At 42.3% G+C, this 72,089-nt stretch overlaps 3 protein-coding genes across 10 annotated transcripts in view; 1 reads left to right on the top strand and 2 right to left on the bottom strand.

The window, feature by feature from the left end:
• The window catches only part of LOC116312888 (gastrula zinc finger protein XlCGF26.1-like), a 4,603-nt gene extending 3,400 nt beyond the window's left edge, over positions 1–1,203 (bottom strand). For 2 of the 4 annotated variants that reach the window (XR_005614389.1, XM_039617477.1), the window contains exons 1-2: positions 1,066–1,203; positions 593–778 (exon numbers count right to left, since the gene is read on the bottom strand). The gene's annotated coding sequence lies outside the window, so the exon portion shown is untranslated. Of the gene's footprint in view, positions 542–592; positions 779–1,065 lie in introns of those variants that run through there. The other 2 variants (XM_039617479.1, XM_039617480.1) reach the window with 1 other exon arrangement.
• An 11,486-nt stretch (positions 1,204–12,689) lies between these two features.
• LOC120441926 (gastrula zinc finger protein XlCGF26.1-like) lies at positions 12,690–53,924 on the bottom strand. 5 transcript variants are annotated; one of them, XM_039617474.1, is made up of 3 exons: positions 53,765–53,924; positions 53,271–53,456; positions 12,690–15,212 (listed from the first exon to the last, which is right to left on the bottom strand). In XM_039617474.1, exon 3 carries the CDS (start codon positions 15,175–15,177, stop codon positions 13,930–13,932), a length of 1,248 nt encoding a protein of 415 aa, XP_039473408.1. In that variant the 5' UTR covers positions 15,178–15,212; positions 53,271–53,456; positions 53,765–53,924; the 3' UTR covers positions 12,690–13,929. The 5 variants fall into 5 exon arrangements, 4 of the variants coding, with proteins under 4 accessions (XP_039473408.1, XP_039473409.1, XP_039473410.1 ...); XM_039617475.1 differs by lacking the exons at positions 53,271–53,456; positions 53,765–53,924 and adding exons at positions 31,904–31,924; positions 32,467–32,483; XM_039617473.1 differs by lacking the exon at positions 12,690–15,212 and adding an exon at positions 46,837–49,447.
• A 7,703-nt stretch (positions 53,925–61,627) lies between these two features.
• On the top strand, positions 61,628–70,293 carry LOC120441806 (zinc finger protein 271-like). Its single transcript, XM_039617229.1, has 4 exons — positions 61,628–61,701; positions 63,892–63,989; positions 67,890–68,654; positions 69,521–70,293. Exons 2-4 carry the CDS (start codon positions 63,972–63,974, stop codon positions 70,214–70,216), a joined length of 1,479 nt encoding a protein of 492 aa, XP_039473163.1. The 5' UTR covers positions 61,628–61,701; positions 63,892–63,971; the 3' UTR covers positions 70,217–70,293.
• Positions 70,294–72,089: the final 1,796 nt, after the last annotated feature.

Here is a 72,089-nt window from a genome sequence, read left to right as displayed (position 1 = left end):
GAGACGTACACGATACCACCCTCAGCGTAGTTCAGTAGATCTCAAAGAGGAAGGACGAGAACGTCTTTATTTAAAGGGTTGGACACGCCCAAGATTCATGAGCAAGTTACATATCATGCATCAGCGACAGTTAGCTGCATCTCATTTTTACAACACTTAGAATGCAGTTTTTAGACCCTTTCACCCCCAGCTGTCTCCTGTTGTTCGTTATGAGGCCCGTGATCGTGTACGCCACATCCTGAGTACATCCTGTTCTAACCGCCCCTGTGCAGACACGTATGCAGTTACAAGCAAAACACTTCTTTTAATGTGTTTTAGTTTAAATATTCTTTTGCTTATTGACTGACTGACACTTATTGAAATACTGCTACATGTATATTTCCCACAGTCTCCACATAGATCACTCCACAGACATCACCTTCATATGAAGGGAAACAGAGAGTTTAACTCAAATGATAAAACATTGACGTACTGAGGCGGACAAACAGAGAGGCTAAACAGAAGGCAGAAATCAAACCAAAATGAGCTAAGAGAGAGAGACCCTATAGAAAATGATAAAGTTAAGCAACCAATGTAGTTATAACTGACTTACTCTGGATCTCCTCTCAGACTCAGGAGGGGGCGAGCGGGCCGGCTTTGTAGTTGGAGTCGGACCAGCAGAGACAATGTGCTCACTGACCTCCACTCCCCAAGTCAGTCACCACGAGGACAAGTTCTTTGTTTAGAGATGATTTAATCCAAGCTCACCAACAACATCACTCAGCTGTCCTCGTCAGAACTAATAAAATAAAAGCAGTTACATTTAGAGACGTCAGTTTACTAAACATAAAAATATTGTTCTTTTAGCCTCGCTCACATATTCTGTAAAGATTAAATGACTTAAATCATCACGTGGTTTACACAAACAAATTGTTAATCTCACCAAATAAGTGCGCATCCAGAAATAACTGTTTTATCTCGTTTGACATGGAAACTTAAAATTACAAAGACACACTGAACGCACCTTCCTACCAGCTGTAACCTAACAGGAGAATGTACGTTCGTCTTCGCAGCTGCAATACATACCTGACAAAAAGCCGTTCATCGATTAGATTTAACACGACGCTTCTCCACAATACTTTGATACGGGTTCTTCAAAAAGTGCCCATTTTTAAAACGGCGGCAAAACACAGCAAAGAGCACAGTACGCACACCCCTTCTTCTTCGTCTCCTCCCCCTGTTTCTTCTTCTGTTTTTTAACAAACCTTTATTTAAACATCAGTACAATACAAACTAGAATTAAACAGTACTATATTAAAGGTGTTATGCTTACAAAAAATTGTATACAATAAACAAACAAATAAACATTATTCAGAACCTACAGGGGGAACCTGCTAGGGGGAAAAGTTTAACTGATTAAAGCAAAAAGTAAAGTGATTGAAGGATCTTCATTTTTTTACACACAACCATAGTTTTTATAGCTTTTGGATTAGTAGAGTTCTTAATTGAATTAAGATATTGCACAAGCTCATGGGAAAATACATAAAAAGAGGGATGTCTTCCTAAACATTTGCATTTGTGAACATGACATTTAGCCATTAAGATTAACAAGTTAATCACATATCTGTTGTAAATGTTGAAATGTGTTTGGTGTTTGTGTAGACCAAATAATAAATAGTTCCAAAACAGTACAAATCCTTTAAATACATTTTCTGAGATAAAAACACATAATCTCTGCCAAAAGTCTTGCACAAGGTTACAACACCAAAAAAAGCTGCAGAGTAGATTCCTTGCACTTTTTACAAAAGCTACAGTTTGCATCAATGTGTAATTTGAATTTGCTTTGAAGGTCATCTTTAGATAGGTAAATTCTGTGTATTAATTTATAATAAATGTCTTTAACTTTGTTGTTAATTAAAAACTGATTAGTTAGTCTCGAAACTTCATTCCACATAATATCATCAGACAACCGGTTCCAGAAAAAAATTTCATACGGTTCTGTGGTTATACTATCCTGAAATAAAGATCTGATAGATTTGTTGTTGTTTTTAGAATGCTTAGAAAAGCATATCTGCCAACGAAAGTTTGTATTAAAGATGCCAACGGCCTGTGGAATGAAGTGATACTAGGTTTATTCTTAAAAAGCATACAAACCTGTGATGGTACTGAGCCAAATACTTTTGTATAATCATCACGATTTATAGCTAAATTTAAAACCCACCAACTGAAACCAACTCCCTAATGAAGCGAGATCATTCAACTGCAGACCAGACAACAAACGACGGAGGCTCCAGAAAAGTGCAATTGAACGATGAGTTTATTAACACAGGAGAACAACCATCAGCATATGGCCTGTTTTGCTCTGATAAAAATACACTGGGTTCTGGTTTTATAGCATAGAGGATCACACCCCCACATACACGTCAAATACAAGTCAAAAATACATTGTGTACAGTCATTGTTTACAGACAAGGGTACATCTTGTACATCTTAATAACTATAAACAGACATATAACTTCTCTTTTTGATAACACCTTCCTTTTAAGGTAATAAACTTCAAGCTTCAGGGCCTCTAAGGGCTAATAATTGACCCTCGTCCTCAATCTCTAAGTAGACTGAATTGGCGCATGTCTTAAAAAGAAGCAGAAGACACTTGGGCCTTCGCTCAGGCCTGCTACTAGATTTATGTGTATTGTAAGCATGCATGCAATTAACCTGCTATGTTCTCATCTTCCCTCAACATGTATCACCTGGACACTCTCACCAGTGAAGCTTAAAACCCTCTTGGATAGAACATCAACTCTAAACAAGCACAGATATGCAATGTGTATAAAATGAACTAGACCTGTGAATAGAATGAATGTGATTCAATGCAATATGAACCTTATAAGAAATATTACTGATAAAATAATACTGCAAAACATGTTATTAATGCATTTATCATAAGGCAGGTTATGTGGTAACAATAAAAGAATCTCTAAATCCCAACATTCCCTCTTTTGACATTCCAACAAGGAATGTCACCACACTTCGTGTTGTATCACTCCCTGCCCCACTCTATGGGTTCTAAGTTCATCTGGTAGATGCCCTCAACCCAGCCAGGGTTCGCAACCCTCGCCATTACTTTTACCAACAATCCTCTGACACAAGGAATGATACAACATCCAACAATGACCAGTATTCCCAAAAGTACAGTCAAAGAAAACATCACTGACATAGCCACACCTTTCCATTGTCCAAACACAGATGTCATCCAGGACGCCAGCGGATTTTCGATACCTGAGTGTTCATGCATAGTTTTAGACAAAGTTTTCAGTCCCTCCAGAGCTCGGGTTACTGAGCCATCTGCGGCAGTATTATTGGGAATAAAAGTGCAGCACATGTCTCCGAACATGGCGCACACCTCCCTTCTCATGTTAAGGGCCATTCGATTCTGCACGCCCATCAGCGAACTCGGACCTAATTGTTCTGCGAACCCCATCATGGCGTCCCTGGTTAGGTTAGAGAGTCTCAGCAGGTTGTAATGAACATAGTTAATGCGATCAACATTCTTGTTAGGTGTTACCCAAAGAAATATGCTTTCAAATCCTGCAGCTACCAGATTTACCAGCTTGTACTCATCTGGAACTCCCCTGGGCACTCCTATGGAGTCTATCCAAGTCGGTGAGTTCAGGCGAGGATCATAAGCATGTGTACCCCGGGTCCCTCTTTTGGCCAAAATATGTCTCTTCCATCTGGCGGCTAAAGTACGTGTGCTGTGTTGTGGAATAGCCTTTACCTGGTTACCAATAAACATAAGCGGAGCTCCCAATCGCACCATCGCACATGTCCCTACGCTTCCCATAGGAACACGAACTAACAGAGTATTTTCCCCACAGTAATAATAGAGCCCACTTCTTGCCCATGTTCCAATTCCCGTGTTAGGGTCGCTTACATTGTTGGTGGTTCGTCCCGTGAGTGTGACAGCACACCTAGTTGGGTCGATCTCTCCCACCTTGTACTTTTCATTATCTGTAGAAAACTTAAAACATGTATAGTTATCTTGTTTTGGCATAAATGGTCCCACTATCGTCTGCTTTGAAACGGCAGGGAAAAGTCTGGACAACAAAGTACAGTTGCCAGCAGTCACTGCACTTCTAGTTAACTGTAACATACAATCATAGCCCCACTCATCCTCTAATGCAATGGTGCGGGCTCTGTAAACAAACGTGGCCTAGCTGAAGCACAGGCAACACAGTCAGATACATGTTGTTCTCTAGCATTTTGAGCCACCCAATCAAGCCAGAGGTTACTGTCCTTGAAACCGGTGGCACGCTCGATCAAATCCTGCGGCTTCAGTCTAGAGTAATCTGTTGTCAGAAGTACTCTCCCTTTTGGTTCCTGTTCCTTTTGAGCTACTGTTCTCGAAGTTACCATCTGATCAGTCAGAATGGTGATTAAGCTTTCTGCGAGTGGCTTAGACTATGCATCAACTAAATTTGCCCTAAGCATATCATGGGGTCATTGCAGACCCATACATCATACGCTCTCCAACTACTACTAGCTCCTGTACACTTAATGACGTCACACAAATCAAACGTGAATGAGCGGGTAGACCCTTTAACATAATTCAACTCTATGCCATTATTCATGCTGAGACACTCATCACCTTTACCTGACACCTCGCGCTTTTCTCTTTTTACCGATCCTGTTTTAGCAACTACAGTCTCAGGAAGTGCTGGGCTGGACTGGCCTCCGTGTTCAGACAAGTGGTCCAGAGTGCCCTGCAAAATATAGACAATAAACAACACAGCCATAGTTAATATCATTGCATACAATAGACATGTAGTTGTAAGGAACATTTTAATAAGTTTTACTCATTACGTGTCTCTGACTCGTGTGTTTGCATCATGTTATATAAACTTTATATCCTGGAATGAAACTCCCCTGCTTTTGTGGAGTCCTCAACTTGTCACCGCTCCTTTCTGCTGGCGTGGCGACCTTCTAAGCTGCTGCTCTTCTTTCTTCGGCCTTCCAGGTAGACTACTGGTTGGCCCGTTGCACAGGTGAGAGGATTTATTTTGCCTCTGCTCGTTACCACCTGTGTTGGGTGTAGAGGAGTTTTCCTCTACCAAACTCTCATGTGCTGGTGCACACTGCGACCAATGATACCAAGTATCGCCTTTCCCTTTCAGTTGAACTGCTGTGGTTGTTCTGGCAACGACCTCATACCGACCCGTCCAGCGTGGCTCCTTCCACTGCTGGAGTTCCTCGTGGGCTCAAATTCAGTTCCTTGTTTGCAGACTATAGCATAGCCTGCTTTCGATCCTTCTTCATGTGTAAATGTCAGATTTGGAGCATCTAAAACTTTACTCAGTCTCTGTTGTGCTAATGATGTCATAGTGAACACTTGCAAGTTCACATATGCCACCACACTGTGTGTAGTCAGAACTTTTAGTGGGTGTTCTCTCACTACATGTGCTGTTTTCTATATTATTTTGGCAACCCCTGCTGCATGCTGTATGCATGTAGGGTGCCTTGCTTCTGTTGGACTCAACCTTATGCTGACATACATAAGTACCTGTCTTTCTTTATTCAATCATCTTCCGGGGGTGAGAGACCTCTGCACAGCTCAGACGCCAGTTGCAAGAGCTCTCTAACATTAGAATCATCAGCTGTGACTTATATGGTGTTATTTCGGTACTTTACACGTCACACAGGCTTGAACATTGTTTTATATGGGGAGTTCCTCTTTTTTGTGTCTATATCTATTAATATGCCTTGTGCACTAAAACTTCCTGTTTTTCAGTCTGGCTGAGCACTTGTTTGTGAGTCAAAGGTGGCCTTGCTCTACAAGCCTTCACTATTAAAGTACATAAAACAAGATAATGAGCAGGTACACATTAAAAATATTTCTTTTATTCCTAACACCAGCCCCCCTTTTTCATTTCTCACTTGAGAAATGAACTAATTCCTAATTTATCACTTTTAAGTTTACTTCAATACAATCCAATTGAATTTTATTTATATAGCGCCAAATCACAACAAAAATTGCCTCCAGGCGCTTCATAGATACAGAGAAAACCCAACAATCTTGTGACCCCTATGAGCAAGCACTTTGGCAACAGTGGGAAGGAAAACTCCCTTTAACAGGAAGAAACCTCCGCAAATAACTTAAGCTGTGTGACAGCACCTTGCGTTTACGCCAGGCTGTGAGCTGCCCTAAATCTACTTGCTACACCCCCTTTTCACCTAGTTTAATTTTTTCAATCCTTTTTTTTTTTTTTTTTTTTTTTTAACCTGTCCCGTTTGGTTCTTTTGCCATCAGAATTATTGTCTAAAGGCGAAGAAAGATGCCCAACGGATTTACTTTACCAAATGGACCATCCCAGCCTTGCCATAATGGTCCATTTGATTTACCTTTTATTGTTTATTTTATTTTCACTTGCTGAATACGGGACAGAGTTGACTGGGGGAAAGAAAGGGGAGAAAGAAAGAGGGAAAGGAAAACAGCTGAGAAGAGGGACGGGGAAAAAGGGCAAAAAACAAAAACCAACAGAATAAGCAGACAAAAAATACATATATCGATCACCTGGATCACCTGTTGAGAAAGAAAAAAGAAAGCAAGCAGAAGAAAACGAGAGTAATAAAGAACATCACAATGATATATGGGAATATGACAGTAAATACTAAATATTAAACATTATTGTGCAGCACGTAAGATCGACAGCGCACAGTGTGCTTTGAAGTAAGAGCCAAAAAGGGTGTAGTTTGTGTGTGTGATCACCCGTGTATACACCTGTGAGCATGGACGCGCTTGTTTTTTTTTTTGTTTTTTTGTTTTTTTAAAAGGTTCCTTCATGTAATGATCTGCTAGAGGGTGTGGGGGGCCACTGCCCCGTCCACCAGGGCATGAAGCAGGTATGGAGGAGATCAAAACTCCAGACATCCAGAGGTCCCCCAGAACACAAGAGACCAAGGAAGACCAACAGAGGGGCAGCCGCGCCACTATCCCAGAAAGAGCTGCGGAGAGTCCCAGATGAGGGGTCACTCAGCAGCCGCGGAGCAGAAGCCAGGCGGGGGGTTGCAGTGACGTGCCCGTGAGCTCCGCCTCTACTGTATTTGGACTCCATTTGCCTGGATTGTGGGTTAACGTGTTCTCCGTCTCCTGTGTTCTCCAGATACATCACCTGGTGTGCTCATCAGCAGCGCTGGTTCTGTTTCTACTCCGTTCTCCCGTCTACCTAGAACCCTAGGACTACACACTCGCCATCTCCTCGGCCTGCCCTCCAGCCCGTACTTCAACAGTGGATACCTGCCCCCTGGACTGAACCTGTACCAGCTTCCCCACATTCTCAGCCATCCCTGGGACGGTCCCACGGCAACCCCTCCTCTGCCTAATAGCCGGGGTTTGAGCTACAGGGGTCTGCGCACCGGAGGGGCCTGCTCAGCCCGAGCTGGAGGTTTGTGTGCCAGGGGTCTCAGCCTGTTGCTTCATTATTAGCACAGCCTTAAGCTTCATCGTCAGTACAGCCTGCCTGAGTCATTTCTTCAGCCACCAGTTACCACCACGTTGCCATCATCAGTTTAAAAGCTTGAGGCTGCCACACCACCAACAACGCAGACGCCCACCACCATCACCTAACCTGCCTGCAGATGCGACACCACCATCTTCTCCACCCTCTGCAAGGTCAATGTCAAGGTCAAATTTATTTATATAGCACATTTCCAGACAAACAATGCTGCACAAAGTGCTTAACAATATAAAAATGCCATAAGAAACTATGTAAAACAATAATAATAATAATGTAAAACAATGAAATGACAATAAGAAAATTTAAACAATAACTGAGACTATTAAATAAGACCAGAATGCTTGGATCATAGTGTGTTAAAAGTCAGGGCATAAAACTGTTTCTTTAGTAGTGATTTAAATTCATCAAGTGTTTGTGAAGATCTAATATCTAAGAGAAGACTATTCTAAAGTCTGGGACCTGCCACAGAGAAGACAGAGATTTGAGATAAGTCTGTGGGATGTGCAGCATTAACCTTGAGTGATACCACATGGTTTTTCCTGGAGCATAAACAGAAAGGAGCTCAGACAGGTAAGAGGGGACTTGGGCGTTGAGTGACTTAAAAACACAAAGTAAAAGTTTAAATTGGATCCTGTAGGAGACAAGAAGCTAGTGTAGAGATGCAAAAAGTGGGGTTATAGGCTCTCTCTGTTTGGTACCAGTTAGCAGGTGAGTACCTGCATTTTGGACCATCTGAAGACAATGAATGGAGGCCTGGTTGAGACCAAAATACAATGAATTGCAGTAGTCCAATCTGCAAGTAAGGAAAAGGTGAATGACACGTTCGAAGACATTCGCGGGGAGGTGCGGTGTTACCTTGGCTAGCTGTCTCAACTGAAAGAAGCAGGACTGGACTACTGCACTCACCTGCTTATTCAATTTAAAAGAACCATCGAGGTAGACAAGGTAGGTTTTTTACGTGTGTTTTACAGTTGGAGGAAAGGAGGCAGAGTGCTATTGATGTGATTATTGACAATGTTGCCGAAAATGACAACATCAGTTTTGTTTTCGTTTAGCTGTAGAAAATTTGATAGATATCCACTGTTTGATGTCATCAAGGCAGCGTAATAAACGCTGACCCTGCTTTTAAAGGCAGATAAATCTAGAAATCATCAGCAAAGCAGTGGAATAAAATGTTGTAACGCGAAAAGTTGGAACCCAATGACAACAAATACAGTGCAAACAGGGCAGGACCCAAAAAAGAGCCTGGAGGTACAACATATTTAAGAGGTGCTATTTTAGAGCTATGGGCCCATATATTTAGCTTTTTTCCCCTCGCCTGTCCTGTTTGGTTCTTTTGCCATCAGAATTATTGTCTAAAGGCAAAGGAAGATGCCCAACGGATTTACTTTACCAAATCGACCAACCCAGCCTTGCCATATTGGTGTATTTGATTCACCTTTGCTTTTATTGTTTATTTTATTTTATTTTCACTTGCTACACACGGGACAGACATGACTGCGGGAAAGAAAAGGGAGAAAGAAAGAGGGAAAGAAAAACAGTGGGGAAGAGGGACAGGGATAAAGGGCAAAAAACAAAAAACAACAAGAAAACAGACAAAAAATACAAATATCAATCACCTGGACCACCTGTTGAGAAAGAAAAAAGACAAAACAAGCCAATAATAGAGCAATATAATAAACAACATCATCGCGATGATCTATGTGAATATTACAGTAAATACTAAATATTGAATATTATTGTGCAGCACGTAGGATCGACAGCGCACAGTGTGCTTTGAGGTAGGAGCCAAAAAGGGTGTAGTTCGTGTGTGTGAGCACCCGTGTGTACACCTGTGAGGATGAACGCGCTTGTATTTAAAAGGTTCCTTCATTTAATGATCTGCTAGAGGGTGTGGGGGGCCACTGCCCCGTCCACCAGGGCATGAAGCAGGTATGGAGGAGATACAGGCTCCAGACAAGTGACAAGTGACCATGGAAGACTAACGGAGGGGCAACCGTGTCACTGTCCCAGAAAGAGCTGAGGAGAGTCCCAGATGAGGGGTCACAGCAGCCAAGGAGCAAAAGCCAGGGGGGGTTATAGTAATGTGCCCGTGAGCTCAGCTGGCAGCCAGCTGTGCCAGAATGAGCGGGCCCCAGGCCGAGAGGCCGAGGGCACCCCAGCCCCGAAGTGGCCCGAGTGAGCCCCAGGCTGCAGGCCCCGACAAGCAGCCACCAGGAGTGAGCCGGTGCGTACCTGGACGCCCATACCGGACACACAGAACCACCAATGCACTGATGTCTGATGGGAATCTGCCACTGGCAGGGGGAGTGTTGGGGGGGGAGATAGGCCTCCATACCTTGGAGGGCCTGAGATGTCCCCAGAGAGGTAGCGTCTGATACCCGACCTGACACATAGACACAAATAAACAGGCACACACAGATACAAACATCCATTCCCACCCTCATGCTCTCATATGCAATTACTCAACACTCACCCAACGTGGAGACAGACATAAATAGACATTGTACACACAATCACACTCCCCAAGCGTACTCTATACCCCAGGTCTAGGTACCCTTGCCTTGGAGGTGGAAACTGCTCGCAGGCCCAGGTGGTGTTACCCTCTTCCCTGGGGTAAAGCAGAGAAGCAGACCGCCCCGACTCCGCAGCAGCAGGGAGGCCCCACATTCCAACTCATCCTCCCAGCCAGCCCGCCCTAACAGGCAACAGAGGGGGTGTGAGAAGACTCCAAATCTGTCTTTGCCCGCTCATATGTACTGTTGATGCATTCGTGTTCTAAGGTGCATTTAAACCCAGGAGGGCATGGAGCTACCTGTCAGAGAGCAGCAGGTAAGTGCATAGACCCTCCTGATAGCCCTCAATATCTACGTGTATTTAAAGTTGACAGGTGGGCAAGAGGTGAGGTTGTACACCCTGATGGTCTTCTGGATGACGTGTAGCGTGCCCACCCCCAAGGTCCTGTATGTATGTGTTATGAGAATGTGAATGTCTAAGTTGTGGGATAAAAATTGAGGCACAGGCAGCCAGAAGGGGACAGAGGAAGGGATGCCTTCCCTGCACCCTGGTGACACACCTTTACCTCATGGCCAGGCATGTGTGGGTGATTGTGGTAGAGCAAGAAGAGGGAGGCACCTGGAGATGGGGAGGGAAGGAAGGGGCAAGTGGCCCCTCCCTGGGGCCAGCACCCCCGCTGAACCTGGTAGGTACCCCCCTGGTGGGTTGCAGTGTATGGTATCCATATTCTGCAACCCACCATTGCAAGGGAGCCCAGGCCCATCTGGATCGTGGCCATGTTCAGCAGCGCCGCCTGGCCCCACAGAGCCCGGGACAGCCCACCCGACCCCACCACAGAGAAAACTGCACCCAACCTGTCATCCACTCATCTTCCAGACTACACAAGACAATAGACACCAAGGCTGAGATCTTCCTCCACCTCTCCTATATCTCCCCCACCTGCAGAGTGAGTTCCTCTGCAGGTGCAGGCCAATATTAATGTAAAAAGACCTTCCCGACAAGTAGGGCAGAAACCACTGGAGGGCAGATCCTTTTAGTCCAGGATGAAACTCTAGCTGTGATTACAGGATGTCATGGTTGACCGTGTCAAAAGCTGCTGATAGGTCCAACAATAAAAGGGCAGCAGGGCTGTATTAAATTTGGTTCCTTGCATTCTTTTGGAGGCGAAGAAAGACTGGGCTCAAAGTGGTCTAACTCAAAAAATAATCTTTATTTTGCATTCCTGGGAATGGGGAGCTGTTAGGCGCTACCATGCACCCACAGCTCTGAAAAAATCACAAGATGAATCTGTATGTGTCTAGTTCGGCTACGTCACACACCCCCTCAGTTTACTCAGTTCCTCTTTCTTTGCGTCAGATTTCCAGTGCAGCTCTGCACTAAACTTCCTCTTTTCTTTACTTCTCCTTTCTAAAGTCTGTTGCCAGGGCAACAGGGGCAATATATATATTAAATACATGACAGCTGCCGGATTCCAAAGTTAAAAGAATATAATAAAAAATCCTTAAAAGTGCAGTCTCAGTGCAATTTAGTGCCATTCCTTTGATCCTGATCACGTCTCCACCGACTCTGTGCTGGGGGAGGTTTTATTGCAGATACATTCTATCTGGAAGATCTGTTTCTTGTGATGTTGCTTCCTGCTTTTATGACCCTTTTGGTGAGCAGGAAGTCATGCATACACACACACACACACACACTCACTCAAACACACACACACATTCTTGCACATGCATACAGATGTTTACACATACAGACACATATTGTCTTGTTTTAGAACCATTTGGGGGGGGGTTACGGTGGGAGGTGCTTTTGCTGTGATGTGTATTGTGTGAACTATTTTCCCAATAAAAGGCAGCAAGCGGAGGCCGGATCTGGGGTCATTTTGTGGTAGATACCGATGAGGCCTCCCTTGCAAGAAAATCGATCAATCGCTGACTGTCTTGTTTTCTTCATGATGAATAAGTCCCTAAACTAGCGGGGCTTGTGGAAACACAGACCCAACAATCTTCTTCTTTTTTACTTCAATTGCTTCTTCTACATTGTCCAACTAGTTTCTATATACTATAATAATTTCTATCTTTTCAATTGTGCCTGCTTTTTTCCTTTAACATTACCTTGATTATACCCTATAAACCTTATCTCTACTGTGTTTTATATTCATGTCTACATGACTTCTTCTTGTTGCACCATTTGCAAACTTATCAGCCTGTTCATTTCCATCTACACTCATATGTGCAGGACTGTCACATTGGTTCTGGAAGAAGATCATAATAATAATGATAATAACGTGTTATTGTTGGTGTACAACATTTTCTGTGATGTCAGATGGCTGTTTTCATGGAGAGGTCCACTGCTATAAACTTTTATTTCCAACTGCTGACTCAGTTGGAAATAAAATTAAAAATTAAATTAAATTAAATCCTTTTAATCTCCTGTACTTCCTTCAAAGAAATTGTGTCCTCAGCAAATCCACATGTCCTGAGGATGCAGGAATCTGTGTTTGAAATCCTTGGAGATAGTGTTAAAGAGAATAGGGACCCACAAAACGACAGGACACAAGAATCAAAAGGTCAAAACGGTCCACAAACATTCTCCATGGTGTTGCCAGGAGGTGGCACCACACCTAAGTTACAGTCAGCTGGGACCGCAGTCTGCAATTTTTCAGACAATAAGAAAAATGCGTTACATCTCAATACATTTTATTATTCATAGGATAAAGTAAATGTTTTTACATATTGCCTGGTTAAATGACACACATTTATGACTTACAGTAATAATATTTTCAGTGCAACATAAAAAAAATGAGGTTTGTCTCTTCATGAAGCAAAACAGACTCACATCCTGTAAGACAACAGGGACCATTGAAAACACACTGCACAATGGTAAGCTGCAACAGAATTTGCACAGCACTGACACTGATAATTACCTCACAATGAACGGCCAAATAAACAGTAACGGGTCTGATAGTTTGACCCAGAAGGTGAACTGTTCTGACATTTTGCTTTTTCTTGTTATCAGAAGATGGGAGTAATGTTAAGTCTGTATGCTGTTTGTGGACACAGCCAGTGAAGTTTAACTTGCTAAACTTTGGCCAAAATATAAGACAACAAAGATGCACCAGTCAATTAAATGCATGAAACAAAATGGAACACAGGCTGCGATTCTGTGAAGCCTGATCTCAAGCTTTTCAAGTTTGATGCAGCATCCAGAAGAATTTTTGTTCAGATCCCCTGTTTCTCCCACTGTGTTCAAATGAACCCTGTCAGGGTAATCTCCCATTGGTCTGCCCCTTTTCTCACAGGAGGACATTTGTGGGTCTTTTGATGCCTCAGTAGACGTTTGTTATGGATGAAAGACTTTCCACACTGACCACATACAAATGATTTAACTCCATAGTGGATGAGCTGATGTGATTTTAAGCCCTTCTTTTGAGTTTAAGCCTTTCCACAGTGACCACATACAAATTGTTTAGTACCAGAGTGATGAGCTGATGTGATTTTAAGTGACACATGTCAGTGAAGAATTTTCCGCAATGGCTCACAGCTGAAAGGTTTATCTCCACTGTGGATGAGCTGATGGATTTTTAACCTATCAATTCCAGTAAAAGACTTTCCACACTGATCACAGTTGAAAGTTTTAAATTCAGTGTGGACGACCTGATGTGCTTTTAAGCTGCATCTATGAGTAAAGGTCTTTCCACACTGATCACAACTGAATGGTTTCACACCGGTGTGGATCAGCTGATGTGATTTCAAGCTACCAATCTGAGTAAAGGTCTTCCCACACTGATCACAGCTCAAGCTTCTGTCCTCCCTGTTGGCGCGCTTGCGTTTTCTGGGCTGCTTCATAGCAGGAAGTCTTTTCCACAGGGATCGCCGCTGGCTCATCTTTACTTGCTGGTGCTGGATGTTTTTGGTTGATATCATCCATGTGCTGAGGTTTCGAATGGTTTCACACCGGTGTGGATCAGCTGATGTGATTTCAAGGTACCAATCTGAGTAAAAGACTTTCCACACTGATCACAGCTGAATGGTTTCACACCGGTGTGGATCAGCTGATGTGATTTCAAGTTACCATTCTGAGTAAAAGACTTTCCACACTGATCACAGCTGAATGGTTTCACACCGCTGTGGATCAGCTGATGTGATTTCAAGCTACCAACATGAGTAAAAGACTTTCCACACTGATCACAGCTGAATGGTTTCACACCGGTGTGGATCAGCTGATGTGATTTCAAGTTACACATATGAGTAAAGGTCTTTCCACACTGATCACAGCTGAATGGTTTCACACCGGTGTGGATCAGCTGATGTGATTTTAAGCTACCTATCTGAGTAAAAGACTTTCCACACTGATCACAGTTGAAAGCTTTAAATTCAGTGTGGACGACCTGATGTTGTTTTAAGCTGGATCTATGAGTAAAGGTCTTTCCACACTGATGACAGCTGAATGGTTTAACTTCGCTGTGGACAACCTGATGTTCTTTTAAGCTGGATCTATGAGTAAAGGTCTTTCCACACTGATGACAGCTGAATGGTTTCACACCGGTGTGGATCAGCTGATGTGATTTCATGTTACAAATCTGAGTAAAGGTCTTTCCACACTGATCGCAGCTGAATGGTTTCACACCGGTGTGGATCCGCTGATGTGATTTCAAGTTACCAATCTGAGTAAAGGTCTTTCCACACTGATCGCAGCTGAATGGTTTCACACCAGTGTGGATCAGCTGATGTGATTTCAAGCTACCAATCTGAGTAAAAGACTTTCCACACTGATCACAGCTGAATGGTTTCACACCGGTGTGGATCAGCTGATGTGATTTCAAGCTACCAATCTGAGTAAAAGACTTTCCACACTGATCACAGCTGAATGGTTTCACACCGGTGTGGATCAGCTGATGTGATTTCAAGTGACCAATCTGAGTAAAGGTCTTTCCACACTGATCACAGCTGAATGGTTTCACACCGGTGTGGATCAGCTGATGTGATTGTAAGCTACCAATCTGAGTAAAGGTCTTCCCACACTGATCACAGCTCAAGCTTCTGTCCTCACTGTTGGCGCGCTTGCGTCTTCTGGGCTGCTTCATAGCAGGAAAAGTCTTTTCCACAGGGATCGCCGCTGGCTCATCTTTACTTGCTAGTGCTGGATGTTTTTGGCTGATATCATCCATGTGCTGAGGTTTCGACCTGCTTTCACTTCTTTCTCCTGTAATGACAAAGAACCCAAACAGTGACATCAGGTCTATACCTTCAGCTCATCCCCAAGTGCCCCCTCTTACCTCACAAAGATAAACAGTTTCACCATCTGCCAAACGTCTCAGGTGCCTGGGGACGCTATGCTGTGGTAAATATTTGAAGTGAGCTCATTTTGCGGATAAAAGTAGTAAAAGTTCAACTTGTGAATAAAATATTGGCTTGTGTGACTTCAAAGTTTTTTAGTTTTTACTTTGTTCAAATTTGAAGAACATCACACGTACAATGTGCAGTTCAGGTTGTATGTGTGAGAGCTGTACAACCCAATCCACACTGACTCAGATTTCCCTCTGATTAACCACGAGGGTGTCACACAGTTATCAAAGTCTGCAGACACTGTCAGCTGCAATCAACACCTTTTATTATAATTCACAGATGAGTTATGTTATGATTTAATGTTGTCAGTGTTTTGTTTTATGTCATGTTTAAGGATTTTGTTCTCGGTTGTATCTCACGTTTAGTTTAGTTCAGGTTCCATGTGTCATTCTGTCTGTCTGTCTCTCAGTGTCAGGTCTGCGTTTTGGTGTAGAGTTCTCGTTTCCTGTTTTATTGTGAAGGTCTGCGTCTCATGTGAGTGTGTTCAGTTTTACCTCTGTCTCGTCTGGTTGATTATTCCCAGCTGTGTTCCCCACCTGTGTGTAATCTCCCTGTGTTTCTCTGTGTGTATTTAAGTCGCGTCTTCTGTCGACAGGGTGCTGGTCCGTCTGTGTATCCACCATGTTCCACTCGCGTGTCTGGTGTTAGTATCTCAGTTTTGTAAATAGTTGTAAATAGTCTTGTCAAGTAGCAATTGTGTATTTTGTTCACCTTGTACATATTCTTCACTGCAGCAGCCTAGTAGGCGTGAGAAGCCATTTTTGTTGATTAAGTTTTCTCCTGTTTTTTTTGTTAGAAAGTTAGGTAAGTGGATTATCTTTTGGTTGGTGTTTATTTTGTGTAGGAAAGCACAGGGACCAGTAGGGAGTTTTGTTTGTTATTTTCGGCACTGCTCACAGCTGAAGCAAATAAATGGCTGCTTAGCATTTTAGAAGACGTTGTTTGTGTTCTTGCTTTGGTGGAGCGTGAGTGGGCCAACTTCTTGTTGCGTTCATACACGCCTAGACAAAGAACGTAACAGTTATAATGCATCTCCACTAGAAGATGGTCCCCTGTTATCTACTTTTTCACAGGCAAGCGTGGGCGAGAGTCTACAGCAGCGGTCCCCAACCCCCGGACCGGTATTGGTCCGTGAGTCGTTTGGTACCGGGTCGCGAGAGTTGAGGCTCGGGTGTGAAATGTATGGGTTTCAGGGTTTTTTATGAGTTTTCAGCATTATTTTGTTATCGTTTTTATTGTCAACTCGGTTTTCCTAGGTCTTTTCACGTGTGTTATGAATAAATCTTCTTTTTTTAGGTACCGGTAGAGTTGGATGTCTCGAGTTGACTTTTACGTGGTCTTGGTCTCGTCTTGGTCTCAACTGACATTTTTCTTGGTCTTGTCAAAAACAATACGAAGCACATAGCACATCCTCATAAATTCCCCCTAATTTTGGTACGATCCGAGCTCAGGCACTGGGCGACTGAGCACAGCAGTTACGCATGTGAGCGAGGGGGGCGAAGCTGCTGCCTGTGAGTTTGCTGCAGACAGAGGAGAGCTTAAGTTTGACCAGGTACCAAAGCAAATCATTCGTACTGTACAAATAATGTAAATATGACCGTGTATCACCTAAGATTGATATCAAACTGATCACTTGGCCCATATTACGCTACTCGCTCTTTGAGTGAATCAACAAATGGCAAAATGAAAAGCAGATCAATAATGCTGTTTTTCTTTTTAGAGAGTCTTAGCTTACATGTGTGTTTATTCTATATTTTATTTTATTTTTTTTTGCCTGTCCCATTTGGTTCTTTAGCCGTCAGAATTGTTGTCTGAAGACCAACAAGGATACCCAATGGATTTATTTTGCCAAATGGATCATCATGGCATTGGCATATTGGTCCATTTGATCGACCTTTGTTTTTATTATTTATTTTATTTTCAGTTGTTACAGACGGAACAGACATGAGTGGGGGATAGGAAAGGGAGAAAGAAAGAGAGGAAGGAAAAGAAAAATAGAAGGGAAGAGGGATAGTGAGAAAGGGAGAAAAAAATCTCCTGGATCACCTGTTGAGAGAGAAAGAATAGAAAACAAGCAAAAAAAACAAGACAAAGCAACATAATAAACACAACACCATCACATTAATCTAGCTAAGTATAAACAGCAGTAAATACTAAATATTGAATGTTGTTGTGCAGCACGCAGGACAGATAGAGCACAATGTGCTTTGAAGTAGGAGCCAAGAAAGGTGTAGTTCAAGTCTATGAACAGTAAACACCCCTGTGCACACCTGTGTGGATCAGCGCGCTTGTATTCAAAAGGTTTCCCCATGTAATGGTCTGCTAGAGGGTGTAGAGGGCCATAGCCCCGTCCCCCAGGGCATGAAGCAGGCATGGAGGAGATCCAGGCCCCAGACATCCAGAGGCCCCAGAGTGCGAGAGCCCAAGGAGGACCACCGGAGGGGCATCTGTGCCACCCTCATGGGAAGGGCTGAGGAGATCCCCAGACGAGGGGTCACCCAGTAGCCACCGAGCAGAAGCCAGAGGGCGCTGTACTGGCGTGCAGAGTGAACCGAGCTGCAGGCCCAGAGGGCCGAGGGCCCCCCGCGCCCCGGAAGAGGCCTGACCAACCAACAGGCGCCAGGCCCCGCCAAGTAGCCACCGAGAGTGAGCTGGTACATACCTGAGCGCCCAGCCCCGGACACCAAGAACCACCAATGCACCGACCCCTGAGGGCATCAGTCACCGGCAGGGAGTGTGGTGAGGAGAGATAGGCCTCTACACTATGGAGGGCCTGGGAGTTCCGAGAGAGGTGAAGTCTAAGACCCGACCTGACATATAGACACAGACAAACAGGCACACACAGACACAAACATGCATTCCCACCCTTATGCACACATACAGTGGCTTGCAAAAGTATTCGGCCCCCTTGAACTTTTCCACATTTTGTCACATTACAGCCACAAACATGAATCAATTTTATTGGAATTCCACGTGAAAGACCAATACAAAGTGGTGTACACGTGAGAAGTGGAACGAAAATCATACATGATTCCAAACATTTTTACAAATAAATAACTGAAAAGTGGGTGTGCGTAATTATTCAGCCCCTGAGTCAATACTTTGTAGAACCACCTTTTGCTGCAATTACAGCTGCCAGTCTTTTAGGGTATGTCTCTACCAGCTTTGCACATCTAGAGACTGAAATTCTTGTCCATTCTTCTTTGCAAAACAGCTCCAGCTAAGTCAGATTAGATGGACAGTCTTTGTGAACAGCAGTTTTCAGATCTTGCCACAGATTCTCGATTGGATTTAGATCTGGACTTTGACTGGGCCATTCTAACACATGGATATGTTTTGTTTTAAACCATTCCATTGTTGCCCTGGCTTTATGTTTAGGGTCGTTGTCCTGCTGGAAGGTGAACCTCCGCCCCAGTCTCAAGTCTTTGCAGACTCCAAGAGGTTTTCTTCCAAGATTGCCCTGTATTTGGCTCCATCCATCTTCCCATCAACTCTGACCAGCTTCCCTGTCCCTGCTGAAGAGAAGCACCCCAGAGCATGATGCTGCCACCACCATATTTGACAGTGGATGGTGTGTTCAGAGTGATGTGCAGTGTTAGTTTTCCACCACACATAGCGTTTTGCATTTTGGCCAAAAGTTCCATTTTGGTCTCATCTGACCAGAGCACCTTCTTCCACATGTTTGCTGTGTCCCCACATGGCTTGTGGCAAACTGCAAATGGGACTTCTTATGGTTTTCTGTTAACAATGGCTTTCTTCTTGCCACTCTTCCATAAAGGCCAACTTTGTGCAGTGCACGACTAATAGTTGTCCTATGGACAGATTCCCCCAGCTGAACTGTAGATCTCTGCAGCTCGTCCAGAGTCACCATGGGCCTCTTGGCTGCATTTCTGATCAGCGCTCTCCTTGTTCGGCCTATACAGGGAGTGCAGAATTATTAGGCAAGTTGTATATTTGAGGAATAATTTTATTATTGAACAACAACCATGTTCTCAATGAACCCAAAAAACTCATTAATATCAAAGCTGAATGTTTTTGGAAGTAGTTTTCAGTTTGTTTTTAGTTTTAGCTATTTTAGGGGGATATCTGTGTGTGCAGGTAACTATTACTGTGCATAATTATTAGGCAACTTAACAAAAAACAAATATATACCCATTTCAATTATTTATTTTACCAGTGAAACCAATATAACATCTCCACATTCACAAATATACATTTCTGACATTCAAAACAAAACAAAAACAAATCAGCGACCAATATAGCCACCTTTCTTTGCAAGGACACTCAAAAGCCTGCCATCCATGGATTCTGTCAGTGTTTTGATCTGTTCACCATCAACATTGCGTGCAGCAGCAACCACAGCCTCCCAGACACTGTTCAGAGAGGTGTACTGTTTTCCCTCCTTGTAAATCTCACATTTGATGATGGACCACAGGTTCTCAATGGGGTTCAGATCAGGTGAACAAGGAGGCCATGTCATTAGTTTTTCTTCTTTTATACCCTTTCTTGCCAGCCACGCTGTGGAGTACTTGGACGCGTGTGATGGAGCATTGTCCTGCATGAAAATCATGTTTTTCTTGAAGGATGCAGACTTCTTCCTGTACCACTGCTTGAAGAAGGTGTCTTCCAGAAACTGGCAGTAGGACTGGGAGTTGAGCTTGACTCCATCCTCAACCCGAAAAGGCCCCACAAGCTCATCTTTGATGATACCAGCCCAAACCAGTACTCCACCTCCACCTTGCTGGCGCCTGAGTCGGACTGGAGCTCTCTGCCCTTTACCAATCCAGCCACGGGCCCATCCATCTGGCCCATCAAGACTCACTCTCATTTCATCAGTCCATTAAACCTTAGAAAAATCAGTCTTGAGATATTTCTTGGCCCAGTCTTGACGTTTCAGCTTGTGTGTCTTGTTCAGTGGTGGTCGTCTTTCAGCCTTTCTTACCTTGGCCATGTCTCTGAGTATTGCACACCTTGTGCTTTTGGGCACTCCAGTGATGTTGCAGCTCTGAAATATGGCCAGACTGGTGGCAAGTGGCATCTTGGCAGCTGCACGCTTGACTTTTCTCAGTTCATGGGCAGTTATTTTGCGCCTTGGTTTTTTCCACACGCTTCTTGCGACCCTGTTGACTATTTTGAATGAAACGCTTGATTGTTCGATGATCACGCTTCAGAAGCTTTGCAATTTTAAGACTGCTGCATCCTCTGCAAGATATCTCACTATTTTTGACTTTTCTGAGCCTGTCAAGTCCTTCTTTTGACCCATTTTGCCAAAGGAAAGGAAGTTGCCTAATAATTATGCACACCTGATATAGGGTGTTGATGTCATTAGACCACACCCCTTCTCATTACAGAGATGCACATCACCTAATATGCTTAATTGGTAGTAGGCTTTCGAGCCTATACAGCTTGGAGTACGACAACATGCATGAAGAGGATGATGTGGACAAAATACTCATTTGCCTAATAATTCTGCACTCCCTGTAAGTTTAGGTGGATGGCCTTGTCTTGGTAGGTTTACAGTTGTGCCATACTCCTTCCATTTCTGAATGATCGCTTGAACAGTGCTCCGTGGGATGTTCAAGGCTTGGGAAATCTTTTTGTAGCCTAAGCCTGCTTTAAATTTCTCAATAACTTTATCCCTGACCTGTCTGGTGTGTTCTTTGGACTTCATGGTGTTGTTGCTCCCAATATTCTCTTACACAACCTCTGAGGCCGTCACAGAGCAGTTGTGGAGCTGTTTTGCAAAGAAGAATGGGCAAGAATTTCAGTCTGTAGATGTGCAAAGCTGGTAGAGACATACCCTAAAAGACTGGCAGCTGTTAATTGCAGCAAAAGGTGGTTCTACAAAGTATTGACTCAGGGGGCTGAATAATTACGCACACCCCACTTTTCAGTTATTTATTTGTAAAAAAATGTTTGGAATCATGTATGATTTTCGTTCCACTTCTCACATGTACACCACTTTGTGTTGGTCTTTCACCTGGAATTCCAATAAAATTGATTCATGTTTGTGGCTGTAATGTGACAAAATGTGGAAAAGTTCAAGGGGGCCGAATACTTTTGCAAGCCACTGTATACACACACTCAGCACTCACCCAACGTAAGGATTGACATAAATGGACATGTACACACAATCACACTCCCCAAACATACTCTATACCCCGGGTCCAGGTACCTTTGCCCCCAGAGGGGGAAATGGCACCCAGACCCAAGAGATGTTACCCTTTCCCCCGCGGTGGAGGCAAGCAGACCGCCCCAGGCTCCGCAGCAGCAGGGAGACCAATCGGAAAGCCAACACCTCCTCCCAGCCCCCCTGCCCCGATGGCTAGTAGAAAATGGGGGTGTGTGAAGACCCCATACCTCCTTCCTCCCGCTCATGTGTAGTGTTGCTGCGTGTTGCTCTAAAGTGCATTTAAAACAAGGGAGGGAATGGTGCTGCTGCCAGAGAGCAGCAGGTGTTAGCACAGCCCCTCCCGAGAACCCTCAATGTCTACATGGATTTAAAATTGAGAGGTGGGCACCGGCGCCAGAGGTAGGTTTGAATACACAGACTGTCCACTGGACGCCGTTAACGTGCCCACCCTCAAGGCCCTATATATATGTTTGTGTTATGAGAATGTATGTAATCTGGATGTCTAAGTTATGGAATAAAATTGAGGCACAGGTGGCCAGAAGGGGACGGGGGGGCGTCCCCTTCTCGCGACATGCCCCTCCCTAGGGCCAGCTCCCCCGCTGACCCCAGTAGGCACCCCCGTCCTCTGGTACCCACCAAGGTAAGGGACTCCAGGCCCATCCAGACCGGGGCCTACGGCAGCAGCACCGCCAAGCCCCACAGAAACCGGGGCAGCCCACCCTACCCCACCGCAGAGGAAACTGTACCCACCCCAACATTCAATCATCTCCCAGACTACACAAGACAACAGACCCCCAGGTTAGGTTTATTCTCCACCTCTTCTATGTCTCTCCCTCACCTGCAGAGTGGACTCCTGCAAGGATGGAACAACCTCCCTGCCAGTTGAAGAGCCCCCCAGTTAGGCCAATGCACCAGAGGCCCCCTGCGCCAGGGCTGAGCCCCCGTGCACCCACCCGCCCACAACCTTGGCAACACAACGACGAGGACCGAAGCCCCCAAGGTCCAGCCAAAGCTCCAGCACGGAGGCGAAGCACCCCCGAACCCCAAGCGCCCACGCCTGCCCCGGATCCAATCGGGGCAGCCAGGCCACCAGGCCAGTAACCTACGTCCGCTAGCACAGACCATCCTCCAGTCCAGCTGCACGCAGCCACGAGGAGAACACCCTCTAAGAGCGACCAGAGCCACTAACCAGGTTATGAACACAACCCCCGGGTTAAGCCCTCCAGAGATAACGTCTCTAGGGGTCTACCAGGCGCCCTAAGCCCGTCCCAACCTCCACATCAACCACAATAGCTAAGGCGGGACCAAACCATGACCCCCCACCCCCGCTAGGTGATGGAGCCAATCAAAGGAGCCCAGAGGGATTGATCTAATGTGATGGCAGAGGCTGTATCGAGACTAATGTGATCTATTAGATCAGTGGTTCCCAAACTTTTTTTGCTGGGCCCCCCTTGTTTTACAAGAAAAATGTTCGCGCCCCCCCACCCGCCGCGCGCGCACGCACATGCACATGCACACACACACGCACACGTCCTCCAACCACACACACCCATATTTTGCTCCATTGCAGTTTATTTCACACCTCAAACATTTAGTAAACAATTAAGCAAATACAAGTAATCTGCAATAAATTACAGGTAGTAATAAAATAAACTCCTAACTCTTTTACGCTGCGTCCGCATCTACACGGGTATTTTTGAAAACGCAGCTGTGTCGTCCACACGTAAACGGCGTTTCAAATCACCGAGAACGGAGATTTTTTAAAACTCCTTTTTTGCGTTTACGTGTGGACAAAGGTATGTGCCTTTTTTCACGTCACGCTGTGCGCCACATTATTGTTTACATGAGATGAATTGCAAAATGGAGGATCGAGACAAAATACTGTTAATCTGACTATCTTCGGTTTTTACATGCTTACATATACACACGCAGTTACTGTCCCTCTATTTAGAAAGCCAGAGGCGTCACGATGTGATTATTTTACATGTAGTTGTTTTTTTCCCTGTGTAATTATATTCAACATTGCTATCAATACATTCTTCAATCCCTCTGAAAAATGGGTTCAAAAGCATAAACAACTGTGGGATACTGTTTGTCCGTGATTTGAACCGGGGAACAAATTGTGGCAGGATGAGCCCAATGTTCCCTCTAATTTTTCATGTGTCTGAGCGAACACACAAACTCCCTGAGCGATCCCTTGGACCACTGTGAGCGACATCAGACGTGTGCACTGTGGTCACGCCAGCATCTAATCCATCCAAGTTACATGGTTTATTAAAATCAAATCCAATTACAGCATTTACATTTATGTTAGACTACCTTTAATTAACTACTTTAGCCCATTTACAATGAAAATTTAAAAAAAAAAATCTAGCCATTGGCCTGTGTAGTATGTTAACACTATTGGAAGTAAAAATATTTTGAACTCCAATTTCGAAAACACAACTTTCTTTCTTTTTTCCTTTCTTTTTAAAAAAAAAATAAAGCTCTGACTTGTATTATGAGTATGAGTCTGTGGTCTGGGAGAGAGTCCTGTAACTCTCTGTCTGCAAAATATAGTATATAATGACCAATGTTGGGCAATTAATTATATAGTAACTCCTTCAAAAAAGTAACTCAGTTTAGCAAACAACGTTTTTTGCAGCTATGTTTTTTAAATGCAGCCAATGCATTTTTAAATAAACATTTCAAACTATTTACAGAACAATCAGCTGTTCTGCATCAAATCTGATGCCACACAAATTATTTGTGCCACTCCAAAAAATAATTTCTGTCCACTATGAGATAAAGGAGAACAACAGCCTGATACCTGCAGGCCTGACAACAGGAGATGTATCACTCCTGTAACACCTGTAACATTCAGCAGTCGCCTCATTGTTCTGACACACACAACAAAACTATTGACTACTCTACACACTAACTACACAAGATTTGCGCTAAACGTCGCAAATCTCTCACATCTCAAAACCGTCACTCCTAAAACTTCACCCCGTTTCTTAACAACTAGATGCCACGTTGCCATATCATTTTTTGATTGGTCGACATGGTACTTTTTTCAACCAATAGGAAAGAGTGGGGTTTTTTTTGGTTTTGTCTTTGCTCACAGGCAGAGAGTGCTTTCGAGCGTTTTTTCTTATAAAACGTTTGGTCCCGCAGTAAATATAAATAACAATAGTATTCAGGAAGAAAACCAAACATTGCAGATATTTTTATCATAACTCTGGTTTTACGTGGCCGATCAACACAATTTAAAAACTGGTATAAAGTCCACACTTTTCCCGTCAGTTGTTCCGTCTGTCCTGCTCACATCTCCAATGGTTGTACACGTTGTCATTAACGTGGCTTCACTCCACATCAGCCACGCCGCTTTGCTAGCTAAAACACCGGTGTCGGCACATAAGGACGCTGTCATAGCCTGTCAACGACGTTGATTAGCTGCGTATATACGAATGTGAATTGCATTATTTGCTGGACTATGGGATAAGGTGGCATCGTTCTAATCCAATACAGGAGCAGCCAGTCACTTACTGACTAACACTGCAAAACAGAATTGTTAAAGTTTTAATTTTAATTTCAATTCAGGTTAGATGTGCGCAACGCAGATTTTCAGTGCGCAGAGACCGTGCCAGCAGTGCGCAATTAGCTTAGAGGGAACATTGGATGAGCCTGATGTTATTTGTATCCCACTGTAACTTTACTGTATAAAGAACATCTCAAAAATGCCAGGAGTAGTTAGTCGCTACAACAAGTGTTTGTGAACTAAAAATCATGAATGTGGGATACTATTTGTCTGTGATTTGAACAGCCCAGCGCTGCTTCTGACGAAGGGAAAACCAATTCTGCAGGGAGACCTACCTCGGCACTTGTGCAGGTGAAACCAAAGGGAAGATATGCTTCACCATATTTTCTAGTCTTTGGCTTATAATGAAGTTGGTTTGGAAACATATTTAGTGATGCTTCATCTCCTTCTTTGCGTTTGTGTGGGCGCCCCGTGCTAGCAGTGTCCAAGCTTGTTTTTTTTTTTTATTGGCAAGAATTAAGATTATTTTTATTTTTCTAGTTCATGAGGACCATTTACTTGGCGATGCATAGGGCAGTAAAAACCATGTGGACTGCATTAGTTTCTGTAGTGACATCATCCCTGAAGGGGAGGTTGGAATTTTACATTTCAGATCACTTTGATAAGTCTTCACATATCTCGCGCCAAAACTTCTGCACTGGTGGACAGAACCAAAGAGCGTGGATGTAATTTTCTGGTGTATTGTCTTGACAGTGTGAGCAGTTGATGGAAGATGTAAAGCCCATCTTGAACATCCGATGACCTGTATAGTGCACTCTATGTAGTATTTTGTATTGTATTAATTGCAGACTGGGATTTTTAATCAATTTAAAGGTTTTTAAGCATATCTGAGACCAGAAGTTTTGGTCTAAGCTGACTGATAAATCTGCTTCCCACTTTGCAATAGGAAGGGATATTGATTCATCTATTTTAGAAAGTGTTCTGTATATTTTAGATAATAATTTGGGGGATTTAAGAGTAAGAAAATGTACCGCACTTGGTGGTGTTTGTAATTCAACTTGACTGAGGTTAAATTTCTTTTTTACTATGGATTTAATTTTTGATATTCTAAAAATCTTTTCTTGTTGATCCCATATTGTGTAACTAGTCTGTCAAATGGAATAAATTCTGTTCCCTCTAATATATGTTCTAAGTATTTAATTCCTTTACAACTCCATTCTTGAAACTTAATCATATTATTGTTTTGTAATATTTCAGGGTTATTCCAGATAGGTGTACATTTGCATGGGATTAATGAAGACTCCGTTATTTTTAGAAACTCCCACCATGCTGTCAGAGAAAAGCTGATGCTGATGCTTTTAAAGCATTCATGTCGTTTGATGTTTGAGCTGATAAATGGTAGGTCTGAAATCTCTAGATCATTGCATAGTGCCTGTTTAATATCTAGCCAGGGCTCATCTAAGAAGGTATGTTTTAACCATTCTGAGATTAACTGAAGCCTGTTGGCTAAGAAGTATTGTTGAAAATAAGGCAGATCTAATCCTCCTCTATCCTTGGTTCTTTGTAGCGTTTTTAAGCTGATACGTGGGGGTTTATCTTTCCAAAGGAATTTAGAAATATATGAATCCAGAGATCTGAACCAATCTTGTGATGGTTTGTTAGGGATCATTAAAAATAAGTAATTTATTTTTGGCAAGATCATCATTTTTATAGTGGCGACCCTTCCCAGCAGTTAATGGGAAGAACTGTAGATTTTGGCCAGTTAACTGAATAATCTGAAACTCTTGAAAACCAGTTTATTAGAGTAATTACCTCAGAAAGGTTGGTTTATGAGTTTTGCAGAAAAAGCAACACATCATCCGCATAGAGACTGATTTTATGTTCTACGTTCTTACATTTTATGCCCTTAATTGTTGTAGCCTGTCTAAATGCTGCTGATAGTGGTTTGATAAACATTGCAAACAGTGAAGGGGAGAGTGGGCATCCCTGCCTGGTGCCCCTCAGGAGACAGAAGCTGGAGGATGTCTGGCCATACACTTTAGGGAGAAAACATAAAAACATTTTTTACTTTTAAAAATCAATTTAGAGTAAACTTGTTTTGTTTTAGATAAATAAATATTGAAATGTATTTTAAATTAGTTAAATGTCATAATAAAGAGAGAGAGAGAGCTGTCTGTTTATTTATCACTTTCATCAAATTTAGGAGTACATGTACTCTAAGTTTATTGTTAATTAATAAGAAAACTCCAGACAATTCCATTCTGAGCTGAAGAAGCTTCTGACAGGTTAGTAGAGTCCATGTGAGTAAATTGGTGGCACACCTGTGGATCCATATAAGGCAAAACACAGAGCCTGTTTCTTTGACATGGGGAAATCAAGAGATGTCAACCAAAACACCAGGAAAAGAATTGTGGAGCTCCATTAGTGAGGCTCAATTTTGAATACAATTTGGATGCCATTTGCAATTAAGAAATACAGACAATTTCTCTCTTTACTCTTACATTTTTTATATTTATCGATCTATAAAAATAAACATTTAGTCTGATTTGATGTTACAATTAAAAAAGCACCTTTTTTATCTGAAGGGTATGTAAATATCTGGTTTCAACTGTATATTTGATGATGTTGGTGTTTGGCTTGATTGTCAGCACAAAGAGGGAGACAGAACAGAGATGGAACAGGAGCAGGTGAAACGCACAAGTCAAATGGTTGTTTGCCAAAACTCTTCAGAACATGTATCTAGTAGCTAGCAGAGCTGGGGGATATGGCCTAAAATTCATATCGCGATATAATTTGAAGCATGTGCGGTAACGATATATATCACGATATATTCTTTTCTTCTGTATAACGTATTTTCCACACTATAAGGCACACTTAAAATGCTTCTATTTTCTCAAAAATCAAAAATGTGCCTTATGTATGAATTCTGGTTGTGCTCACTGACCTTGAACCGATTTTGGCGTGTAGAAATCTGTTAAAAAATGTTTTAGTACAACTTTGGTAAGCCTGCTGATGGACTGCTTGATGGATTGTCAGAGCATTACGTCTGCCGTAGTAAGGACTAATCTGGGTCCAAAACTCCATCCCCTTCAGGTCCAAAAGTCAAACGAACACTGAGAGTTAAAAACAGTCTAAATTCTTTCATCTTTAATTAAATCATCAGCATTGCTGCTTTATCAGGTGTAACAATTAAGTTTAACGGAGTTAGAAGTTAACAGGAAATTAGCTCGCTAGTTTATACCTAAACATTTCATACCATGTTCTGACTGAGAGATGTTTGAAACTAATTCAAACGTACAGCTCTGCTATCACTTCCAACATAAATTAAGACAGAAAACTAAACAGCAGTGGCGTTTGCAAGGTTACCGAAGTTGGACTACCTGGTATATAATGTTGTGCTACGTGATTGCTAGCGACACAGCTATGTTAGCATAAAATTAGCACAGTGAAGCTGGTGGATGAACGGCAACTTTTTTCCACTCGATAAAAGTTAACATGAGGGATTCTGGTGGTCAGGGACAAATGCAATCGCATAGCAGGATGCTATACACGGACCAAACTTCAGTCAGGAGAACATAATTTACAGATGATAATGGTTGTAGCCGCTGCGATACTTTCGACCAAAACAGGCGCAGCTTGATGACATCATCAACATGCGCTATCGCGATAGAGCGATATAGTCAAAATCTCTATCGTTGGCCAAATCTATATCGTTTCTATCGTATATCGTTTATATCGCCCACCCCTAGTAGCTAGTGTATCTTATTAGATAGCATTTGTTACTTTTCAAATTCTATATTTATTATGTTATGCAGGCTTGTTTGCGCAACAAGGATAAATAATTATATAAACTTTTCTGTATCTAAATAGTACTGTGTTGTATTTATCTGCAACACCTTAAAAGCCGGTCCATGAAAATATTGTCGGGCATAAACCGGTCCGTGGTGCAAAAAAGGTTGGGGACCGCTGGTCTACAGCTTTCTACCCCCAAGGACACGTAGTCTAATGTCTTTATTTTTCAGGGCCATGTCCACTTAATACTACACTATATGGTTATATGGCATTTAGTTAATATAAAGCATAGAATTGAGGCACTTCAAATAATTTCATCTCAACACCGCCTCCCTGGAGACAACGAGAAGGAGTCTCACTATCTGCCTAAAGTCTCATGGTGCCTGGGAGTGTCAGGCTACGTCCACACGCACCAGGGTATTTTTGAAAACGCATATTTTTCTATGCGTTTGCACCTTTCGTCCACACGTAAACGGCGTTCTCGGTCAATGAAAACGGAGATTTCTAAAAATGCCTGCCAGGGTGGATATTTTCCAAAACTCCGTTTTTGCATTTACGCGTGGATGAGAAAAACGGAGAAAACGCAGCGTCAAAGGTGTGCACCTTTTTTGACGTCACACCAGGGCTCGCAAAATCGCTAGCCCGACGTCCCGGGGCTAGCGATTTTTCCAGTCGGGCTACCAAAATCTATCTCAGCCCTGCCCGTCGGGCTATCATAGGAAGAAAAAATATGTGTCAATGCTTTTGCATTTTCTTTCGCAAATGTAGCTGAGTAATTATGTTATTGGCATCGATGAGCCACTGTCAATATGTGACATATTGAAATCGCGTTTGAATTTTCGCTTGTTTTTTGCTTTCACTTTCACTTTGCGATCGCACGAACTGTGTGTAGAGAGCGGCTGATTGGTGAGTGACGATTAATTGCGCACCAATTCCTCTGACATCGTCTTATCACTCATTAGCTTACTATTCAAACGTGACAAGTGAAATCTCCCACAGCAAGTTTAAACATGTGAGAGGTTGATTGCGCAGAGAATCGCTGACCGTTATGTAAGTACGTGTGTAAAAGCAGCAGGATTTACGCTGGAATTTTAGTTCTGCTGAGCCAAATAAGACAGGTCAGGGTGCAGAAGGCACAGCCAAATAAAAGCCTACCACAAAACGGAAAAGTTATGACAAATCAGACTATGAGGCAAAAAGAAAGCGCAGCTTTTTTGGTTTCATGGACAAAAGAATTTATGTGGCTGGAATATGACGAGCTAAATAACATGATGTTCTGCCGGGTGTGTCGTGAGTTTCATTTCATTTGAGTCGACAAGCGCCTTTGTAACTGGGACCAGTAATTTTAAGAAAGACCCCATCAGAACCCATGAGAAATGCAAGAAATGCATTATTGCCCAGTCTGCAATATCTTTCCCAGAACAAACAGCAATTGCAAAAAACATACTAAAAATAAACCAAGCACAAGCAGAAGTCCTGAAAAATCTTTCAAAAGCGTACTATGTTGCAAAGAGTGAACTACCATTGGCCAAATTTAGCAGTCTTTGCAAACTTCAAAAAGCAAATGGCCTCAATCTTGGTTCCACTTACCCCTTACCCTTGACTTCGGTGGAAATTTCAGATTCAGGATCTGACACAGACTGATTCATGTTCTACACAGTTCTTGCAAGTTCATAGAAATTTCTGTTCAATTAGAAACAAGTATTTGAGTTGATGACTGTGATTTTTATACAGTTGTTGTGATTTGTATTTTAACAATTTTCTGATAAATTTTTGTTTCCTTTACAATATTATACATTGTAAAGGAAACAAAACATAAAAAATTGCTCTCTTTTTTATTCGGGCTACTTAAATTTATTTTGGGCTACCAAAAACTGAAGAGTGCCTGCCCGAAGGGCTACCAGGGATTTTGAAATTTTGCAAGCCCTGCACACTGTGCGCCACGTTTTGTTTCGGTGAAATGAATTTCTACAATACTGTTACTGTTAATTGTTCTCTCTGCAGTGTTTAAATGCTTACATATACACACACAGTTACTGTCCCTCCACACATACGACTCGGTTCTGCTTCTACGCCCCATCTTTGTTTACTATTTCCCACCGAGGCTTCTAGACTTCTGATTGGCCAACATTTCTACACGGTTAGGAATATATCACCACCTGTTGCTTTGGCATGCTCCTAGCTGCGTTTTCCTTCATTTCTGCGTTTACATGTGGACGGGATTATTTTTTAAAACGAAAACGGAAAATCTCTGTTTTCAAAAATACTCGTGTACGTGTGGACGTAGCCTCAGTCTAACTCACTCACAATACCCATCTGTGTGTGTGGAATAACCTGTGAAATACATATTTGATGTTTTCCTATATGTAGAACAGAGTCACACAAAATGTACTATAGATATTACTAAAGTGATATTGTCAAAACATATGATCAACACATAAAATAAAGAAATGTCCATCACAAGAGTTAGCAGCTTACACAAGAAAAGACATCAGAAAGAATATGAAAGAAGAGAAGTGGAAAAGGAAAACAGAGCATTTTTAATGAGGTCATGCTGAGCCTCTTGTCCCGATTGTTTTATGTTGGGCTGAGAACAAACAACCAATACTCACATCAGGTCCAGTCAACAACAATTATGTATTAAGCACATATGTGGGAGACGTACACGATACCACCCTCAGTGTAGTCCGGTAGATCTTAAAGTTGTCAGGGGTTGTGTGTGTAGGTGTGGAAGAGATGACCCAAACGCAGGACTCGCGGTGCAGAACGAAGAGGATTTATTGGAGCGAGTGAATGGACAAAGCAGCAACGGCAACACTGACTAGCTGACTGAAAGACTGAGAGGCTGGCTGAATAACTGAACACAGACGGGAACGACAACATAACATCAACATCAGTGACACGACACTGGACTGGTGGAACTGAGGAACATAAATACACAGGCTGAATGATGAGTGATTAGAGACGTGAGAGAACAGCTGAGCATAATGAACTAATGATAAATGGGAAGGGAGCTAGAACATAATGCACAGAGTAAGGCTAACACAATAAAACAGGAAGTAGAACATGCAGAGGATAAACAATGAACACGAACTGAAAATACCGTGTCAACGGCCCAGCAACCCTGAAAAAAAGAGGAAGCACAAGAACTTCTTTATTTAAAGGGTTGTACACACCCAAGATGCATGAGCAAGTTACATATCATGCATCAGCGACAGTTAGCTGCATCTCCTTTTTACAACACTTAGAATGCAGTTTTTAGACCCTTTCACCCCCAGCTATTTCCTGTTGTTCGTTATGAGGCCTGTGATCGTGTACGCCATATCCTGAGTACATCCTGTTCTAACCGCCCCTGTGCAGGAACGTATGCAGTTACAAGAAAAACACTTCTTTTAATGTGTTTTAGTTTAAATATTCTTTTGCTCCTTGATTGACTGACACTTATTAAAATAATGCTACATGTATATTTTCCACAATATCCATAGAGATCACCTTTATATGAAGGGAAACAGAGAGTTTATCTCAAATGATAAAACATTGACGCACTGAGGCGGACAAACAGAGAGGCTAAACAGAAGGCAGAAATCAAACCAAAATGAGCTAAGAGAGAGAGACCCTGTAGAAAATGATAAAGTTAAGCAACCAATGTAGTTATAACTGACTTACTCTGGATCTCCTCTCAGACTCAGGGAGGGGCGAGCGGGCCGGCTTTGTAGTTGAGTCGGACCAGCAGAGACAATGGGCTCACTGACCTCCACTCCCCAAGTCAGTCACCACGAGGACAAGTTCTTTGTTTAGAGATGATTTAATCCAAGCTCACCAACAACATCACTCAGCTGTCCTCGTCAGAACTAATAAAATAAAAGCAGTTACATTTAGAGACGTCAGTTTACTAAACATAAAAATATTGCTCTTTTAGTCTCGCTCACATATTCTGTAAAGACTAAATGACTTAAATCATCACGTGGTTTACACAAACACATTGTTACCAAACTCAGCAAACAATTGCACATCCAGAAATAACTGTTTTATCTCGTTTGACATGGAAACTTAAAATTACAAAGACACACTGAACGCACCTTCCTACCAGCTGTAACCTAACAGGAGAACGTACGTTCGTCTTCGCAGCTGCAATACATACCTCACAACAAGCCGTTAATCGATTAGATTTAACACGACGCTTCTCCACAATACTTTGATACGGGTTCTTCAAAAAGTGCCCATTTTTTAAAACGGCGGAAAGACACAGCAAAGAGCACAGTACGCACACCCCTTCTTCTTCGTCTCCTCCCCCTGCTTCTTCTTCTTCTTCTTTTTTTAACAAACCTTTATTCAAACATCGGTACAATACAAACTAGATTTAAACAGTACTATATTAAAGGTGTTATGCTTACAAAAAATTGTATACAATAAACAAACAAATAAACATTATTCAGAACCTACAGGGGGAACCTGCTAGGGGGAAAAGTTTAACTGATTAAAGCAAAAAGTAAAGTGATTGAAGGATCTTCATTTCTTTTACACACAACCATAGTTTTTATAACTTTTGGATTAGTAGAGTTCTTAATTGAATTAAGATATTGCACAAGCTCATAGGGAAATACATAAAAAGAGGGATGTCTTCCTAAACATTTGGATTTGTGAACATGACATTTAGCCATTAAGATTAACAAGTTAATCACATATCTGTTGTAAATGTTGAAATGTGTTTGGTGTTTGTGTAGACCAAATAATAAATAGTTCCAAAACAGTACAAATCTTTTAAATAGATTTTCTGAGATAAAAACACATAATCTCTGCCAAAAGTCTTGCACAAGGTTACAACACCAAAAACGCTGAATAGTAGATTCCTTGCACTTTTGACAAAAGCTACAGTTTGCATCAATGTGTAATTTGAATTTGCTTTGAAGATAATCTTTAGATGGGTAAATTCTGTGTATTAATCTATAATAAATGTCTTTAACTTTGTTGTTAATTAAAAACTGATTAGGTAGTCTCCAAACTTCGTTCCACATAATATCATCAGACAAGCGGTTCCAGAAAAAAATTACATACGGTTCTGTGGTTATACTATCCTGAAATAAAGATCTGATAGATTTGTTGTTGTTTTTAGAATGCTTAGAAAAGCATATCTGCCAACGAAAGTTTGTATTAAAGATGCCAACGGCCTGTGGAATGAAGTGATATTAGGTTTATTCTTAAAAAGCATACAAACCTGTGATGGTACTGAGCCAAATACTTTTGTATAACCATCACGATTTATAGCTAAATTGAAAACCCACCAACTAAAACCAGAGAGAGATTTTCTTTTAATTAAGATATCCTTGTTATTTGCTGGGATTTAAATATATCTTCTTAGTGCTTATTGTCTGATTAAATTGTTTTATGTATGCCAGACTCACACGAGAACTATGTTAAGGGTGACAGGTTGCCCTGGCAACAGACTTTAGAAAGAGGAAGTGCAAAGCTGCACCGGAAATTTGATACAAAGAAAAGAGGAACTTGTACAATATAAGGAGTTGTTTGTATTGAAACTGTGTGTGACGTGCTGCAAAAATATATAGCGAGATGGGCTGCTGATGCCCCAGACTTGGGCTGGCGTGTCTGTGTGTCTGCTCAGTCTCCATATTCCAGAACATGTAAAATTAAAGATAATTTTTGAGTTAGACCACTTTGAGCCATTTCTTTCTTTGCTGTTGAAGAATACAAAGAACTGGATTTAATATATTCCAGATATAATAACTGTGTGGACTAAAGTTATGTTTGTAAATAAGAGTCCATGTTAAAAAAAGCTTGGCGATGAAAAGCAGAGATTTTTATAGGGATTTTATCAATATTAAAATTACAAGTAAGGAAAAAATCAGCGTCACATTCCTTAGAAAACATGTACATAGGTAAAGTATTCCAAATGGATGTAGGATTAGTAATTAGATTTTTTAACTAATTTATTTTGAATGTGTTATTTAGAGTGTCAGAATCTAACACATTAAGTCCTCCATTGACACAGGAGTTCATAAGAACTGTTTTTTTTTTCATTTGGTGTGTCCTATTTTTCCAAATAAAGTTGAAAAGTAACTTATCAACCTCTTTTATGAGTTTATTATCAAGGTGCAATACCAATGCAGCATAACAAGATGAGAGATGCCTTCTGCTTTAGTTATTAATACTCTGCCTTTTAATGATAAATCTCTTAAGAGCCACTGAGTAAATCTGTGTTTGAGTTTCTCTAGAATAAGATAAAACATTTGATCAATTCTTCTTTCCTGGTTTTTGGTTATTACAATACCTAAATAACAAACTTCTTGTTTTATTGAATGATGAATGAATTATTGAATGTTTTATTGATCCAGTTTCCTGTTGCCCCTGGGGTGGAGTTGGCCAGCTCATCACCTGCTTCCAATTTCCGGGGCTCCATCTGGAGGGTTTTTAAGCCAGCGCTGCCTGCCACTCCTCGCCAGTTCGTCCTGCTACCACTAGTGTTAAACTTGGCCTCCGCTGTGTTTGGACTCCGTTTGCCTGGATTGTGGGTTCAATTCAATTCAATTCAATTCAAAATTTATTTATATAGTACATATTAAAACAACAGTGTTGACCATAGTGCTTCACAGTCAGTAAAAGCATGAGACAATTAAAACAAACAATAAAAGAGGACAACAAACAATAGGTAACAACACAACAAGCTAGACCAGCCAACTAGACAGAATCAAAAGCCAAAGTAAAAAGATAAGTTTTAAGACGTGATTTAAAAGACTGGACAGACTCGGCAGTACGAATATGAACAGGGAGGTTATTCCAGAGTTTAGGTGCCACGGATGCAAAGGCCCTGTCGCCTCTCGACTTCATTCAAGACCTAGGTTGTGCTAAGAGCCTGTGATTGGATGATCTAAGTGCTCTGTTGGGATTGTATAAGTGGAGTAGTTCAGAAAGATATGTGGGTGCTACATTATTCAGAATATTAAAAGTGAACAAAAGAATTTTAAAATCTATGCGATATTTAACAGGGAGCCAATGTAATTTGGCTAAAATTGGAGTTATGTGTTCATTGATTCTCGTACCTGTTAAAAGACGCGCAGCTGCATTTTTGAATTAACTGAAACAGGCAAAGAGAAGAGTGTTGGAGGCCCGAGTAGAGGGAGTTACAGTACTCTAATCTGGATGTAATAAATGCGTGGATAAGCTTTTCAAGGTCCTTTAAAAGAAGGAATGGCTTTGCTTTGAAAATCTGACGCAACTGGTAAAAGCTGTTTTTTACCACAGTGGAGACCTGTTTCTCAAGTTTAAAAGAGCCATCCAGGAACACCCCGAGGTTTCTTACAGTGAGCGAGAGATGGCTAGCGAGAGGGCCTAGGGCACCAGCTAACTGGTCTAGTGGAGTGTGACTACCAAAGACTATGATTTCGGTCTTATTCTCGTTCAATGTAAGAAAATTATGTGATAGCCAAATTTTAACTTCATGCAAACAGTTGAACAGAGGTTGCAAAGAAGCAGTCACATCGGACATGTCCTTCAACGCACATATTAAGCAAATATGTAAGACTGCTTTCTTCCATTTGTGCAACATCTCTAAAATTAGAAATATCCTGTCTCAGAGTGATGCTGAAAAACTAGTTCATGCATTTATTACTTCCAGGCTGGACTACTGTAATTCTTTATTATCAGGATGTCCTAAAAACTCACTGAAGAGCCTTCAGTTAATCCAAAATGCTGCAGCAAAAGTACTGACAGGGACTAGAAAGAGAGAGCATATTTCTCCTGTTTTGGCTTCCCTTCATTGGCTTCCTGTTAAATCCGGAATTGAATTCAAAATCCTGCTGCTCACATACAAGGTCTTAAATAATCAGGCCCCATCTTATCTTAATGACCTTGTAGTACCATATCACCCTATTAGAGCACTTCGCTCTCGCACTGCAGGCCTACTTGTTGTCCCTAGAGTATTTAAAAGTAGAATGGGAGGGAGAGCCTTCAGTTTTCAGGCCCCTCTTCTGTGGAACCAGCTTCCAGTTTGGATTCGGGAGACAGACACTATCTCTACTTTCAAGATTAGGCTTAAAACTTTCCATTTTGCTAAAGCATATAGTTAGGGCTGGACCAGGTGACCCTGAATCCTCCCTTAGTTATGCTGCAATAGATGTAGGCTGTCGGGGATTCCCATGATGCATTGAGTTTTTCCTTTCCAGTCACCTTTCTCACTCACTATGTGTTAATAGACCTCTCTGCATCGAATCATATCTGTTATTAACCTCTTTCTCTCTTCCACAGCATGTCTTTATCCTGTTTTCCTTCTCTCACCCCAACCAATCACAGCAGATGGCCCCGCCCCTCCCTGAGCCTGGTTCTGCCAGAGGTTTCTTCCTGTTAAAAGGGAGTTTTTCCTTCCCACTGTCGCCAAAGTGCTTGCAACACTAAAGCTGTTTCTGTGCTGTGATGAGCTCTGAAACCTGACTGAAACTCTTCAAATAAGCCATTCCTCTGCAGATGATCTGTTAGCTGTTTGACAACTACTCTTTCAAGGATTTTTGATATGAAAGGAAGGTTGGAGATTTTCCTATAATTAGCTAAGACTGCTGGGTCTAGAGATGGCTTTTTAAGTAAAGGTTTAACTACAGCCAGCTTGAAGGCCTGTGGTACATAGCCGATTATTAGAGATAGGTTGATCATATTTAAGATTGAAGAATTAATTAATGGCAGGACTTCTTTGAGCAGTTTTGTAGGAATGGGGTCTAAAAGACACGTTGATGGTTTGGAGGAATTAATTATTGAAGTTAACTCAGAAAGATCAATTGGAGAAAAAGAGTCTAACTTAACATCAATGGTACTAAAAGTAGCTGTAGATAATATTACATCTGTGGGATGATTATTGGTAATTTTTTTTCTAATGATAAAAATTTTATTTGTGAAGAAGTTCATGAAGTCATTACTAGTTAACGTTAAAGGGATTGTTGGCTCAACAGTGCTCTGACTTTTTGTCAGCCTGGCTACAGTGCTGAAGAGAAACCTGGGGTTGTTCTTATTTTCTTCAATCAATGACGAATAGTAAGATGTTCTGGCTTTGCGGAGGGCTTTCTTATAAAGCAGCAAACTATTTCTCCAGGCTAAATAATGATCCTCTAAATTTGTGACACGCCATTTCCTCTCCAGCTTACAAGTTATCTGCTTTAGGCTACGTGTTTGAGAATTATACCACGGAGTCAGGGACTTCGGATTTGAGGCCTTAGTTTTCACAGGAGCTACAGTATCCAGAGTCGTACGTAGTGAGGAGGTAAAATTATTAACAAGATAATCGACCTCTGTTGGAGTAGCGTTCAGATAGCTGCTCTGCTCAATGAGCATTGAAGATGATAACAGTGGGTGGATTATATTCTTAAACTTAGTTACAGCACTTTCATAAAGGCATCTACTGTGATAAAGTCTACTCTCCACTGCTGTGTAATCAATTATTGTAAATGTAAATGTTATCAGGAAATGATCAGACAGCAGAGGGTTTTCAGGAAACACTGTTAAATGTTCAGTTTCTATGCCATATGTTAAAACAAGATCTAGAGTGTGATTAAAGTGGTGGGTGGGTTCTTTTACATTTTGAGAGAAGCCAATTGAGTCTAATAACAGATTAAATGATATGATATGACTGCTCCCAGCTATACAAAATGCAGCAGCCAGACTACTAACTCGCTCTAGCAAGCGAGCTCACATCACTCCTATTTTATGTTCTTTACATTGGCTCCCAATAGATTTTAGAATTCGTTTTAAAATTATTGTTTTAGAGTCTACAGCATTCCACCCCCCAAGGACACGTAGTCTAATGCCTTTATTTTTAGGGGCTGTGTCAACTTAATACTACACTATACGGTTATATGGCATTTTAGTTAATATAAAGCATAGAATTGAGGCACTTTTTTTTTTTTTTTTTTTTTTTTTTTTTTTATTAAACCTGTCCCGTTTGGTTCTTTTGCCATCAGAATTATTGTCTAAAAGCGAAGAAAGATGCCCAACGGATTTATTTTTACCAAATGGACCATCCCAGCCTTGCCGTAATGGTCCATTTGATTCACCTTTATTGTTTATTTTATTTTGACTTGCTGAATACGGGACAGACTTGACTGGTGGAAAGAAAGGGAGAAAGAAAGAGGGAAAGAAAACAGCTGAGAAGAGGGACGGGGAGAAGGGCAAAACCAAAACCAACAGAATAAGCAGACAAAAATACATATATCGATCACCTGGATCACCTGTTGAGAAAGAAAAAGAAAGCAAGCAGAAGAAAACGAGAGTAATAAACAACATCACAATGATATATGGGAATATGACAGTAAATACTAAATATTGATCGACAGCGCACAGTGTGCTTTGAGGTAGGAGCCAAAAGGGTGTAGTTTGTGTGTGTGATCACCCGTGTGTGCACCTGTGAGCATGAACGCTTGTTTTTAAAAGGTTCCTTCATGTAATGATCTGCTAGAGGGGTGGGGGCCACTGCCCGTCCTCCAGGGCATGAAGCAGGTATGGAGGAGATCAAACTCCAGACATCCAGAGGCCCCCAGAACACAAGAGACCAAGGAAGACCAACAGAGGGGCAGCCGCGCCACTATCCCAGAAAGAGCTGAGGAGAGTCCCAGATGAGGGGTCACTCAGCAGCCGCGGAGCAGAAGCCGGGGTTGCAGTGACGTGCCCGTGAGCTCCGCCGGAGAATTGAGGCACTTCAAATAATTTCACCTCAACACCTCCTCCCTGGAGATAAGGAGAAGGAGTCTCACTATCTGCCTAATGTCTCATGGTGCCTGGGAGTGTCAGTCTAACTCACTCACTCACTCACTCCTGATAGATATATCTATCTATCTATCTATATCTATATATATGTATATATATATATATATATATATATATATATATATATATATATATATATATATATATATATATGGATAGATGAGAGAGCTCTGCCCACCCGGGGTAAGTCTTCTGACTTATCCCACTTTATTGAACGGTAGTCGCTAAAAGAGTAGTTACTGTTGCTGCCCTTTTTTATTTGTTTTTTGTTTAGTGGGCCGGAGCGGAGAACACGGACAGGAAGGCGAGTGCGCCGCCGGGTTTTCCCCTTCTGCACCGCTTGCCTGGATTTTAAATTTTTAGAGACTTTTATACTGTGGCAGACGCCACCGGATTTTTAATGTTGTGTTTTATTGATTTCCATTGTGTTGTCCCCTGGCCAGGGTTGTTTTAATTCATTTTACATTTTTAATTGTTTAAATATAATAAAATATATTTTAGTCATACAGTTTTTAATTTGTGTGCATTCCCTTGGCTGCTCCACTGCTCTGTCTGTTTTGAGGAAGGTTTCCCTCCTTTAATAACACTGTGCAAAAATCACCTTCGCTCCGTTACAAATACATATAATATTGGCCATATTATAGTTACATTACCACAGTTAGAGGATTTTAGTCTCATGAACAACATTAGCTAATTGTTATTTACTAACTAATCTTAAATTGACTGTTCAGTACAGAAATGAAGCCCAACTATCATGTTTTACAGTCCTGTGGTCTCAGCCTCAGATACTCAACTGATCAAAGTGATGTCATGACTCATGACAAAAATGAATGACCAACAAAACATTTTTTCTCCTTCATTTCTGCTGTATGTAACATTGTAGGGCGACCATGGCTCAGGGGGTTGGGAAGGGCACCTGTAACCGGAAGGTCGCCGGTTCGATCCCCGGCCTCTCTGTCCTGGTCGTTGTGTCCTTGGGCAAGACACTTTACCCTACCGCCTACTGGTGTTGGCCAGAGGGGCCGATAGCGCGATATGGCAGCCTCGCTTCTGTCAGCCTGCCCCAGGGCAGCTGTGGCTACAACCGTAGCTTGCCTCCACCAGGGCGTGAATGAATAATGTCATAGTAAAGCGCTTTGGGTGCCTTGAAAAGCGCTATATAAATCCAATGCATTATTATTATTATTATTATTTCTCGTGGTTAGTATCATGGTTGCTAGGCAACCTGAGCAGCACGACAAAGGCTAGACCGTCCCATTTCACAAGCCTCTCACTTCCACTAGTGGTGTGCGATACTGCATATTTTGGTATCGATCCGATACCAAGTAAATACGGGCCAGTATCGCCGATACCAATACCGATACTTTTCAATAAATAAGGTGGATGCCTCATTGAATTGCTAAATCGCAATTAATTTTCATGACCTTAAGTGTTTTTTGTGATTTTTCCTTTTGTATTATTAATTACTTAAAACCCAGGACATAATTAGGAGAAATAATTTATTTATAATTAAATAAAAAAATGCTTTATTATTGTGGCGGGCCGTGGTCTGCCATGCTGCTGCAGATGAGGTGGACTCACCTTCACTGCATCTACAATCATGCCTCACCGGCTTAAAACCTGTGCGCTGCTTGTGCTGTTGTTGTTTTTGGTGTTGATGTGTACAGCTGGCAGCAGGAGGGCTGCAGCCGTTGAATGTAGGCTACTGTTACAGCAACCGGGTGATCACTGTAAGGGTGGACAGCGCGTGGCTCGGGGTGAGCCGGAGGCTGGCGCGCCAGTGGGACCTGCCAAGCTGGAGATGGAGGTCGAGGTGCGCGAGGTCTGCGGGGGTCCTGCCTGAGGGCGGCATGCTGTCCGCTTAGGCACGCAGGCTGCATGGTCCTGCGTTCTGGCCGTCTGCCCAGCTGCCTCTGAGCCCCGGCTCACTTCCACTCCTGCTCCGCTGCCTCTGCTTGCCATATGGGTGGCCATCAGGCCTCCGCTGGAGGCACAGGCGACCGCCAGAGTGGACACTTCCCCGTCGCTCGGCCGGGGCATGGGGCGCCGATGGTCTGGGCCGATTCCCTCGCCTGCTCGCGGGGTGGGGTGAAGTGGGCGATGGGGGTATGTGGCAGGGCGTGTTCTGCGATGCCGCTGCAGGTTTGGTGGTGCTGATGTGTACGTTGAATACACTGTTACAGCAACCGTGTGATTATTGTAAGAATAAATGATGCGGCGAAGCATGAAAATGCCATCGGGTCTGCCGTGGTGACGATCTTTTTTCTTCTTTTTTAATCTTAAGTGCACGCATAAACCAGTAAACAAATTAAAACAAATAGTGTTGATAAACTATAATACGAAAATTACAATTAAAATTCTCAACAACAAAAACAATTGGTAAAAATATAATTAATATGTAAACAACTTAATAACCCCCAAAGTGTCCTAGTCACGTGACGTGTCAGCGCAACACCGAAACATAAGAGAGGGGGGGGCGGGGGGAGCAAAGTGTGCCTGCTCTCTGCTGACACAGGAGCGGCGAGTCCAGCAACCTGGCTGTTTCGTTTTTGCCAAAAGCACAGCATAGCAAACAAGCAGAACTCAAAGTAAAGAATCGATCTAACCAGGCTAGTATCGATCCGATACCGATGCCGACTTGGGATCGATACTATCGATATTTGGATCGATCCGCCCACTACTAACTTCCACACTTCTCGTACTTATAGTACGCACGGTACGTAGTATGCGTAGTGCGCGTACTTCAAGCGTGCAGACCCTGAATTGGGACACAGCCATAGTGTGTGTTACCTCGTCCTCGTTTCTGGTTCGTCTGTGTTGTTTCCCCTCGGTCTCCCTGTGTCTCTCCATCCGTCTCTCTGTGTGTATTTCCCTGGACCTCCCTGCATCTTCGTTTCTGGTTTGTTTTGTTAGTTTTGCCCAGTTTAAGTTTTCCAGTTTCATGTCCACCTGCACCGTTTATTTTCTGTTGTCATTAAACTCATGTGCACCCAAGCTGCCGCTTCCTGGTCCTAAATAATTCCCACACGGCTTGCCCCGGCAGACCGTGACAGTACAAACCAGTCAACATGGACCCTGCGGCATTCAATCCGTCCGAGGAGCTCCAAGACAACATCGGTTATAATGTGGAGATCCTCCTCGGGCTGTGGCTGGAGAACCCTCCGGAGGAGCTTCGCCGCGCCGTTGAAAGCCGGTTACAACGGCTCTTTTCCGGCCTGCCATGGCTATTGAAATCGCTTCCCCCGACCATGGAGGCCTTTCTCCAGCACACACCACACCTTCTTCCAGCCACTACTGCCTCACTGCCCGACCCGCCGGAGGTGGTTTTGCCCGGCCCGTCGGAGTCGTCTGCGGGGAGGAAACGGCAGTCGCGCCGCCGGCGCGCAACCCCACAGCCGGACATTCGAACTTCTAAATCGCCGGCTGTGGTAAGTGAGGACTATTTTCCTTTTCCGGACTGTGTGACTGTTCATTCAGGGGCTGTGTTCTGTGCGGCAGATAATAATGTGAACAGCTTATCGTCTGCTCAGCAGCTCTCAGCTCAGTTAGCTGACCAGCAGCCACTCTCAGCTCAGGCTCCTGTGTCACTCTCAGCTCAGGCTCCTATGTCACTCTCAGCTCAGGCTCCTGTGTCACTCTCAGCTCAGGCTACTGTGTCACCGCTAACCGTATGTAGCCCAGATGAAAAAACCAACACATTTACACCAATGATAAAGAAAGAGAGTATTTATTCTCTTTATTTTAACTGTCCACTTCAACAAAGCGTCATATTTCCTATGACCATTGAATGCACCTCTCAGTTCACCCCACATGAGGGCACCTAGCTCAGTGACCAATCAGAGCCTACGCAGGCCGCATTGACCCTGTCAGCCAGGAAGTGAGGTGAAGGTGCATGGTGCTCCCGGGTTTTTCTCATCTCAGCAAGAGGAGTGGAGGCATCTGCTGCTCAAACTGTGAAATCCACGGACAAAAGAGAGGAAAAACCCAGAATTGAGAGTTCCCACCCTCGGCGCACACACCTGTGTCACAGAGACACACACGCAGACAGTCTCATCGCTGGATGATTGTGCGCGACACGTTAGTGAACCTCAGCTCATTGTATCTCTAGCTCTGTGAATTTGCCTTGTGATTCTCTGCGTTACCGTAACCCACCTTTTCCTGTGGACAGCTTCCCCGGACCCGTGACCGACCCGATGTGTGAACCTTTTGTGAAGAGAGGAGCGAGAGTGAATGTGATTCCCTTCCCGGACTTTCCTTTATGACCCTGTTATACCCGCACTGTATATGTCTTCACCTGTTGACTTGGTAAATAAACATTCTTCTTTGCATTGAACTGTGCCAAAGAGAGTCTGAACACAATGAACCGAAAGTAAATAAATAAGAATCAGTAGTAGAATAAAATCAAATACTCAAGGCTAGGCAGGCAGGTGTATTTGCCTCTGCCATTCCAGGAAAAAGAGCAGATAACGAGAGTCGTGAGCGGATAAGGCGACTCAAAGGGAGACAACAAGTCATAATAATGATGTGTTATTGTTGGGGTATAAAATTTCTGTGAAGTCAGATGGCTGTTTTCATAGAGGTCCACTGCTGGCAAAGGTAACTCAGGTGTGGCACCACACCTGAGTTACCTGAGAGCGACAGGTGTATTGTCTGTACTGCTCCAGTTGTGAGCACTATGTGAAACAACTTCAGAAGTACATGTGTGAAGGCGTATAAGAACTGCTGGCGCTGTGGCCATGCCTACTAGGCTGCAAAGTGTCAACTTAAGACTACTTGCAAGCAATGTATAAGGACCCACCTGGATGCCCTCCATGCTGTAAATATAAAGCATGTTCCAGACGACGGGCCTGCTCCCAGAGAAAATTATTCAATCTAGATCAATAATATTTAATCATGGAAAGTACAACTTTAATTGTAAGGTGGACCCTATAACATATCCTTGCATTCTTGCTTTTATACACAGCGACTTTACCATTTCTGCCTTCTTTTTTTTTGACACCTTTATTTATGATTTTCCAATATAACAAAAGTACAGAAAAATATAACTCGAATTGCGATTACAAACACTGCCATTGTGAAACCGGTTGCGCCACGCAGTGGCAAACCAGTTGGATGCAGGAAAAAGTATAATCTATGGGCACAAACAAAAAAATACTACCATGTGAACAAGGCAAAAAACAAACAAACAAACAAACAAACAAACCCAAAAAACAAAGCCCACCAAAAAAACCAAACGAAAATAAAATAAAATAAATACATAAATAAAAGGGGAGGCTGCGTTGTGCGCAGTTCTTTTTGGCTTGCTACAGATAGTAGGTGGCTTTAAAGAAAGGAATAGAAAAAAAAAAACCCAAACACAGATAAAAGCAGTAAAACATCATACTTCAGTAAATGACAACTTCTCCACATATTCAACAAAGGATGACCAGGTTTTGTAGTATTTACTTTGAGACCCTCTCAAGCTGTATCTCAAATGCTCTATCTGCAAGCACCTCATCACCTCTCTCACCCACTGAATAAACACTGGCGGACCTGAATCCTTCCATTTAAGAAGAATTAGCCAGCGTGCCAGTAGAGATGAGAAAGCCACTGCATTCATTTGATAAGAAGTTATACCGTGATGGTTTGGGAGTACACCAAAGACTGCTGTCATCGGATTGGGATCAATTGTTTTCCCACACACATATGAAAGAGCTTTAAAAACTAATTCCCAGAACCGGTTCAAATCAGAGCAGGTCCAGAACATATGGCTAATATCGGCGGGTGATTGCTTGCACCTCAGACATCTGTCATCAGAGGTATTGTATATTTTAGCTAGTTTAGCTTTGGTTAGGTACGCCCGGTGAAGAATTTTAAACTGTATTATACAATGCCGTATACAGATTGAGGATTCATGTATCTTGCTAACACTAAGATCCCATAGGTCGTCTGGGATCTGGAGGTTTAAGTCCAGCTCCCAGGCATTTCTGGCTTTGGACACAGAGTCTGCCTTTATATGCTGCAATGTGCTATATATTTGAGAGATGTGGCCTCTAGCAATAGATCGAAATTGCAGACAATCCTCAAGTGGACAGTCAGTAGGTAGACTTGGATAAGAAGTGAAGTGTTTGACTGACCATTTCTGCCTTCTAAAGGCTGGTAAATCTGTGTGTGAGTGTGTGTGTGTGTGGTCAAAGCGTGACCCCATAAATGACTTCCCTAAACCTGCTGGCCTGAAAGTCCAGCAGTTCATCTAAACAAAAGGCACTTAGACTAAAACAGATATAGATACGTTTATCCTACCATAAAACAATAAAAGAAGGTACGACCTCTCCCATGCTCCCAAAATGTGAGTGTGAAAGCCAGAACACTCTGGAATGCACACAACGTTCTGCAGACTACTAAAGATCACACATCCTATCACTACACAATCGATTATACACCTCTAAGCATATATGGTTAAATATTTCTTAATAAAAATGACAATAACAAAATAGAAACCCAACAGTAGATTTGTTTCTTCATGGAGCAAAACACACTCACATCCTGTAAGAAAACACAGACCACTGAAAACTTTACACATGGATAAGAAAATATTTCAATTTTCCACATACTGCCTGTTTAAAAATGACACAAATTTATCAATTTACCTTTTTTTTACTGTAACATTGAAAATTGCAGGAGGGGTTGTGTCTTTGTGGAGCAAAACAGACTCACACAATCAGAGACGGGCAGTAACGCATTACTGTAATCGGATTACTTTTTTCAAGTAACAAGTAAAGTAAGGGATTACTATTGCACTATTTTTGTGAGTGTCTCATGACAATCATGTAAGCGAGTGCGACGTTCATGGCAACAGCTGAGTGCAGATCAACAATGGATAATATATCAAGTGCGGGAGAGAGTATGACTGTGAAGCATCTAAAGCGTGGAAGTACCGACCTTACTTTGAGTTTGATTCCATAAAAAGTGACAAAACCATTAGCGTCCGCTGTTCACTGCGTGGAAAGAAAACTTATTTTTACAGCGAAAAAACCCCTTATCGTCCGAGCAAGCACCGAGTGCACTACCACGGAATGTGAAATTCACAGAGAAACTCAGGATTCCTCCACTGACATGATGGCTGCGACACACCTGCACCAGGGAAAACCTCCGCCTGCCCCACTCCTGCTATACAGGTGAAAATAGAGCAACAGGACCGCTAGTCTTTGATTTTTTATTTATTTGCTACTGTTTTACTTGCATCTATTTGAAAGACTGAGTGTAAACACAAAAAATATTTTATTTTATAAGCTAGAATGTGCAGAAAATAGGTTTAAATGTTAAACAAATTTCTTCCAGTCAGAGAATGTTGCTTTAAGTTTTAAGTAATCAGTAATTAGTTACTGATTACTTTTTTCAAGTAACTTGACCAACACTGCACACAATATTGTAAGACAATAGAGCCCATTTAAAACACATTTCATGTGAGTTACAACAGAAGTGGCACAGCACTGACACTGATAATTACCTCACGATGAACAGCCAAATAAACAGTAACAGGTCTGACAGTTTGACCCAGAAAGTGAACTCTTCTGACATTTTGCTTTTCTTGTGATCAGATGATGGAGTAATGTTTGCTCTGTATGCTGTTTGTGGACACAGCCAGTGAAGTGTAACTTGCTAAACTTGTATTGGGATAACTAACTCCATAAGCTAAGATTTTGTGATCGCGGCTCAATCGCTTCACAACATTCATGATCTTCTTTTAAACTCTTTTTCTTTCCATCCTGTCTTGCAGCTCTATTGTCATCATCCTTTCCTGAGTATTGCCCTCGCTTTGAAAAAGAAAGAAGGGGCTCAGAATTGATGTAATCCTCCCCCCACCTTCAACCCAAGTATGTGTGGTAGTCACTGCTACCACACATACATGTCCTGAACCACGCTCACATACTTCTCTGTCACTTCTGACTTCATCATGCAGTACCACAGTGCCTCTTTTTAGACCCTTTCATGTTTTCACTAGATCTACAAAGACATAGTGAAGCTCTGACTTTCTCAGGAAATTAAAGCTGAATTCTGTGAAGCCTGATCTCAAGCTTTTTAAGTTTGACGCAGCATCCAGAAGAACTTTTGTTCAGATCCCCTGTTTCTCCCACTGTGTTCAAATGAACCCTGACAGGGTAATGTCCCATTGGTCTGCGCCTTTTCTCACAGGAGGACACTTTGTGGGTCTTTTGATGCTTCAACAGATTTTTGTTATGGAAGAAAGACTTTCCACAGTCACCACATACAAATTGTTTAGTACCAGAGTGGACGACCTGATGTCGTTTTAAGCTGCATCTCCGAGTAAAGGTCTTTCCACACTGATCACAGTTGAAAGCTTTAAATTTCGTGTGGATGACCTGATGTTGTTTTAACATGCATCTCCGAGTAAAAGACTTTCCACACTGATCACAGCTGAATGGTTTCACACCGGTGTGGATCAGCTGATGTTTTTTTAAGCTGGATCTATGAGTAAAGGTCTTTCCACACTGATCACAGCTGAATGGTTTCACACCGCTGTGGATCAGCTGATGTGATTTCAAGCTACCAATCTGAGTAAAAGACATCCCACACTGATCACAGCTGAATGGTTTCACACCGGTGTGGATCAGCTGATGTTTTTTTAAGCTGCATCTCAGAGTAAAAGACTGTTCACAGTTGAAAGGTTTATCTCCACGATGGATGAGCTGATGTCTTTTTGTCCTTTTCTCACAGGAGGACACTTTGTGGGTCTTTTGATGCCTCAGTAGTTCTGTATTATGGATGAAAGACTTTCCACACTGACCACATACAAATGATTTAACTCCAGAGTGGATGAGCTGATGTGAGTTTAAGCTAGTCATGCGAGAAAAAGCCTTTCCACAGTGACCACATACAAATTGTTTAGTACCAGAGTGGATGAGCTGATGTCTTTTTAGGTGACCAATATCAATAAAAGATTTTCCACAGTCACCACATACAAATTGTTTAGTACCAGAGTGGATGAGCTGATGTCTTTTTAGGTAACCAATATCAGTAAAAGATTTTCCACACTGCTCACAGCTGAAAGACTTCTCTCCATTGTGGATGCGCTGATGTGCTTTTAAATTACACATCTGAGTAAAAGACTTTCCACACTGATCACAGCTGAAAGGTTTCTCTCCATTGTGGATGCGCTGATGTCTTTTTAACCTATCAATCCCAGTAAAAGAATTTCCACACTGATCACAGCTGAAAGGTTTAACTTCACTGTGGACGCCCTGATGTTTCTCTAAGTGATCTCTATCCTGAAAAGACTTTCCACACTGATCACAGACAAATGATTTACCTCCAACATGGATCATATAATGTCTCTTTAAGTGACCTTTCTGAGTAAAAGACTTTCCACACTGATCACAGTTGAAAGCTTTAAATTTCGTGTGGACGACCTGATGTGTTTTTAAGCTCCAGCTATGAATAAAGGTCTTCCCACACTGATCACAGCTGAATGGTTTCACACCGGTGTGGATCAGCTGATGTATTTTTAAGCTACCAATCTGAGTAAAGGTCTTCCCACACTGATCACAGCTGAATGGTTTCACACCGGTGTGGATCAGCTGATGTATTTTTAAGCTACCAATCTGAGTAAAGGTCTTCCCACACTGATCACAGCTGAATGGTTTCACACCGGTGTGGATAAGCTGATGTGATTTTAAGCTACCGAGCTGAGTAAAGGTCTTCCCACACTGATCACAGCTCAAGCTTCTGTCCTCCCTGTTGGCGCGCTTGCGTCTTCTGGGCTGCTTCATAGCGGGAAAAGTCTTTTCCACAGGGATCGCCGCTGGCTCATCTTTACTTGCTGGTGCTGGATGTTTTTGGCTGATATCATCCATGTGCTGAGTTTTCGGCCTGCTTTCACTTCTTTCTCCTGTAATGACAAAGAACCCAAACAGTGACATCAGGTCTATACCTTCAGCTCATCCCCAAGTGCCCCCTCTTACCTCACAAAGAAAAACAGTTTCACCATCTGCCAAACGTCTCAGGTGCCTGGGGACGCTATGCTGTGGTAAATATTTGAAGTGAGCTCATTTTTGGGATAAAAGCAGTAAAAGTTCAACTTGTGAATAAAATATTGGCTTGTGTGACTTCAAAGGTTTTTAGTTTTTACTTTGTTTAAATTTGAAGAACATCACACTTAGAATGTGCAGTTCAGGTTGTATGTGTGAGAGCTGCACAACCAAATCCACACTGACTCAGATTTCCCTCTGATTAACCACGAGGGTGTCACACAGTTATCAAAGTCTGCAGACACTGTCAGCTGCAATCAACACCTTTTATTATAATGCACAGGTGAGTTATAATGCATTTCCACTAGAAGATGGTCCCCTGTTATCTACTTTTTCACAGGCAAGCGTGGGTTAGAGTCTACAGCAGGGTTCTCAGACTCGCGGCCCGTGGGCCATTTGTGGTCCACATCACCTCTTCTTGCATATTGATGTGAAGAAATATTTAAAAAAATATTATTCAATAATGGGAAATGGGAGATGGAAGCATGTATAGACTCGACTGTACACTGTGTTCGTGTTTTCCTCCCAAACATTAAAGTTCTGCTGCAGCCGCCTTTCAATGCCTCTTTCTGTCTCTCGCTAGCAAAGTTGACCCAGACAGTAGTGGTGGGCGGATCGATCCAAATATCGATAGTATCAATCCCAAGTCGGGATCGGGATCGGATCAATACTAGCCTGGTTAGATCGATTCTTTACTTTGAGTTCTGCTTGTTTGCTATGCTGTGCTTTCGGCAAAAACGAAACAGCCAGGTCGCTGGACTCACAGCTCCCGTGTCAGCCGAAAGCAGGCACACTTTGCCCCCCCCCCTTATGTTTCGGTGTTGCGCTGACACGTCACGTGACTTAGACACTTTGGGGGTTATTAAGTTGTTTACATATAAGTTATTTTACATATTAATTTTACCAATTGTTTTTTTGTTGTCGAGAATTTGTAATTTGTGTATTATAGTTTATCAACAGTATTTGATTTAATTTGTTTACTGGTTTGCGTGCACTTAAGATTAAAAAAATAAATAAATAAATAAAAGATCGCCACCACGGCAGACCCGATGGCATTTTCATGCTTTGCAGCATCATTTATTCTTACAATAATCACACGGTTGCTGTAATAGTACATTCAACGTCTTCAGCTCTCCCGCTGGCAGCCGTACACATCACCACCACCAAACCTGCAGCGGCATCGCAGAACACGCCCTGCCCCATACCCCCCTCGCCCGCTTCCCCCCACCCCGCGAGCAGGCAAGGGAATCGGCCCGGACCATCGGCGCCCCATGCCCCGGCCCAGCGACGGGGAAGTGTCCACTCTGGCGGTCGCTCGCTCCTCCAGCAGAAGCCCGGGAGCTGGCCTGATGGCCACCCATATGGCAAGCAGAGGCGGCGGAGCAGGAGTGGAAGTGAGCTGGGGCTCAGAGGCAGCTGGGCAGACAGCCGAAGCGGACAGCATGCCGCCCTCAGGCAAGACCCCCGCGAACCTCGACCTCCATCTCCAGCTAGGCAGGTCCCGCTGGCGCGCCAGCCTCCGGCTCACCCCGAGCCGCCCTTACAGTGATCACCCGGTTGCTGTAACAGTAGCCTACATTCAACGGCTGCAGCCCTCCTGCTGCCAGCTGTACACATCAACACCAAAAACAACAACAGCACAAGCAGGGCACCGGTTTTAAGCCGGTGAGGGATCATTGTAGATGCAGTGAAGGTGAGTCAATCTCACCTGCAGCAGCATCGCAGACCACGGCCTGCCACAATAATAAAGCATTTTTTATTTAATTATAAATAAATTATTTCTCCTAATTATGTCCTGGGTTTTAAGTAATTAATAATACAAAAGGAAAAATCACAAAAAACACTTAAGGCCATGAAAATTAATTGCGATTTAGCAATTCAATGAGGCATCCACCTGATTTATTGAAAAGTATCGGTATCGGTATTGGTATCGACGATACTGGCCCGTATTTACTTGGTATCGGATCGATACCAAAATATGCAGTATGGCACACCACTACCAGACAGTAAAGCTAGCTCCTGGCTAGGAGCCCGACACGTAACCCGAAGTATCAGCCATAGGTCTCCTTAACACGGTTCGGAGCCGCAGACCTGGCTGAGGTAATAAGAGAGTGCAAACATGTTGAGGGATTGGCTGTGTTAGTTCGGTGAGAGATTTATTTGGAAAGAAAACAATTTTAATTTGCAGTCGATAACTAATGTGTACACTTATATCTGCCTTTTTATTTTGTTAAATACAAACAAAATTATAGCAAAAGTGCTGCAACGTGTCTGGCCAGAAAGAGCTGTTTATTTGGTAGTTCAATGAAAGGATAGTAAGAGAAAGAGAAAAAAGGAGTTCTTGTTTGCAGTTTTGTCTTGTTATACAATATTTTTAATTAAATAAAACAAACAAAATATTATATTTTTTGAAATATTAGTGAGTGTTTTGTTTCTTTCTTTTTTGTTTGTACTACTTGGACACTAAAGTGCCCCTCCAATGAGATGACGGTGCCAGAAGTGGCCCACGGCTCATTTGAGTTTGAGACCCTGGTCTACAGCATTCTACCCCCCAAGGACACGTAGTCTAATGCCTTTATTTTTCAGGGCCATGCCAACTTAATACTACACTATATGGTTATATGGAATTTTAATTAATATAACTGCAATATCTCAACTCCTCCTCCCTGGAGATAAGGAGAAGGAGTCTCACTATCTGGCTAATGTCTCATGGTGCCTGGGAGTGTCAGTCCAACTCACTCACAATACCCATCTGTGTGTGTGGAATAACCTGTGAAATACATATTTGATGTTTTCCTGTATGTAGAACAAAATCACACAAAATGTACTATAGATATTACTAAAGTGATATTGTCAAAACATATGATCAACACATAAAATAAAGAAATCTCCATCACAACAGTTAACAGCTTACACAAGAAAAGACGTCAGAAAGAATATGAAAGAAGAGAAGTGGAAAAGGAAAACAGAGCATTTTTAATGAGGTCATGCTGAGCCTCTTGTCCCGATTGTTTTATGTTGGGCTGAGAACAAACAACCAATACTCACATCAGGTCCAGTCAACAACAATTATGTATTAAGCACATATGTGGGAGACGTACACGATACCACCCTCAGTGTAGTCCAGTAGATCTCAAAGAGGAAGGACGAGAACTTCTTTATTTAAAGGGTTGTACACGCCCAAGATGCGTGAGCAAGTTACATATCATGCATCAGCGACAGTTAGCTGCATCTCCTTTTTACAACACTTAGAATGCTGTTTCGAGACCCTTTCACCCCCAGCTGTCTCCTGTTGTTTGTTATGAGGCCCGTGATCGTGTACGCCACATCCTGAGTACATCCTGTTCTAACCGCCCCTGTGCAGGCACGTATGCAGTTACAAGCAAAACACTTCTTTTAATGTGTTTTAGTTTAAATATTATTTTGCTTCTTGACTGACTGACACTTACTGAAATACTGCTACATGTATATTTCCCACAGTCTCCACATAGATCACTCCACAGACATCACCTTCATATGAAGGGAAACAGAGAGTTTATCTCAAATGATAAAACATTGACGTACTGAGGCAGACAAACAGAGAGGCTAAACAGAAGGCAGAAATCAAACCAAAATGAGCTAAGAGAGAGAGACCCTGTAGAAAATGATAAAGTTAAGCAACCAATGTAGTTATAACTGACTTACTCTGGATCTCCTCTCAGACTCAGGAGGGGGCGAGCGGGCCGGCTTTGTAGTTGGAGTCGGACCAGCAGAGACAATGGGCTCACTGACCTCCACTCCCCAAGTCAGTCACCACGAGGACAAGTTCTTTGTTTAGAGATGATTTAATCCAAGCTCACCAACAACATCACTCAGCTGTCCTCGTCAGAACTAATAAAATAAAAGCAGTTACATTCAGAGACGTCAGTTTACTAAACATAAAAATATTGCTCTTTTAGTCTCGTTCACATATTCTGTGAAAATTAAATGACTTAAATCATCACGTGGTTTACAAAAACACTTTTTTTTTCTTTTTCTTTTTTTAATCAAAGTCAGCAAACAATTGCGCATCCAGAAATAACTGTTTTATCTCGTTTGACATGGAAACTTAAAACTACAAAGACACACTGAACGCACCTTCCTACCAGCTGTAACCTAACAGGAGAACGTACGTTCGTCTTCGCAGCTGCAATACATACCTGACAAAAAGCCGTTCATCGATTAGATTTAACACGACGCTTCTCCACAATACTTTGAAACGGGTTCTTCAAAAAGTGCCCATTTTTAAAACGGTGGAAAGACACAGCAAAGAGCACAGTACGCACACCCCTTCTTCTTCGTCTCCTCCCCCTGCTTCTTCGTCTTCTTTCTTTTTTTTAACAAAACTTTATTCAAACATCAGCACAATACAAACTAGAATTAAACAGTACTATATTAAAGGTGTTATGCTTACAAAAAATTGTATACAATAAACAAACAAATAAACATTATTCAGAACCTACAGGGGGAACCTGCTAGGGGGAAAAGTTTAACTGATTAAAGCAAAGAATGATTGAAGGATCTTCATTTCTTTTACACACAACCATAGTTTTTATAACTTTTGGATTAGTAGAGTTCTTAATTGAATTAAGATATTGCACAAGCTCATAGGAAAATACATAAAAAGAGGGATGTCTTCCTAAACATTTGGATTTGTGAACATGACATTTAGCCATTAAGATTAACAAGTTAATCACATATCTGTTGTAAATGTTGAAATGTGTTTGGTGTTTGTGTAGACCAAATAATAAATAGTTCCAAAACAGTACAAATCCTTTAAATAGATTTTCTGAGATAAAAACACATAATCTCTGCCAAAAGTCTTGCACAAGGTTACAAAACGAAAAAAGATGCAGAGTAGATTCCTTGCACTTTTGACAAAAGCTACAGTTTGCATCAATGTCTAAATTGAATATGCTTTGAAGATAATCTTTAGCTGGGTAAATTCTGTGTATTAATTTATAATAAATGTCTTTAACTTTGTTGGTAATTAAAAACTGATTAGTTAGATTAGAAATAAAGATCTGATAGATTTATTGTTGTTTATAGAATGCTTAGAAAAGCATATCTTCCAACAAAAGTTTGTATTAAAGATGCCAACGGCCTGTGGAATGAAGTGATATTAGGTTTATTCTTAAAAAGCATTAAAACCTGTGATGATATTGAGCCAAATACTTTTGTATAATCATCACGATTTATAGCTAAATTGAAATGTAGACAAAATTCTTCATAGGAGAAAAGCATACCATTGGAATTGAAAAATTGGTTGACTAAAACAATATTATTCCTAAACCAACATCCTAAGAAGAGAGATTTTCTTCTAAATAAGATATCCTTGTTATTCCAGATATAATAACTGTGTGGAATAAGTTATGCTTCTAAATAAGAGTCCATGTTAAAAAAGCTTGGCGATGAAATGCAGAGATTTTTATAGGGATTTCATCACTATTAAAATTACAAGTAAGGAAAAAATCAGCACCATCTTCCTTAGCAAACATGTACATAGGTATAGTATTCCAAATGGATGTAGGATTAGTAATTAGATTTTTGAACCAATTTATTTTGAATGTGTTATTTAGAGTGTTAAAATCTAACACATTAAGTTCTCCATTGACACAGGAGTTCATAAGAACTGTTTTTTTTCAATTAGTGTGTCCTATTTTTCCAAATAAAGTTGAAAAGTAACTTATCAACCTCTTTTATGAGTTTATTATCAAGGTGAAATGCCAATGCAGCGTATGTAAGACGAGAGATGCCTTCTGCTTTAGTTATTAATACTCTGCCTTTTAACGACAAATCTCTTAAGAGCCACTGAGTAAATCTGTGTTTGAGTTTCTCTAGAATAAGATAAAAATTTTGATCAATTCTTCTTTCCTGGTTTTTGGTTATTATGATACCTAAATAACAAACTTCTTGTTTTATTGGAAGGTTACACAAAGTCGGTTAGGTAAAATTAGAGCAAATATTTTATAATCATTATTTAATAAGCTATTTGGTCTTATATTATCAATCATTAAGAGGTCCTTATTTGGCTTCTGAAACAACGTGGTCAAACCTTGATTCATCGTAGTGGGAAGTTGTTGGTTTCCTATGCTTCCTGCGAAAACCTCAAGATGAAAGGGAGACAACTCTTCAGAAAAAGTTTTATATAATTCTGCAGTATGATCATCTGTGCCTGGAGATGTATTATTTTTAATAGCCCAATTGCATCTTTGACTTCTTCCAATGAGACAGGTAGATCACATAATATAGAATCTTCTTGGCTGACAGATTTAACATTCAGCGATTCTAAGATCTGAAGGTGATCTGAAGCTTCCTGAGAAAATGTACAGCTATAAAGTTCCTTATAGAAATGACTACAGAGTTTAGAGATTAATCTGTAATCCTCTGTTACCACATTTATCATTAATCTGCTAATGTTATGCTTGAGGTTTTCTTTTCTAAGCTGAAGAAATAATAGGAATTGCGCTCACCTTCTTCAAGCCATTTAGATCTGGATCTGATAAAGGCTCCTTTTGCTCTGTCTGTGTTAGGTGTTGGGTTTTAGTGATGTGGTGTTTTTGTTTGTGTGTGTTTTTGGTGCCTCCCTTTTTGTATAGGTAGGCGGGGCAGTGAGTCACTGAACCTGGCGCACCTGTTACTCATCAGATGCTCTCTTCAGAAGTGTTTTTAGGAGCTACCTGACAGAAGATTAGTGTCGGAGTATTGGCGTTTTTGGAGTTTGGAAATTCTGCCCTGCCTGTTGGAGCCCTCGGATTACTTTGGTGTCTGTAAGGAGTTTTTGTTTCCTCCCTAGGATTTTGGCCTCGACTGTTTTGCCTAGCCTGGAGGTTTTGGGCTCCAAACTGTGCCAAGTAAGCTCTCCAACTCTCTGTAAAGTTTTAAGCTTTTTTCGGTTAACGGGCGAGACCCTCCTAATTCTCCTCCCTCTCCTTTTTCTAGATCGAGTGCACTGCTTATGTGTATTTTCGTCACTAGCACGTCCTGGCTCCGCGTCCTCATTCACACACGTTGTACATATGTTGTCCTTGTAAATATCCCCCTCACTGTAAATAAACTGCCTTCACTGCAACTCTGCCTCCGTGCGTTCTGCTTCTTGGGTCCATCAGCTTTTGTCCTAACAGAATACTCCGACCAACACATTTATGGACCCAGCAGAACATACGGACGCCGCTACCGGCGATTTGCTTTCAAAACACGAGGAATCACTGTCCAGGTTGGCTAAACAGTTTCAGCAATCTGAACAGTGGGCGGGTCGGGTTAACGACACCTTGACCGCCATTCAGGCGACACTCGCTCGGTTAGCTCCCCCGGCTGCCTCCAGCGAGCCATCCTCTCCTCCCATTCCCCCCAGTCAGCCACCTGTGGGTTCGGTTCGCGATCCGGCTCCCCCGGCTTTGACTCCGTGCTCAGGAGAGCTGGGTCGGTGTGGAGGGTTTTTGATCCAGGTCTCACTTTTGTTTCGACGTTTCCCTCAGACATATTCGGATGATGCCTCTAAAATATCTTTTGTTATAGGCTCTCTCCGGGATCGTGCTCTGAGTTGGGCCGAATCGTACCTTGCTCTCCATCCACTTGAGACAATTTCCTATGCCCAATTTATTCGTGATCTTAAGGCCGTTTTTCACCATCCCCTGCGCGCCGATGAAGCCGCACGGCAGCTGTCTGGGCTGCGGCAGGGCAGTCAGTCGGTGGCCGAATTCTCCATCAATTTCCGCGTTAAAGCCGCTGAGACAGGTTGGGCGGATAATGCGCTGCACGGGGCATTTGTTAATTGTTTAACAGAACGCATGAAGGATGAGCTCGCTACTCGCGATGAACCTGAAGATTTTGAAGCTCTAGTGGACCTGGCTATTCGCATCGATAATCGGCTGCGCGAAAGAGAAAGGGAGAAAGACAGAGGGGGGCGAACCCGTGGTAACCAGGGAGGGAATGTGCCCGTGCGCACTGAGTTTCCGGCTTCTCATCCTTCTCACTGTCCGGCTCGTGCTGACTCGCCTCCCGCTGACAATTTAGAGGAGCCCATGCAGTTGGGTCGCGCTAAACTCACCCCGGTTGAGCGTCGTAGGAGGTTTGAGGGACGGCTATGCCTGTATTGTGGCCGTTCGGGCCATTTTGTCGCCTCTTGTCCGGCTTTGTCAGGCGGTGCCCATCAGTAACTCTGGGGTACTGATGGGTGACGTTTCCTCTCCTTCCCAGGCCCCTCGCATGCTACTCCCTGCTGTCATTCACGTGCCCGCCAGGTCTCACTCCACTCATGCGCTTTTAGATACCGGTGCAGAACAAAATCTGATTGATCGTGACCTTGTGCGCCTTCTCGGCATTCGTTTGTGTCCACTGGACGTTCCCGTGCCTGTCACCCTGGCGTTCGGCGTATGGTTTCTCTTTTGCGGCGCTCCTTTTGGTGGCCCTCTTTACAGACTGATGCCCGTGATTATGTGCTCGCCAGAAGCCTGTGCGCGCAATAAGAGCCGCCATCAGGCCTCTTGCGGGCAGTTGCATCCCCTGCCCGCCCCGGGCGGCCCTGGTCACACATTGCCGTGGATTTTGTTACCGGTCTGCCGCGCTCCGCCTCTCACTCGGTTGTTTTGACCATTGTGGATAGGTTCTCCAAAGCTGCGCATTTTGTGCCCTTGCCTAAGCTCCCCTCGGCCCTGGAGACCGCCCGTTTGCTTGTTGATCATGTTTTTCGTTGCACGGGATCCCCCAGGACATTGTGTCGGATCGGGGTCCTCAGTTTGTTTCCCGTGTGTGGAAGGCGTTTTGTTCTGCTCTGGGGGTTGGGGCGAGCCTTTCTTCTGGCTATCATCCTCAATCTAATGGTCAGACTGAAAGGGCTAACCAACAGCTGGAAGCTTCCTTCGCTGTGCCGTCTCGCCTGATCCTGCTTCTTGGAGTTCCCACCTTTCCTGGATTGAATACGCCTACAACTCGCTCACCTCAGCAGCCACCGGCTTTTCGCCTTTGAGATTTGCCTTGGATATCAACCGCCGCTGTTTCCCTCTCAGGAGGGGAGATTGCCGCGTTCCTGCGGTGCGGGATCACTTGCAGCGCAGTAGGAGGATTTGGCGTGCGGCCAGGGCGGCGCTTCTCCAAACTACAACACGGACTTGCCGCACCCCGATCGGAGGAGGACACTGGCACCCCAATATGCCGTGGGACAGCGGGTGTGGTTGTCCTCTGCGAACATTCCGCTCAAGTCCATGTCCCGGAAATTGGCCCTCGCTTTTGGGCCCCTTCACTGTTCGGGCGCATCATCAATCCTGTGTCGGTGCGGCTGCAGCTGCCTGCGTCGATGACGGTTCATCCCACGTCCCACGTCTCCCAGCTTAAACCGGTGTCCAGTAGCCCGCTGTGCCCACCTGCCGGACCCCCTCCGCCCGCCAGGGTGGTGGATGATGCTCCTGCTTATTCGGTTCGTCAACTGTTGGATGTGCGTCGTCGGGGACGCGGCTACCAGTTCTTGGTTGACTGGGAGGGGTACGGCCCGGAGGAACGGGCCTGGATCCCTGGTTCTCTTGTTTTGGACCCTGGTCTTATTGCAGACTTTTATAGGAGACATCCTGACAAGCCTGGTGGGCCGCCGGGAGGCGTCCCTTGAAGGGGGGGTACTGTTAGGTGTTGGGTTTTAGTGATGTGGTGTTTTTGTTTGTATGTGTTTTTGGTGCCTCCCTTTTTGTATAGGTAGGCGGGGCAGTGAGTCACTGAACCTGGCGCACCTGTTACTCATCAGATGCTCTCTTCAGAAGTGTTTTTAGGAGCTACCTGACAGAAGATTAGTGTCGGAGTATTGGCGTTTTTGGAGTTTGGAAATTCTGCCCTGCCTGTTGGAGCCCTCGGATTACTTTGGTGTCTGTAAGGAGTTTTTGTTTCCTCCCTAGGATTTTGGCCTCGACTGTTTTGCCTAGCCTGGAGGTTTTGGGCTCCAAACTGTGCCAAGTAAGCTCTCCAACTCTCTGTAAAGTTTTAAGCTTTTTTCGGTTAACGGGCGAGACCCTCCTAATTCTCCTCCCTCTCCTTTTTCTAGATCGAGTGCACTGCTTATGTGTATTTTCGTCACTAGCACGTCCTGGCTCCGCGTCCTCATTCACACACGTTGTACATATGTTGTCCTTGTAAATATCTCCCCCCCTCACTGTAAATAAACTGCCTTCACTGCAACTCTGCCTCCGTGCGTTCTGCTTCTTGGGTCCATCAGCTTTTGTCCTAACAGTCTGAGTATGAGCCATCTAATTTATCTTGTAATTTAGCAAGGTTCAATTTATCCTCTTCAGTTAGTGTCAATTTGAGAGATTGTATTTTCTTCCTCTAATCTTTGTGATTTCTCATTAAGGCTGCCAACCTTCCTTAAATATTTGCCAATTCCCAGAAATTCCCAGTTTTTTCCAAACTTTAGATTTTCTTGAGCTATAGGTCAATAGTTTGAGATCAGTTCTCCAGGAGCCTTTTTCACAATGTCTTTCTGTAATAATGAGCTGCTGAGTTTCCAATATGTAGATTTAACAACAGAAGATTTAGGAAAGGAAGATAAATTTATCTTATGCGGCTTTATGATCTGTTGCTGGCGAAGACCATGCACCTACACCTATGCTATCGCTATCAAAACTTTCCGAAAGAAAAAAGGAAAAAAAAAAAAAAAAAACTTTCCGAAAGAAAGGGACAAAGAAATGAAAAAATACGTTATTGGAATGGGGTAGAGATGGCACGATACCACTTTTCAGTGTCCGATACCGATTCCAATATCATAAATTTGGATATCTGCCGATACCGATATGAATCCAATATAGCGTATTTTGTAATCAATAAAACTGTTTTTTATAAATATCTTGGTGCTTTTTTTTTACAAGTTCATACTCAAGTTTTAAAAAACAAGAGACTAAAGCTATTCTGTTATACCTGTATGCAAAAATTACACTCCACCCAAAACATTTTATAGTTCAGCAATACTGATCAATCTAATACATTTAAACATACACCATCCTCCCTATTCTGGTATTTTAAAGAGTACTTTCCTGCCTAACTAAAAGGGTTGCCAACTCCCAGCAAAAATATTAGGGAACCACTCCCCTTAATCGATGTAATCAACTTTAATTTAATGCAAGTGTAAAACAAATGCACAGAAATCACTTATTTTTCAACAATAATTAAATAGATTCAACATCTTTCTTCAACAGAATTGCAGACTGCACAGATGCACCTATAGAAGTACTATAGGTTACTAGGGTGTATATTAGACTTATTAGTTACTATATACAATAATGGATTTCTATACATTTAATCAGATGACCACTTTTGTTGTAAGATTCAGATAATTATTTATTCAAAGTTTTTAAATGACATAACAAAGAAAAATATTTCTTTGTGCCCCCCTTTCCCTGTTAATGCCCAACCTGGCCCCTGACAAAACTTTACTAGACCCGCCCCTGGACAGTTACCAGCCGTCAGCTATGTAGAAAAGGATCCTGCTGTTATTTGTCTCTCAAAAACAGCTCATAACTTCTCTTCAACTCATTCATGTCACCTAAAAGGTAAACCTGTTTCTCCATCACCTGTTCAGCTCTGTGAATGAGTGAATGAGAGAAGTAGCTGCAACTGCGCAGCAAAGACAGAATAACTCCTGCTTTGTGTCTATTTTTTAATTCTAGCTGAAGTACCGGACAAATCGCTTCCTTTTCACCTCAATATGGAACTCCGATGGCCAATCCAGCTGGGGCTCAATATATCAGTTGTTAAGCTTAACGTGGAAATACTATGCAAACATTCAGGGATGAACTTACACACTTGCTTTACTTCTCCGTGATAGTTTTCCCCGAGATGAAATGCCGCGGTTAGGAAGCATGTAGCGAGGCTCTATCTATCTATCTATCTGTCTATCTGTCTGTCTGTAAAGTGATCAGGAAAAGGGGATAGGAGGGACTTCTTTTTGGTGCTTTCCCTCAACTCTCCCCCGTCTGCGCTACTGGCTTCGTGTCAGGTGGAATACGCCGGAAATGGGATGGGTCTACAGATAACCACGTGGGTTTCTGCTCCCTGATCTATTTCCTGTGTCTGGAAGGAATTCCAGCTTCATCCCTTCTCTCGGTTTGTGGGTTCTAAGGTAAGAACTGAGCAAACTTTAATGTCAGTTCAGTTAGTCTTGGGTAGATCCTGAATGTGCAAAGCGTGAAACACCGCAACATCCGACCCGTCTGAAATAATCAGAAACCCATCTCCACATTGACACCTACTGGCCATTTCGGCTACCATTACATGTTGATGGATGCTGCTGAGTGACGCAGACGAGCCCTGCACAACCCCAGCAAACTACTTATTATACCAGACTTTCAGTACATGCGGTCAACACGTTTTGGAGAAATCCCGCAAAACAAGGAAAGAAAAATACTAAGACGGTTAACGACAGTAAACTGTGTGCTTCAGCAAAATATTCCATCTTTTATCGTTTGTGTTGCTCAGAATAAATCTATTTAGAAGTCAGTTTATGACGCGAAACACACAAAGAAATGACTGCTGTGTTTACTGTAATAAGCACACAGGTTTACAGCTGGTTTTGCAACGTTGCATGTGTTTGGTTGACTTTTAGCTTTCTGTCAGTTCGTGTCATCGGCTTTGTTCTACACACTGCCAATAAAAGCCAGACGCTGGCGTAGATAATTCCGACAGATCGTCAATTTCACGCACATCTTTAAATCCTCTTCTGCTCAGCAGCCTCTGGACACGAGGAAATCTTCCTGTACTTCACACTGCTGTGGATTTTCCACAGTGAATCTGTCCTTTTATTTATGAGATATTCACACCGGAAGCGCATATTCTTCACGGCTGCGCAGCGCGTGAGTAACGGGTTAGCGTGACAATGACGTCAACCGATTCGGCAATTTCTTTTCAGGTGAAAGTAGAAAAAAGAGCGGATGGAGTCCGAGCTGAATATTTTATCCTGTGTTGTTTAAAAGCAGAGGCGCGTTTATTCAGAGATCTGAATGAATACAGCGCAGTGTGTCGCTCTCTCTCCCTCTCTGCTGATGGGAGTCAATGGAGCTCACCATGCACTCTTTGTCTCTCGCTTTCTGTCAAGTAACCGTAGCCATTCAAATATATTTATATATTATTTATATAGCTCCATCATTTTGACTTGATTACGCCAAAGGTTTAAGCCCTGGTCACGTGACCTGGGTGTCGCGATCCACGCTTCGGAAGCTGGACGCTGCTCACTGCTGCAGGTCTCCTGCCGTTTATGGTTTTCACGCTGAAGGAGAACAAACTGAGGAGCAGAGGAGACAAAAGGAGCGCTGACCGCGATCACTGCAGCTCTTTTTAAAGGTCGACTCTCTAAAAACATCTGCGCATCTACAACGTTGTGTACGGCTCATTGTGTGGAGGCAAGTAGGAGAAATGTGTTATCATAAACACTCTCGTGTCTTTTTTTATTCCCTTTAAAGACTTAGATGCTTAGATTATAAAATATAGCACAGGTTATGTGGTAATACTGTACAGACACGTTTCTACATGTATATGGCTACTAAACACATAAAATAATAGGCTGGTTTTCAGGAGGTTATTAAGCGTGGTAACTGAATCCTACTGGACTGCAGCCGGGAGTGATTCAGGATTTCAGGTTTGTTTTCACAAAATACACAGGCGTTCACATCCAGATTACACTTCAGTTGTGTGATCAGTTGGGCAGATCTCATATATGATTTTTGAAGCTTGCTTCTTTTACTTAAAGAGGAAGGGGAAGATAAATTTATTTTCTCTCAATAACTTTGACATCCTCACTCTTTAATTATTTTAGAATAGTTTGTTTTAACTTGGTAGGGATAAATTGATCACCTTGTTTGTGCACCTGCTGTCACAAACGTCAGTTCTGAAGCTATAATGGGGCACCAAAGTGCAGTTATTCTGTGTATACCTGTTAAGACTTTTGGTTTGATTGGATTTAACCTTCCCTTCTCAAATATTTCCATCTTGCTTTGACTGCAGTTGTAACAACATTGATTCCAGCAGGATTTGTAAAAAAAAAAAAAATTTTGATGGACACACAGAGCTGGACAGCTTTTATTCTGAGGGTTTGGACAGAGTCTGTGTGTGTCTGCATTCACTATGTTCCTCTAATAGAAAATCAATGTGCAGATGTTTATTCCTGCAGTGACTGCTGTTCTTCAGCCTGCAGAAACCATCCTGCAGCTGCTGGAACAAGTCAATCTTCTTAATGTTAATTTGCATAGGTTCTTTTTTTTTCAAGGATCAAAATGGTTGCCTGACAAAAATGTGTCTTTGTGTCCCACCTTTTCAGCAGGAGGAGAAGAGTCTGACGGAGCAGCAGAGGAACATTTTCATCCACCTGGACTCAGCTGAGTCACTACAGAGGAAACAATGAGTTCAACACAAAAGGTCAGCACAATATCACTGCTAAGCTACAATTATAACTATGTGCACTTTATCGGCTGCTGTTGGTTTTATTACGGTCTCAGGTAACATCAGGCTTAGTGTTGTTATTCTTTCTCAACCTCAGTTTATTCACACATAGAGAATCTCTGAAATCAAAACAAGACAAAAAGATCAGATTTTAATAAGACACGGGAACAAAAACATCAATCAATTAAACAATAATTTTTAAAGCATTTTTTAATTATGGCTCTCTTGTCCTGCATTTCTGCTCATATGTAATTTAGATAAAAGGAGATCATGTTGAAGTCACACTGGTGACACCAGGTCGGCCACCATTTGCACCGGCCCCTCCCTCTGCTGGCCCAGTCCTGGGTCTGCCGTGCCTCCCGTCCTGGGTTTCGGCACCACTGTGAATGACCACGGCAGACCCGGTGACATTACCATGCTTTGCAGCATTCTTCATTAGCACACACATGGTTGTTGTTCACAATGCACACAGAGTTGCAGCTCTTCCGCTGCCAGCTCAACATTACCACAACCACAAGACTCAGTACAATATTTAAGTTGGCGGGGCATGATTACGGATGCCGTGCAGGTGCGTCTGCCTTCCCTGCACGGCACTGCAGGCCACGCCCCTCCACATGGAAAGTATCTCACTTTTCTGTGGGTCAACAGACTCCAACTCTACTGTCTACTGTAGCTAGTGGCAGTCGTATTTAGGGCTGTGCGATATAACAAAATCTCATATCCCGATATAAGAATTCTATCGTCCGATAACGATATAAATCACAAAAATGTAACATTTTCTGTAAATTCTGTGAATCTCGTGCAGCTCGACTTGCGGGAAGTGTTTCCAGCTGGGCATCGCGTACCTGGAGTCGAGTGTTTTAACTGATCCATGAAACGATACATTTTTAGACATAAGTTGTAACGGCCGCCGTTTTCTTTGTTAGTATTTATTACACGGCGTGCTGCGGGGAAAAGCCTGTTCTAACGTTTGAGTCTAAGGTTTATTTTTTAGCTCTTTTTTGCTTCTCATCTGTAAAAACTCTTTCACGTGATTCAGTTTATTTTGAAAAGTCTCAACAGGATCTTGAGCTTTATTGTGAAAGGTGTATGTGGAACATAAACAAGCAGACACGCCGTGGTTTTACCATCGTTGTTGCTAACGACAACGCATAAAAACAAGTGCTTGTCCGTCCATAGTGTGGTTATATTAAATATAAGAGAAAGAGGAAACTTTAAGAAATTAATATAGCCGCTACAGTGACCATCAAAATGATGAAAAAATATTGCCGTAAACAGTTTATTTTGCGACACCACGAAACAAACGATAGCGTAAAATGAAACGATAGACGTTTTTATATCGTCATCCGATATATATCGTTATATCGAACAGCCCTAGTCCTATTTGTGCTCTCTCTCCGTTGAATGAGAAATACCATGGAGAGACTGCTTTTTGTTTATTGTCAGAAATGATGTAAAGTGGCTCTTTAAAGTTTGGGCGCAGCATGCATGTTTGTCACTATCTGCTTATTTAAAACCTATGATGCACAAACAGAAACAAACAAAAGCCTTTAGACTATTCTTCATGGTAAACAGCAGGTCATTGTGCTCAATTCTGTATAAATTAACATATTTTGAAAGACAAACTTTTTTCTAACAAATGAATTTATAACAGAGCATCAGTGATGTTTGGAAGTGAGATGATCTCTCAATATTTTTTTTAGTATAGACAAACAATCAGCAGCTTAATAACAAAATAAAGTAAATGGTGATGAAAGCTGAACTTCCTCTGAGTCACAGGAAGGACTCAGTTGATGTTGTTCTCTTGTTATGATTATTTATTGTAATTATAAAATATGGAAAATACTGAAAAACAAAGAGTTATTTCCAACATGACAGAGTGTTGGCTAACTTAGACTTATGTGGTCAATCTTCGTATGTTAAATTATAAGCTCTACATAAGCAGTCAACGTCGTTGCCAGCATTTATGTTTGTGGGTGTCCTGGTGTTTTATCCGGGTGTTTTATTCCCCCCCTGTATCCTGTTTGTTGTGGCCATTTTTTTTTAGGAGAAACAATATTTGTCTTCTTTGGACATTCTCGTGTGTTCAGTACTTTCCTCAACGAATGTGTCCTTTTATTGATGCTGAGATTAACATTTCTTATATTGAGACCTTGAATTAACTGTACTAGAGAGGCCAGTCACAGTTGTTGCCATAGTTACATGGCACCTGCAGTCAAATCTGCGTGAGTAAATTGATACAGGGACACCAAGTGCTGGTGTTTTGTTAAATTAAAATACTCTGGGAATGCTCTATATTTCACTGGGCTCATCTAATGCATCATAATCCTGATATACCATCGTTCCCTCGAAGCTGGACAGGAAACTCTAGGACTGAGCAGCTCCCTCTGCAGCTGGATCCTTAACTTTCTGTCTGACAGACGCCAAGTGGTCAGACCTCATCCCCCATCACACCGAACACTGGTGCTCCACAGGAGTGTGTACTGAGCCCTCTCCTGTACTAACTCTACAACTACGACTGCAAGGCCACTAACAGCTCCAACATCATTGTGAAGTTTGCGGACGACACTACAGTGGTGGGTCTTATCACCAACGGTGATGAGACGGCTTACAGGGAGGAGGTCAGCGCCCTGACCCACTGGTGTCAAGACAACCATCTCACCCTCAACGTCGCAAAGACAAAGGAGTTGATAGTGGACTTCCGGAGGTGCAGAGAAGTACACACCCCCATCACCATCAACGGCGCCGCTGTGGAGAGAGTGAGCAGCTTCCGCTTCCTTGGTGTACATCTGGCTGAGGATCTTACGTGGTCAGTACACATAAACAAAACAGTGAAGAAGGCGCAGCAGCGCCTCTTCTTTCTCAGGAGACTGAAAAGATTTGGCATGAGCCCCCGCATCCTCAGGACCTTCTATCGCTGTGCCATTGAGAGCATCCTCACTGGATGCATCACCACCTGGTATGGCAACAGCACTGCTTACAACCGCAAAGCTCTCCAGAGAGTAGTGTGGTGCTCTGAACAGATAATTGGAGGTGAGCTTCCCTCCCTCCAAGACATCTACAGGAAGCGGTGCCTGAGGAAAGCGGGGAGGATCATCAAGGACTCCAGTCACCCCAGCCATAAACTGTTCAGACTACTTCCATCAGGAAGGAGGTTCTGCAGCATCCGGTCCCGTACCAGCAGACTGAGAGACAGCTTTTTCCACCAGGCCATCAGACTGCTGAACACTTCATAGACACCTCACCCTCACTACTGGAACTTCAACATTATGCACTCCACACTGTATATAAATGCCACTGTTTTGCACATGTCAACTACCAACCTCTGTATATTTTATATATTTTATTTTATTGTTTACTCTATTTAATTTGTAAAATATGGATACACACACACACACACACATATACACACACGTTGACATACATATTTAGTATACACATTCAGTAATATGCATACACTCTTATATTGTACGTATATTTATTCATATAATTCCCAGATTTAGCCATTCTTATATTTTGCTTGTTCTTATGTTATTGTACTTTGTACACCTCTGTTGCTTGTGAAGCTCGCACACAAGAATTTTACTTACATGTACTGAACCAGTGTACCTGCACATGTGATGTGACAATAAAAGTTATTTGATTTGATTTGATATATGACCAGGACAATCTCTGAAAAATATTCAAGTAGTTCACAGAATTTCTGCTTGAATTCTCATCTGTACTGAACCTCGCCTTACTATAAACATTGTTTTTGACAGCCTTGATTTTGTTTCAACCTTCAGGTTTAAAACTAGTTTGAAGGAGTTTGAAGTTTCGGTTTGTTCCATGACTGCATTTCACTCACTGCATCTGTTTGTATCTCTGTCACTGCAGGACCAACATGGACTGAGAAGTCAGTGCTCTCAGGAGCCCGACAAACCTCACAGAAGAAAGAGAGAGAAAACATACACCTGTGACGAGTGTGGGAAGGATTTTACTGTAAAGTCTAACCTAAGAAGACATCAAGTGATCCACACTGGAGAGAGACCGTTCAGCTGTGACTTGTGTGGAAAATCTTTTAGTTTGAGGAATACCTTAAAGACACACAAACGCATTCACAGTGGAGTTAAACCATTCAAGTGTAACCTGTGTGGAAAGTGTTTTACTCTAAAGAATAACCTAAATAGTCATACGCTCATCCACACTGGAGAGAAACCATTCAGCTGTGACTTGTGTGGAAAACCTTTTAGACAGAAGAGTGGGCTAAAAATTCACCAACTCATCCACAGTGGAGTTAAGGCTTACAAGTGTGATCAGTGCGGTAAATCTTATACTCGCAATGATGCCTTACAGACTCATCAAGTTTCCCACTCTGGAATTAAGGCGTACAGCTGTGACTTTTGTGGGAAAACCTTTAACAACCTTGGACGCCGAAATAAACACCAACGCATTCACACTGGAGAGGATGTGTACTGCTGTGATCAGTGTGACAAATGGTTTACAACATATGCACACTTACAAATCCACAAAATTACCCACACCGAAGAGAGATCCTATAAATGTGACCTGTGTGAGAAGGCTTTTAAATATCCACATTCCCTGAAAGAACACCAACAGATCCACACCAGAAAGAGACTCTACAAGTGCAGTTACTGTGAGGTATGTATTTTTATTTGTATCTTGTCATTTTAGCCTGACTGTTTGGAACAACTCTGCTCATTCAATTGTGTTTGCATGTTAGTAATTCTACTGCATTTAAATGGGACACTGGTTGAGTCATCCAATTTTAGTTTCAGTTGTGAATTTGCTTACATTATCAAAATAAAAATTGCATTTTGTAGTCCTGGTCATTGTTATGTCTACTATTACTACTGGTAGAATTTGTGACAAAGGGCAGCGAGAAGTCCAACACCCACCGGGAGCGAGTCTGACTTGTTGCCGGTTATATAGACTGTTGTTTAAGGATGGAATGGATGGAATTTATGTGTCTGTGTGTGTGTAGTAGGATTCCAACAGTACCATATTCCTATCCTTCTTGTCAGATGGACCCAGCAGTCAGATCTACTTTTGCACTCAGATTTACAGTGGCCTTATTGCTGTATTGCTTCAGAATTGTGTCAGTATTAGAGTGACGTTATTGTGGAATTACTGTGTTTTTATTATAGTCTTGCTTTTATTGGAGTGTTTTTAATCTACCATTGTTGTGGTACCACTGTATTATTACATTGTTATTATCATGGTATAGGATTGGGCAATTTGCTTGACAGTTCAGTCGTTCTGTTGACCCCAGTGGCGTCGCCAGTGAATGAGGGTACCAGTGCCAGGAAGTTGAGAAGTCTCCAGTTTTGGTAGTGATCTGTAACATAACCTAAATGTTATAATTGAAACCATAAAAATGGTGTAGGGACTCTTTTCTTTCTTTCTTTCTTTCTTTCTTTTTTTTTTTTTTTTTTTTTTTTTTTAAGTAACGTTCAGGATAAAAATGTTGAAGCACTGACTTATACTGTCTTTGTGTCTTTGTTTAGAAGCAGAGCGACACCGATGGATCCAGTTCTCAACCCTGTCATCACTGTGGTGGTGGGAAAGACTTTCACTGTGACCTTTGTGGAAAAACTTTCTATCATCAAAGGAACCTAAAAATACATCAACGTGGACATACTGGACAAAAGTTGAACTACTGCAAAAAATGTGGCAGAGGCTTCCCCACACCTAGTGCATTAAAACGCCATGAACTCATTCACAGTGGGGTTAAAAAGCACGTCTGTGACCAGTGTGGGTCATCCTTCACCACTGCAGGTCAGCTTAAAGCACATAAACGAGTCCACACAGGAGAGAAACCATACAAGTGCACATACTGTGACAAAAGCTTCTCACATTCAAATAGCCGTATACTTCATGAACGTACACACATGGAAGGAAACTACAGCTGTGACCAGTGTGACAAAAGCTTCAAGAATCTCAGTTCATACTCCAGACACAAACGATCCCACGCTGTAAATAAACAGTTTCAGTGTGACCAATGTGCAAAAACATTCACTTCATTATCTGCTCTGTGCAAACATCAACATGATCATACAGGGCTGAAATCACTCCCATCATTTGGTCACAGTGAATCCGAAGAGATGAAAATCTCCTCTTCTGGTTGCAGGGAGAGACTTAAAAGCCTTGAGATCAGGCTCCACAGAGTTCAGATGAAATCTCCTGTAAAGGGTGTCAGCTAATATCACAGTTAGATCTGATGAGGTAGTGTTTCTGGGCTTGCAGTGAGTAATGAGTTCAAATATAAGAATCTGCATATATATATATATATATATATATATATATAGTATATATATATATATAAGAATCTGCATATATATATATATATATATATATATATATATATATATAAAAAAACAAGTATTTTTCCTAGAAGCTCTTCATGCTCCAAAATGTCCCAGTTACATTTTAGTCTCTTCCCTTCAAAACAGTAGTATTTGGTGGTAGTAGTACTTGTGTTATAAAGTTGCAGAAATACCTCTTGTGAGTCAGTGAGCGTGCCTGTGTAGCCATTATTTAATTAGGCTGAAGAACTAATTCTTATTTGCATTGGTGGCTTGCAGAAGGAAAAGCCACTTGAAGAAATGGGGTTAAGTTGTAATAGATACATTGTATGACTGAGAACTAATTCTGCATTGATTTTGAATATTCAACATGTGGTGAATACTGAAAGGAAGTGTAAGTCTCACAGCACGTATACTGGCATGTTCAGACTTGCTCATAGAAGGAGGGTGAGTGATAGAGATCCATGGAGATAATCCAATAATCAGTGTTTCGAGAAGATTCAATCGTCCTTCCTCCGAACTCTGTGCAGACCAGACACTCCTGGAAGATGGGATTATACTAAGGATTTGCAGTTGGATTATAAAGCAGAGTGCAGGAGGATTAACCATCACCAAACAAATGCAATCCAAGAAATGGATCTGACTTTTCTACTAAGCTCACTGTACTGTACTGGATTGTAAACAGTGAGGAAATCAGGGGACATCATGGAGTTGGTACTTTGACATCTTTTTTCATCAAACATGCAGGGAACAACAAAACATACAGAGCATCTATGCCTCCCCTTTTCTTCACACCACATTCTGGCTTTGACGCTCCTACTCTGTGCTCTCTTTCACAAGCAGTTTCTGATGCGGCAGAACACGATACTGCACCAGAGTTCCCTTCACCATCAAGCAGCGAGTCAAAGGAGTGACAGGTGTATTGTTCGTACCGCTCCAACTCTGAGCACTATCTGTTTCAGTGCACCTACTTCAGTCAACTGACTACAGGTCAGAAGTGCACGTGGGTGCAGACTAATAAGAAGTGTTGGCACTGTGGCTATGACCACTAGGATGCAAGGTGTTGACTTAAAAGGACGTGAAAGCAATGTAAAGAGACCCACCTGGATGGCCTCTTATGCTGTGAATGTACATAGTAGTGGTGGATAAGAAGAGCAAGACAGCCGTGGTGAAAGATCTAGCTGTGCCAAGTGAGGAGAACATCAGATTATCCACGCTGGAGTGAAACCTTTCAACTGCGATCAATGTTGCAAGTCCTTTGGTCAGATTAGCATCTTAAATTTGCATAAGGTTGTCTAAGATGGAGTTAAACCTTTAAGTTGTGCTCAGAGTGGAAAGTCTTCTGCTAGTTTTTATCATGTTTTTATCACGTTAAAATGACGTTAACACCATAACTGCAGTTGAACTGAATAACAATAATGCAAACTGCAGATGTAAGCATTATTGTGCTGACCTTTGTGGAAAAACATTCAGAGTGCAGTGTGCTCTAAAAACACACCAACAGATGAATACTGCACACACTGCTGTGACAAAACTGCCAGACCATTGGGTCAAACTTTCAAAGTTTAAGATCAGGCTTCACAGAATTCAGCTTTAATCTCCTGTTTAGTGTTACTGCGAGAAAGTCCATCAGATCAGGTATGACCTTAGACGTGCTGTCTGGTGCGAGAAAGTGTTGGTAAACTTTTAAAGTATTCAGCTAAGTATTAGAAAAGTACCGGGACTGTTAAGTTTATCAAGTAAATAAAAATCGAGATGTACAGACAATGAA

The sequence above is a fragment of the Oreochromis aureus genome, linkage group 9, assembly GCF_013358895.1.
Source record: "Oreochromis aureus strain Israel breed Guangdong linkage group 9, ZZ_aureus, whole genome shotgun sequence".
Classification (NCBI taxonomy): Eukaryota; Metazoa; Chordata; class Actinopteri; order Cichliformes; family Cichlidae; genus Oreochromis; species Oreochromis aureus.
This window is presented reverse-complemented; position numbering and strand designations above follow the sequence as displayed.

Bases quoted from the DNA above. Each gene is read 5' to 3' on its own strand.
- LOC120441806 (XM_039617229.1), top strand. The intron at 68,655-69,520 runs GTATGTATTTTT...GTCTTTGTTTAG, and splicing joins ACAAGTGCAGTTACTGTGAG to AAGCAGAGCGACACCGATGG.
- LOC120441926 (XM_039617473.1), bottom strand. From the start codon at position 49,412: ATGGATGATATCAGCCAAAAACATCCAGCACCAGCAAGTAAAGATGAG.